Genomic DNA, 71113 nt, shown 5'->3' with positions numbered 1-71113 from the left:
GGTGGATCCTGGGGCGGGTGCCCCTCTGGGTGCATGACCCAGTGGACAGTGGCTAAGTAAATGAAATCAAGAAGGGTTCTGGTTATTGAAGGAGGTCTCTGCATCCTGGGGACTCTCTACTTTTCTGAATGTTCTTTTACACTTCCCAGCTTGGGCTGGGATTCCACAATGTAACGTGAACTCCAAAAGCTGAGATCTCTGAAAGCCCCAGGCTGAGGTGTGGGGATGGAGGAGCAGCCTATCTGGAAGAGGCTGCTCTGCTATCAACCTTCTTTGTGCTTTGATGGCTGAGTAAATACACAGTAGGCAGCTCACATTAGAGCAAGGCGGCTGTATTATTTGCAGAGAGGCTTGGAGAGTCTCTGAGGAGAGCCAGCCCAACTTGCATATTAAAAGAGAAATTGCAATTAACAATCAAAAAAGACATTTTTATAACCTTTTTATTGAAGCCTTTTATTGAAACAAAGAAGCAGAGAAATCTGCATATGCATTTGTGAGATATAAAAGTGACTAAATCAAGATGAAACAGTATGAAACCTGGACTTTCCTTCCTTTCCAGTTAGATAAATAAAATAATATGGCAGAAAGAGAGAAAAAGAAAGGAAAGGAGTGAAAGAAATGGAGTCATGAGGCTTCCCATCTACCGAGAGCTCTGCAGTCCCCATTGCTTGTTCCCTTTGAATTCAGGAAGGCATTTGTGTTTGAATCAAAGGAAGGCTTCCCTTGCTTTCCCCTGGGAGCTGTGCTGAGCGGGATTTAAAAAGAGACATTGGAAATGCACCAGGAAGCTGAGAAAGAAAGAAAAGCCAGAGTGTGGACTTTAACCCAGAAAGTGAATAGGAGCTAGACACAGTGTGTCCTGTAGGACAAAGGTTCAGTGTTCCCATATGTCCTTAGAAACTCAGAGCCTCCCAGTTATGAACCATGGAAAGATATTGAATGTACAGTCCGCAAAGGAGCTGATGAGATGGAGCAATGGATTAGGAAAAGGCAGATGGATTGACCACCAGCTATGTTGGTATATTAGATGTCAGTCCAAAGATATAATAGATGGTGCAAAACACAGATCAGTCAGAGAGGCCCGCCACATCCATCATAAAGATATGAAAGGCTGGTTGACGTAGCAGTGGTGCCTGTAAAGGCAGAGATGGTTACATCAGTGCTGCCTATTGGAGAAGCTAATGATTTTTATACATTTTAGTGCCACAGATGCACATGACACTTTACAGTTATAAAAAATATAGATAAAACAGCAAACAAGGTCCCTTCCCCAGCAGTCTAAATGCACAAACGGTGCAGTATAGTTAACACAAAGATGGCTGTACTGGTGGTGCTTGTATGGGAAGGAGTAGAGATGGCTCTAGGGACAGGCTGTGGCCTAATGGTGAAATATTTAATAATGGGCTTGTCAATCTAGCAGAGAAAGGTACTAGACAAATTCTGACTGGAAATAAGGCATACATTTTCAACAGTGAGAGCAGTGAACCAAGTGTCATGGTGAATTCTCCATCACTGACAATTTTTAAATCAAGATTGGATGTTTTTCTAAAAGATCTGCTGTGGGAATTGTTTTGGGGAAGTTCTGTGCCCTCTGCTATACAGGAGGTCTGACTGGATGATCACAGTGGTCCCTTCTGGCCTTGGAATCTATGAATAAATCGATGAAAAAGCCCAGGGTGGGGAATTAGAAGGCCATGCTGCTGATTGGTGGTGTGACCTTGAGCAAGTCTTTTGGCCAAAATGTTCAAACTTGGGCTACATAAATCTGTATTTAGGCACCTAAATAGTGAGTTTCCAAATGTTGGCCTCAATCAGTATGTGCCCTGAGTTTTCCCTGTCTGTGAAATGGGGATATTTGTCTATCACACAAGGGTGTGATGTTCATAGATTCCAAGGCCAGGAGGGACAGTTGTGATCATCTAGTCTAACGTCCTGTACAGCGCAGGCCTAGAGTAGATCTTTTAGAAAAACATCCAATTTTTACCGAGGCCGATTACTGCGATGTGATAAAACACATCAATGCACTATTCCGCATCTAGGCATGCATGCCTAGCCCTCCTCTCCCGAAAAAAAACCCGCTTACCGGGAACCTGCTCTTCTGTTTGTCCTCCACCAAGTACCGGCCGCTGCAACTGGCTACCTTCCTCCTGGCTCGAGAAGAGCTCCTGGCTGCATGGCTCCAGGGATTCCGGGGTGTCTCCATCCGGCCCACCACCCTCACTCCCGTTTTCCTCCTCCTCTCCCCCCCCCCTCACCGGCTCTGAAGTGTCCATGCTGGTGCTCGGAGTGGAGGTGGGGTTAACCCCAAGTATCGCATCCAGCTCTTTGTAGAATCGGCAGGTCGCGGAGGGAGCACCCGAGTGGCTGTTTGCGTCGCGGGCTTTGCGGTAGGCACTCCGCAGCTCCTTCACTTTAATCCTGCACTGCAGGGCGTCCCGGTCATGGCCCCTTTCCATCATGTCCTTTGATACCTTCCCGAAGGTATCGTAATTCCTATGGCTGGAGCTCAGCTGGGACTGGACAGCTTCCTCCCCCCAAACACTGATGAGGTCCAGCAACTCGCCATTGCTCCATGCTGGGGCTTGCTTGGCGCGTGGAGGCATGGTCACCTGGAAAGATTCACGGATAGCACTCCACGCCACGCCGGGCTGAGCAAACAGGAAGGGGATTTTTAAAATTCCCGGGGAATGTAAAGGGTGGGTCACATGTTTGGTTACCTGAGGCCAGAGCAGTAGAGTTTGAACTGATGACGAGAGTGGCTAGAACAGGCATTGTGGGATACTGCCGAATACTTCTGGAGGCCAGTCACAGCGCATTGGGCGCCGCACTGGCGCCGCAGCGCTGCAACAGCAGCGCAATACTCGCTATTCCTCTCGGGGAGGTGGAGTACATTCAGCGCTGCAACCACGGAGATACAGCGCTGCAAATGCCTTGCCAGTGTGTATGGGGAGTGAGTTACAGCGCTGGGGGCAGCTTTACAGCGCTGCAACTCGCAAGTGTAGCCAAGGCCTAGGTTATAACTGACTGGCCTAAGTGTCCTGACAGAGAGGGAGTTTGTTACTCACCATCAGCCATCCATTCTATTGTGAGATAATGATCAATGGGCTTGAGTCTCCTTGTGTCGTCTTTGTACCTGGGCAAAGGGAGCGTAAGAGACTGCCAAACCCGAATGGAATTGGATGTCCATGCCCTCGGAAGGCATGTGGTAGGAGACTACCAGGCTGAGGAACCTAGCAATTGATGAACATATTCAATTGTGAATTCACAGCAATACGAGAATATGGGGTGATCTCTGCAATCAATCATGCTAGCCGTGTTATAGCTTCTATACATTACTCCATTTGAAAGGACATTCCCCCCAGTCTCAAGCCAGCACTGACTGAGCACCAGCTGCTACTATTTACTTCAGCAAATAATCCCTTGTAACTTTGAACAAACAGTTATGGAAATAACGAGTGAGGCAGTGAAGTAGGTTCCCAGGAACTGTCCCTGCTGCAGCCATTGGAACAGGTGGCAGGAGCCTGTGCAAAGCTGAGCTGCAAGTTGTCCTCCTCATGCATCCTGTTTCCTTTGGGGGCTCGCTGTTATTTCTGCATGTGACACTGTGAGCCAGGCATTTTATTACAATGAATGTTTTGCCGAAATGAAACTACTGTGCAAATGCCTTCGTTCCCCAAAGCATGCTACTTGTATGCGCTGCCTCCATTCCCCTGCAGGTGCACAGCACCCCCGAGACAGGAAAACCAGAGCAAGCCCACTCTGCAGAGGAGACAGGACACTGTGGAGCCCAGCTTCATGATGGCTCCTTCCACCTGCACCAAAGGGAGATACAGGGGGCAAGGCAGAGGGAAGGTCAGGGCTGGTGCTTGTCCTCCTGTCTACAGGGCTGGGGAGAACAAGAGCTTGAGAAGCTGTTGCAGTCCTTAGAGTTCTGGGAGTAACCCCCAACCTCTGCTTTCCAGTGAGCTTGCTAGTTTTACCCAGGTTTAGGAATCAGTTTGCCTGAAACAGATGACTGATGACTCCCCCTAGATCAAAAAGCAAACCAGTTGCTTGGCCTTCTAGTCCGTTGCTCAGGCCACCACACCCCGTGTAGTCTATTTCCTTTGCAGTTGCTGAGACCAGAAATCAAGTGTTTCTCAGTATTGCACTCAAACTCCTCACAGTGCTGTAGGGGGTACTTGTTACAAGAGTTTTTTCTGAGTTCTTGCTCCTTCCTGATATCTCCATAACATACCTTTTAGAAGAGCTGCCTTCCTGAAAAATGTTCTGAATGAAGATTCCTAAAAATAGCAAACATTAAAACCTTTTCATCATAATCTGATAAAGATATCAATTATAGAGAACATGTTTTTATTATAGTCCCAAGACAAGTCTAGCTAGACAGTCGTGCATACTGTAATTTATAATTTAGCTGTCTTTAAACCTGGGAAAGGAGGGGACAGGCCTCTGCTTGCTTCTGTGAACCACGTGCACCCCATTGTAACCTTTGGATTGAACTCCACAAGTCACTAACCACAGGTTTTTTACTTAGGTGCCTACATTAATTTATTATATACATTTGAGTGAGTCATATACATAGAGATTTGAAGACGTTATTTAGATCCAAGATACAAACAAGCATAATTGCAATTAGAGAAAAATGAATAGAAATACAGATATAAGAATAAATGTAGCAAAGCAACCAACTGCAAAGTAACCCTCACTGAATCATGCATACTCTCAATTCTATGGAGACCGTTAGAAGTTAAGATAGAAAACCAGTAAGTGGAGGAGGCACCATAAGTGGGTTTGGCGACCTGGTTTCCAGCTGCCTGTCATCTCAATCTCCCCTGCTAAGGATTGGTCTTGACCATCTTTTATAACCTTATTGTCCTTACCCCCCCACTAGTATTCAGGACCATCTCTGAGTTGGTCTCAGCCTTTTGCCCAGGTTTGTTATTCTGGGAGACCCTCGTTAGGATTCTGTCTGTTATCGTAAGCTGTTTGCGTCAACACATCTCCCAGTGGTTTTGGTACCTGACTGCGGTTTTGCTCCATGATTACAATACCAAAGAGACAAAGGCCCCTAATCTCCGTAATTTCAAGCATAAATTGTTCTTTTGCAGTTTGCTGGTTGATCACAAGATACGTGTTGCTAAATCGTATAAGCCCAGCTCAAGCGCTTATGCTGACTATGTATGCTGTATGCTGGTTAGGCTCTGTTAGGCCCCAGACTTGCTGCAAAGCCTATTTCCACTATTGATACACTTTAGTCTTCCCTGCTTGCATTTCAGCTTTAATAACAGCATCTTAGCTTTCCCTGACATTGAGATTGTAGTTTAAACATCAGCATAAACCTTCCAAGATCAGGTCAGGGTCAAGGGTCAACACTAGGATGTCATGAATGAAATAGTTATGGCCCCTCCTTGCAGCCGTTAAGGCAGCACTAGCAGAATCAAGGCCACCTAGCCCAACTGGCACAGTCTGAATCGCCTCTGTGCCTTCTCATTGCAGGCTTCAGGGAAGGGCACACTCCTGTCTTCTGCCCCGGTGCAGCTATGGAGGCCCAAAGAGGAGCAGAATCAGGCTATTAATTATTCATTATTACTGGTAGATGGTAAGTATGTTAAAGTACACTAGAATCCTTTAGATGCCAAGTTATCTGGGCAGGGATCATGTCTTCCCATGTTTGGGCTGTGCCCGCCTCAAGGGGACCCTGGTCTGGATTGAGGCCCCTTCATGCTGTTGAAATACAGCTATTGACTAATCCTAACATGACAGTGATGGCACTGCAGCCACACAACCCTCACTGTCCCATTGTTTTCTGAGGGGCTGTGGGGTGGCAGGGAAGGAACCTCCTAGTTAAAAGGGATGGAGCCCTCCCTGCTGGCGTTAATTACCAGCCCTGCTGCAGCATGGAGACACTTCCCTCTGAAAAGAGCGACCTGCACCTTTTGATTTTGCTTTCAAAGGCTTTTGGGAAAGGGAACATTTTGCAGTAAACATGAAGTCTCTGACAGGAGCTGCAGAAGTGGCACTGAACTGGGCTGAACCTGGTCAGGGTTTCCAGTCTAGTCCATTTTCTAGCCTAGTCTCTCCCTCTGCCCTGCTCTTTGCCTCCCCTGTTCGTCCCTCTGCCTCCCCCACCCCTTTCTGCTCAGAGTGGGGAATTGTTGCTGGAAGGAGATTCAGGCTACATTCAAAACCCCCATGACTAGGGCAGTCTACATGGGTCACACCCTCCCCACCCCCATGCTCTGCCTATCGCTTACCCTGGTGTGTGCTGTTGATGGTATTAGCCTGGCTTCCTGCTTTTGCTGTATACCATTTAGCATAAAACTAACATTTCTTTTATTGCAAAGGGAAAAAATTCATGTCTCCCCACCCAACATAAACCCAAATACAAATACATTTCTCTCAAAGTGCAGTTGTTGGAAAAAACCAAGAGCCGTTCGTCAGGCCGACATCCGAGGAGCCGCATTCGCTCTGACAAACAGCAAAGGCTTATGTTTTATTCACCAGGCCTGAAAAATACCTTCCCGAAGAGGGGACCATAAATAAACCGGTGTGATGAATATTACACAGGATAAAACTGATAAAGCAAGGCCCCTAAACACAAGAGATGCACAATGAGGTTAGGAAAGCACATGGTTTTCATTACAGCTAATCCTGCATGGCAGGCTGGTGAGGACAGAGGAGAACTGGGAGAGGGGAAGTCATCCCCAGAGAGATTTCCGTCCCCCTAATGAAAGGCGCGGGAGTGGGAGTTTACTATGCATGTTGCATTCCACTGCACTGTGTCACTGCTGCAGTTTTGCCTATGTACATTGATGTGTTTCAGTACAATGCACTCCGTTTATAACCGCATATAGTGATCAAAGCCACTGGGACAAAATCATTTCTATACCTAACCTATGCTCTGCTTGTAAGAATCAACCGCTTAGAAGAATCAAATAATCCGGAATGGATGTGGTTCTTACAAAAGGAGTGCACTGTACATCCCAAATGTGGCTGGCCAGGTTCAGTGAGCAGATGGGGCCTTGCCAGTCAGTTTGTAGAGAGGGCCCCATTTAACAGAGTAGGTGGATTACTGATTCCTTTGGCCTCTTAGCTTCAGCCTGAGACATAATTTGCTATGTCAGGGCTCAGTCAGAGACATGCTCATGTGACAGGCTCGTCGGCTGCTTAGCATGCAAGCTGGGGAGCAAAGCTGGGTTCTTCCTGGGCCAGTATAATTTACACCCCCTGTCCTGTCACGTGTCAGTGACATGAACTTGGATTCAGGGAGCCTCTCTTACACTCTCAGCCACTTAGGTACATCCTGTTCTGCATCACCTCTGAAATAGCCAGCAGAGTCACTGACACACCAAGGACCTGGATGCGAAGGTTTGCATTGATGTAGCTTGTGCACTGAGGGCCCTGAGCCTAGTGAGGAGGCTCCCAGGATGGGAGAGGACAAAAGGACAGGATGGACAAGGTCCTGTGAGATTTTCATCCCCCATCGTACTTCCAGGGTAGGCTGGAGATCTTGCAGAATTTGGAGCCATGAGGTTTCACGAGATTTGCAACAAGATTTGGAGCCATGATAGAAGCCCTGTGCTCCGGGATACCCACTTTCTGTGTGCTGGTTTCCAGCACTTAACCCACTCTCCCCCAGCCTTGCTGCAGGCTATGCTAGTCACCGCTTTGGTGTTGGGAAGGAATTTTCCCCCATGCCGCCAGATTGGCCGAGGCTGGTTGGGTTTTTTGCCTTCTTCATAGCGAAATCTAGGGACTGGGTTTTGGGCAACAGGAGGGCTGGGGTTCTCCGCCTTCCAGAGGCACAGTTTGGACCTAGATGAAAGTCATTTAGTTGTGTCCACTTTTGGCAGGTGCCCAGTGTAGGAACTTGCTGATTTAGGCTCCAGATCAAAAACGGTAACACAGAGGGCATCCCAAGAGCATCTCCTTACGAGTTGGGGGCGTCGTGTCTTACCCCCTGGGGGCATATGCCAACCAGGGGCTGTGACACTACTCTGGGGGATCCACCCCATAAGTGCACTTAATGCTTTTGCTGAGCTGGCAGGGATTCAAGGTCCCCTCTCACCTCAACCCCCAAAAAGAGGAGGGATCCTAGCTAGCAAATGAGGCGCCCAGAGACAACCCTCCCCCCCCCCAGTGCAATGGTTGGCTTCACCTGCATGGGAGCCCCCAAGAACTGGCAAAATGGGCTGAGCGTGACTGCACTGGACTGTCCCCTGATGGGAAACAAGGATGTAATTTGACTAATAAGATTGCAGCCTGGTTAAAGCCCCCACCACGTGACCTGCCTCTTTCTGTGCAGTGAGCACACCAAAGGGGTGATCCTGGTAGGGTGGCCACTCATGCATTCCCAAAATACCGGAGATTCCAGTACTTCAGGAATGGCGAAGGCCTGCTTCTGCCAGCGTATCCTCAGACCCATGGGGCATGCCAAGTTGCACCACATAGGGAGGTGCCATTTATAAGAGCGTGCCGTCCTGCCCCCGCTGGTGTGACTTCGGATGTGCCGCATGGGGGCAGGGTGGCACGCTCTTAAAAATGGCGGCCCTCCATGTGGGGTGAACTTGCATGCAGTAGGGGGGCACCATTTTGAGGATCTTGCCACTTCGCCCCCACCCGCCTGACTTTGCGTGCAAGGTCACGCCAAGAGGGTGGAGCGGCATGCTCTTCAAAATGGCGTCCCCTGTCTGAACCAGACAAAACCGCGTATGGATGGGGGACAAATCCAGAGAGAGCAGGAGTGCCTGGTGGAATGCCTAATGAGTGTCCTGCTTACATCCAGGCCTTTGGCATGTAAACGTCTCCCCTAGCTATCCACACAGAGAGAAGCTAGAGAGGTGTAAATTCCACCTTCTAGGCTGTCTCTTCACTGCCCGGTTAACTGGAGTGGCTGCACTTGTTAACTCCTCTAAGTTTGCTTAGCTGCAGTTAGAGCGGCCACACTGCGAAAGAACATGAGCGACACACAGTAATGTGCTGGCCTCGAATTAAGCTTAGAGCCCCTGAGGGGCCTGCCAGCTCCACTTAAAAGCACCACCAGGCTTGAGTTCAGGCTATGATGTGTGGACGGGACTTGAGTTAAGGGCAACGCTCGAGTTATAATGCTGTTTAGCTATGTGATGAAGACAGGGCCTTAGACTAACCTACTGCTCTGGCCCTTAATCCCTCATGTGCCTACATGTCAGCCCAGCTGAGGGCCTGATTCTACCCCCAGCTGGATACAAGTTACTCCCATTGAAGCAAATGGGTGATACTTTACCTAGGTTTTCTCTGACTCATTTGCCCTTAGTCCAGGTGTTTCACTAACATGAATGAATTCATCCTTTGAGTGCCAATCAGGCAGGGAAATACTATCCCCGTTATACAGGTGGCAAATGGAGGCACAGAGAGCACTGATAGTGCAGGGAAATGAGCCCGGATCCCTTGAGTCCCAGGTCAGCACTGTCCTTGTCCATGTCCTAAGGGTGGAGGGGAAGGGGACCAAGACCTCTTTGAAAGAGCTTCTGGTGTCAGTTGAAGCAGGGGTTTAGCAGAAGTGTCGCAGTATCGGGGAAAAGCAGATGGAGGCGCTAAGGGAATGCAGATGCAGTTTGTGACTCTGATTCCATGGGGCAGAATGCTAGTGGCCCTTTGGGCACCATAACAACAGCACTCTAGTGTCTTTTATGATGGCATAAAAGCCCCAGCTTTCATAATTCCTGGAGTGCCATGTTACCTCAGCAGGTCTCCAGGCTGGGGTGCGTATGGTGTAAGGATGCGCTCCAAGCCCTGTTTGACTGCATTCTGTTCTCTGCATTTTTATCGCTTTGGCTGTAGGTCGGAGGTATATGTATGTGTCTGCACATGTGAGTGCATAGTGCATGCATTCTCTCAGTGATCTCTCAACTATCCATCTCATAGTTCCCCCTGAGGGACAGCTTTGTTGCTGGGAGCAGTGAAAGTTGTTTGTTTCCAAGGCTGTGATGCTGCTGTGCTGTGAATCAGCTTGGAACAAGTCCGAGGAGTGTGTATAAGGTCAAATTCTCCCTTCAGTTACAACTCTGCAAGCCTGTGTCAGTCAGTGGGAGTGTTAGGGTGCTTCAAGCATCTGAGGAGGGGAGCATGGGGGGGAGCTACTGGCAGCCTGGAAGAGGGGGTGCAGGCTGATACCTGAATAAAAGGATCTTTCTGCTTTTGCGTTTCAGACAAACCTCCTCAGATATTGTTTTGGAAACAGCTAACAGAAGCCAGAGGCTGGGAGTGTGATGAGAGGCTATGTCCAGGGCATGCTGCTCTCTGGGGCAGTATTCAGTTAATGAAATCTGCCCTTTGCAAGCCCATTCCTCACTGGCCTTTTGCAGGGGGCTGATATGCATGGTGGTTGTTTAATAGAGATGTTCTCATCTGACTTATTGTTCATTCAGGCATCCAGGCCATCATAAAATACCATAAGCCCTTGCTTGTCATGATTGTGTGTAGTAGGTCAGCTCTGGGCCAGGCAACATCTGGAGGAGTAGTAGTAGTATTTATTAACTGTATTACCATAACACCTAGGAGACCTAGTCATAGAATCATAGAACCCTAGGGTTAGAAGGGACCACAAGGGTCATCTAGTCTAACCCCCTGCCAAGATGCAGGGTTTGTTATGTCTAAACCACGCAAGACAGATGGGTATCCAGCCTCCTTTGGAAAACCTCCAGCGAAGGAGCTTCCACGACTTCCCTAGGCAGCCTGTTCCATTGTCCCACTGTTCTTACAGTTAGGGAGTTTTTCCTGAGATTTAATCTAAATCTGCTGTGCTGCAGTTTGAACCTTCTCCTGCCCTCAGTGGCAAGAGAGAACAACTTTTCTCCAGCTTTTTTTATGGTAACCTTTCAAGTACTTGAAGTCTGCAATCATGTCCCCCCTTAATCTCCTCTTTTCCCATACTAAACATACCCAGTTCCTTCAGCTTGCTCATAGGGCTGCATTCCATCCCTCTGATCATCTTTGTCACTCGCCTCTGGATCCTGTCCAGTTTCTCTACATCCTTTCTATACATTGGTGACCAAAACTGAACACAGTACTCTTGCTGAGGCCTACCCAGTGCTGAGTAGAGCAGTACTATCATCTCCTGTGACTTGCATGCTCTGCCTCCATTAATGCAGCCTAAAATTGCATTTGCCAGGGTTTTTTGGTTTGTTTTTTTTTTTTTGTTTGTTTGCAACAGCATCACATGGGTGACTCATGTTGAAGTTGTGATCCACCATAACTCCCAGATCCTTCTCAGCAGTATTGTTGCCAAGCCAATTATCCCCCGTATTTGTGCATTTGGTTTTTCTTCCCAAAGTGACATTTGTCTTTGTTGAATTTCACTTTGTTGTCTATAGCCCAGTTCTCCAATTTATCAAGATCCCTTTGAATTTTAGCTCTATCCTCCAAAGTGTTGACAACCGCTTCTCCCCCCAGCTTTGTGTCATCTGCTAATTGGATCAGTATGCTCCCTATTCCTACATCCAGGTCATTAATAAAGATGTTAAACAACACTGGACCCAAAACAGATCCCTGTGCAACCTCACTTGAGACCTCCCTCCAATCTGACATCATTATGTTAATAGTTACTCTTCGTTTGTGGTTGTTTAACCAATTATGTATCCACTTAATGGTAGTTCTGTTGAGCCTGCATTTCTCCAACTTACTTATCAGAATGTCATGTGGGACTGTGTCTAAAGCCTTGCTGAAATCCAGGTATATTATGTCCACTGCATTCTTTAGTCATGGACCAGGACCCCATTGTGCTACATGCTGAACGAATGTAGAACAAAGACAGTCCCTCCCCAAAGAGCTTCCAGTCTAGGTGTAAGACAAGACAACAGGTGAATACTGACAGATGAGGGAGTGCCAGGAGACAATGAGATAGTAATAGTCACAGCTGGGAGTTGGTTTGTTCCTTTTTGTAGTGCTGTTTTTGTTTGAGGCTCTAATGTAAAGTCTCACGAAGTGAGACAAGTGCAACAACTTAAAGGGGGTAGCAATTTGGCCAGAGACACAAGGTCATACACAGCAAGTCAAACTTCACCTTCGGCAGCAGAACCAAATCCATTTCACAGCTGGGTGTGGATTTTACCACCCTGTGAAGCTGTGTCCATCTGGGGCTTCTGCTTCCACTGAACTTGTGCTGCAGTCCATGGTAGCCTACTCTAGAGTGTTTCCTTTACCTGTTCTCACACCGTGTCCCACCTAACCAGCAGCAGAATAATTGCTTCCCACCACAATCCTTGTGGGGAAGGGAGGAACATTGCTCCTTTCCCCTCCTCCTCCTCCTGTCTCCCCCAGTGTGAGAATAAGAATGTAAATAGCCCTGCAGAATCCCGCACAACTGGTTAGTGGCCTCTCGTTATGTGCCTTGGGACTGGTGATGTTACTTTTGGTGACTAGTACATTTGGGGTGGGGAGGGATTCTGTTAAAGTCTGTAAAAACACAGTCTAAATAGAGAGTAAATGCTTAATAAATAAAACTCTCACCTGATAACAAGTGGCGTATGAGAGAGAGGCATTGTGATAGATCTTAATGCAGTTCTGGAAATGCCATTTCACAGAATCATTACTTCATCTCCGCACAATCTCTCTGAAATTCCACAAAATCCAGTAATAGAAGTGTCACAAACCTTTCCCTGCCTAATAAATATTCACCGGTTGGTGCAGCACCACGGTCAGTTACACACCCCACAATCACACTCATTGCTCCCATCATTACATGCAATAACTGGAAAGAGCAAAAACAAGTGCCAGGTCTCTTTATGAATTTGTGTGTGAAAAATCTCTGGCTCTGCGTAAACAGAATTAACTCCTAGGTAGACCTCCCCTCCTTCAAAGGCCCATGTGGAGTTAATGGCCAAAGACAGAATATTTGTCAGCATCACCTCTGAGAAGGGACACTGAGGTTTGCTTCCAGATACAGAGAACAGAAGCCAATAAGGCAGGAGTAGGAATTTTCCATGGACATGGTGAAGTGGTTGGAATGGAAGGGATTCAACCCAGGGGGAAGGGAGGTTAATGAGTCAGTCCTTGGAGACATGGTTTCTACTGCAAATGGGACTTGGAACAGACAGAACCCAACTACGTAGACCTTTCTGAAAGTGCTGGAGCAAGAGGAAAGCTGATCTGAGCAAAGCTGCATTTCCTCTCAGTTACAGGCTGTGAAATGAGGTGTCCACAGACTGTCTAGCCCTCAGCGGGTCGGTTTCAGCAGGAAGGATGCTCTTGTGGTTAAGGCACTGTGTGGGGCTCAGTAGTTCTGGGTTCCATTCCCTTCTGTGCTGCAGACTCTGCGTGAGACTGCGCAAGGCATTTAACCTCTCGGCACCTCGCTTGCACATCAGTAAAATGGAGGTAGTAACCCTTCCTCCGAAGCTTTGTCTGTCATGTCAATTTACATTGTAAACTTTGGGGTGCCAGGAATGTCTTCTCTGTGTCTGTGCACAGCTAGTTTCAGGCTCTGGTTCCTGGAAGTCAGTCCTGATGGTTGGTGCGATGGTTGAAGCCAGCCAGAGGGTCAAGACTGGGCTGAAGGCAGTGCTGAAACCGGAGTCGAGGGACAGGCTGTGGGTGAGAACTGTGGTCAGAATCCATAGACAAGCCAACTCAGTATTGTAGTCAGAATCCAGATGCAGGCCAACAATTGAAGCCGTTTTGGAGTCAGTTCAGAGGTCTGGGGTCAGGAGGTGGATGCAGGACTGGTGCATGGTTGGAATAGGGCACATACCAGGCAGGGATGGGCTGGAACAAGGCTAAGGCAAGGCTGGGGCAGGAGCAGGAACCAGATCAATGGTAGGCTGGAAGGCTAGGGAGTCTGTTACACTGAGCAGCAGTGGAAGGGTTCCTGGCCGAGTAGTGCTGTTGCACAGACTAACTTGCAGGTCGTGGGGGTGGAGTGTCAGTGAAATACTTGTGCCTAGAGGTCATCTGACCTGGGCCTTGCTCAGGGATAGACTGATGCAGCCGCATGCCTGAGTGAGGAGGCCCTGCCGGCCCTGTTGGAAGGGTAAGTCATGGCAGCCCAGTGAGCATCCCTGGTCTGGCTCCAGGTTTGCCTCCCAGCTAGGCTGTTACTAGAATACACCTCATAAACTAAGGCACAGTTAGCCCAACCACCGTGTTTGAGGAGGCCTAGGGCATGCATTACGACTGAGGTGCATTAGCAGAGCTATCCAGAGGGTAGTATCCAGCTCTGAAATAGTGCGGCTTGCATTGATGGCATTGGTAGAGCTGTGGAAGGGGACAAAGTGCACAGCCAGAGGTGGCAGGCCTGGTTCGGCGTATTTGGCTGCATGCCTGCTGTGTGTGTGAGGTTCACACAGCACTTGCACTGTGCCAGACTCCCGTCATTTTGATGTGTCTTTAACTTTCCTGAACATTCATCTTTCCTCTTCATCCAATTTAAGAGAAATAAAAAGGCTCCTTGGGAAAGAACTGCAGGGCACATCTTTGAAGGGTCCTCCATGTCTCTGAACAGCAGAGCACGAACAATGCAAGAAGCAGCCCATTCAAAGGCTGCAGCAGGTTTCCACTCTGTAATCCTGGGCTTGGCGAATTCTTTGTAAACTGTGTGCAAACTTCCCTGTGAAAAGATCTTTCTCTTTTCACCTGAAAACAAGGGTGGATCACACAGGGGGCCGGGATGGAATGTCCTCTGCAGTGCAGGAGGCAAGAGCCTTGCAATATGAGCACTTCTCTTTTTAGTACACCATGTAATTGCTGCCTGACAGTCTAATCAACCGTTAAAAACACCAAGCTCAGGAGAATTCACCATTGTTGTTCAATATGTATCTCCCCCCACCTGCTCACCACCCTAGGCTCTGTCACTCACCCAGAGGCAGTCCTGGGCCTGCTGCTGAGGCTGAGTGCAGCCTTTGGGAAGGCTGCTGGAACGGGACTGTTTGTCCACTGACTGTATTCACCAGTCTCTCCAGTAAAGAGCCCGTGGAGGTGGGAGCTGTGGAGGCAGTGTGGAGCAAGCCTGGAGCAGGCTGAATTCTCCATCCTTTCCCACTGATACCAGTCTCTTAATATGATAGCAAGGGAGATGCAATGTCTCACTTCTGAAAATGCATATATCCCTGGACTAGTCTGTCCCTCCAGCCCAGGAGCTGTGTGGGTATTCTGGGAGAATATTTCCATCTGCATTACTAGCCAGACTGCCTACGTGGCCTCCTCCTCTGGAGGAGTGTTGCCAAGACACAAGGCCTAGGGTCTGCCTCCAGAATGCCCAAAGACATGGGTGAGGAGCTTTGTACATGGAAATCTGGCTTCTGGCTTGGAGAGTTAAATTTGCTGCTCTTTTCCCATATTCACTGCTTTAGCTGGGACATGTTCCTCCCTCCCAGCCCGATAATGCAATCTCTTTCCTTCATTAATGACTCAGCACCTTCCTCGCTGGTCGTGTCACCTGCACAAAGTGCCTGCTCACCAACAAGTCAGCAAACAGAAATTCTGGGGTTGCTTCCTAATCTAGGTCTCTTGCAAGGTGGTGTTGTGCACAGCTTTCCTCCTCCTTAGAGAAGGCATCCTGACCGCTGTCAACCTTGGAGATGGAGACATCTCCATCCGTGCACATCTCAGTACCTAAGGCTTCTGCCTTTCCTCACTGTGACTTTGGAGCAGAAAGTGAAAGTAACGTGTGCTGGAGCTAGCTGGAGTCTCCCACCAGTTGGCCACCTGTAGCTACTGACAGAAAGGAGTTCTGGGAAGGGATACTGCCCAGGCCAACTCCAGCAATAGCTGTGATGGAGGATGAAGATCTTGCAAACCCTTTTTATGTGACCCTTAGAATCTTTGTGTCCATGCACATGGTGTCCTCAGATGCATGTTCTCATGCAAAGAGGCATATTTGCACATGCATGCATGTGCATCCACATCAGGATTTGATGCTTTGAGAAGAGATGGAAAGCACAGTCTGAGAGTTCCCTGAGTCTACCTGGCATTAGCCACCTGATGGACTGTCTGAAGATGCCCTCTGCCTGTCTGACTCTAGCTGAGAGTCGCAGACAAATCCCAGCCTTGAGGAGCCTTCCTCCTATCTGGCATCAGCGCAGACTACAGGAGTCCCCTCCTCAGACACCTGGTGCAGCGTTTGCAGGGCACTCCTGCCATGGACTGCAGGGCCCCAGGTAAATGCATTGTGCTTCCCGTTGCCCACCCCACATGCCCCAGCTGCTTTGCCAGGGAAGCCTGCATGCGGGAGATTCAGCCTGTTGAGGAGCACCGGGCTCGGCTGTGACTCTGAGCGATTCTCGCTCACACTTTCTTAAGTAATGATTTGTCTTTATTTTTTTTTTCTCTCTTGGGTAAAACTAATGGCCCTGGCTGCCATGACAGGGTGTATTGATTGGAGAGCGTAAATTAAGCAGCGCTCCGTCTCGGGAACAATGAGAACGAAGGTGGCGTGCTGGGTGAAAGCCACGGAGGCGAATGCCAGCCCCGCCGGGCACCGTGCGCCAGGTGACATCGTTCTCTGTAAAGAGCTTTTCAGCTCCTTCTCCGGCGCTGGTGATGGACAAGCCTAATTATGGCTGCAGCCATGATCTGCTGTCTCCCATTTACTGCCGTTGTGAAGCCTCTCTGGGGATTCAGCCTCCCTGATGTGGTTACACTTTATTTACTTCCTCTGGCCCTTCTGCCCCCCTGACTGATTGACCCCCTGTAACTAGCTTTTATCTCCTTTGTCCCTCTTGGCTTCCCCACCCCCCTCTAAGCGCATTGATTTATCACCAAACTCCTTGCAGGTAGCTGTCGATGGGCCAATCTCTGCATTGCTGAGCCACAAACAGAAAATAAAATCAAAGTGATAAGCGTGGCTTCTTTGCCCAACACGCCAGGTTACGCAGCCGGCCCACAGGCATGGAACACCAGGGCCCCCCTGCCTGTCCCTGCAGCCTGCATGTGCTTTGCAGCCATTGAGGCTTCTCTGTGCCCTTGTGATCAGTTTGTAGATGAATCCCTTGCAAAAGTCCAAGGGAGTGGGTGGGACTAGTGCCGTTGTTGTGAATCTTTTCCCTACCACAACTCCATGTTACAACAGCAAAAGTTATACCCCCCACCGTCAGTGTGTCCATAAAGAAAGGAAAAATAGTCGCATCCCCCAGGCATGTCTGTGAGGGGACAGCAGACCAGGATGGAGAAGCATGGGAAGTGCTGCGTTTGATGGGCCTTGGTAGAGCTGTATTGGGGAAGTTCACACAGCAGCTGTCTGCACTACAAGTAAAAGGCAGTGTTGTCTAGTGGTCAGAATACCGAAGGGGCAGTCAGGAGGCTGGGCTGCCACTGAGATCTTTTGGTGAGCAGCTTGAAGCATCATTGGTGATGATCACTATGGATTGTGTCTGGAATGTCTCTGCCCTCATCTCTCGCTTCCCAACAGCTAAAATGCACTCACTACATGGGGTGCATACTGTGATTTCCCCAGCCATGTTCTGTATGTGCCCAGAGGAGCCCGGGTCGCTCCAGCACTCAGCTCCTTGTGGAATTAGGGCGGGTAGGTAGTGCTATGGAGGAGTGTGCAGTGTGCTTTGCCACAGAGCCACCCTTAACTGTGGTGGTACTAGGCTTCCTGGAAGCCAGCCATATTTCCTCTTCAACCAAAGTCTGAGTAGGATGTGAGCGCCGGCCAAAGAGTGTGTGTGTGTGTGGGGGGGGGGGGGCGAAGGAGAAAGGCGCTGAGGAGAATGTCCCCAGCTTTACTGAGACCTGGCCATTGCAGTGAGGGTCACAGCTTGCTCCCACTGCTGTCAAGACAAAACTGCCATTTATGGCAAACAAAGCAAGAGGTGGAAGGAAACTAGGCCCTGTCCCCTGAGACAGGAGGGTGGTGAGTTGGGCGCCTCAGCCACCATGTGCAGCACAAGAGACATGCACAGCTCACAGGCATCACTTAGGGGTATGCTCCTGAAAGGACGGACCCTCCTGCCAAGGGACAGCTGGCTTGGTAACCTCAGGCACTGGGATGGCCTGACAGCACAAGGCCCAGTCAGCCACATGTAGGGGAGAGAAAGGGTCTAAAAAAACCCCTTTGGCCAGGTTGTCGATGTGTAAGGAGTGCACACAAAGAGCCATGTCTCAAAAGCAAGTGGGGAGGAATGGGCTAAGCCTGCCCAACCCCTCCAGCCAGTGGCACACGTGTGCTGCAACCTCCCCATCCCCACTGCCCCTAGAAACAGCTAGCAGCTCAATCCTTCTTTGAATCTACATTGCTGAATTTCCATAGACTAGCTTTCCTGGGATTCCAGGAGTGTGAGTGCATCAGAACGGCCACTCTGGGTCAGACCAGTGGTCCATGTAGCCCAGTGTCCTGTCTCTGACAGTGGCTAGTGCCAGATGCTTCTGGGGGAGTGAAAAGAACAGGGCAGAAGTGATCCACCCCATCTTCCTCTCCTGGCTTCTGGCAGTCAGGGTTTAGAGACATCCCAGGCATGGGATTACATCCCCAACCATCTTGGCTAATAGCCATCAATGGACCTGTCAGCCATGAACTTATCTAGTTCTTTTTGGAACCCAATTATACTGTTAGCCTTAACAACATCCCCTGGCAAAGAGGACCACAGACTGACTGTGTGTTGTGTGAAGAAGTACTTCCTTATGGTTTTTTTTTAAACCTGCTGCCTATTAATTTCATCTGGTGACCCCTGGTTTTTGTATTGTGGGAAAGAGTAAATAACACTTCTCGATTCACTTTGTTCATGCTGTTCATGATTTTATAGACCTCTGTCATATCCCCTCCTTTGTTGTCTCTTTTCTAAGATGAATAGCCCTAATCTTTAGTCTCTCCCTCTATGGAAGCCGTTCCATACCCTTGCTCATCTTTTCTGCCTGTCTCTGAACCTTTTCCAGCTCCACTATATCCTTTTTGAGATGGGGCGACCAGAACAGGACACACTATGGTATGGGCACACCATGGATTTATATAGTGGCAATATGGTAGTTTCTGTCTTATTTTCTATCCTTTTCCTAATAATTCCTAACATATTGTTAGTCTTTTTGACCACTTCTGTGCATTGAGGTGAAGTTGTCAGAGAACTATCCATAGTGACTCCAAGATCTCTTTCTTGAGTGGTAACAGCTAATTTAGAATCCATCGTTATATATGTGTATTTGGGATTATTTTTTCCAATGTGCATTACTTTGTACTTATCAATGTTGAATTTCATCTGCCATTTTGTTGCCCAGTCACCGAATTTAGTGAGATTCCTTTGTAACTCTCTGCAGTCTGCTTTGGACTTAACTATCTTAAGTAATTTTGTATCATCTGCAAACTTTGCCACCTCAGTACCCCTTTTTCCAGATCATGTATGACTATAATATGTTGAACAGGACTGGTCCCAGTATGGATCCTTGGGGGATCCCATTCTTTACCGCTCTCTACTGTGAAAACTGGCCATTTATTCTTCCCTTGTGTTCTTATCTTTTAACCAGTTACTGATCCACAAAAGGACCTTCCCTCATATCCCATGACTGCTTAGTTTCCATAAGAGCCTTTGGTGAGGGACCTTGTCAAAGGCTTTCTAAAAATCCAAGTACACTCTATCCACTGGATCCCCCTTGTCCACATGCTTGTAAGGTGGCATGAAGGGTGGGTGCCTCCTCACAGCACAGCAGGGCATTCCATGTAGTCCCGCAAGGCGCTGGCCACTGCACAAACTGTCCCGTTAGAAGGAATCTGTGCACTCTTCTCTCTCCTGTTTGCGCTCTTTGCAGCAGTGATTTGGTTTTCGAAGAACCTAGCTCAGGGAAGGGGGATTCCAGTAATTGCTGGATTATAGAGTGGAGGGTTTAATGAAGGAAGACCTCCACAGAGGAGATGTGAGTTTATGGGATGTCCGTGTAATATCATTGGCCATAAATTTTAGTGTGGGAGAAGGGGCTGGAAGATCCAGACATTGATTCTGCTCCTTCCATCCTTTGGCTGGACCACACTGCAGCCAGGGGAGGGGGAGATTATGGTGCCCCCCAGGTGCTCATAATGAATCCTAGATGCTGTCATGTGAATAAAGATGATGCTAATAAAGCAGGGAGGGAAAAGTGCTTGGAATCTGAGAGAACAAGGCAGGGCTGGGCTGGAAATAAAAGGCACGTATAACTTCTCCATCTTCTGGTGATGGTTCAGAGGAGGGTGGGAAAGTCAGAGCTGGGGTTAGCACTGGGAGAGATTTCTCTGCAATGGGGTCTGTTAGAAATACTGCAGTACTGTGTATGTGACAACGCACCTCCATCCTGACTCCTGGCCCCCTTGCTAGTCTAGTCCTGGGCTCCCAACATAGCTGACAGTGCACTGATCTGCATCCCCCACTTACGATTTCTGTCCTCTCCCCAGCACCAGCTCTGCTTATGTTCCTCAAGCAGGTGAGAAGAGTGCCCCTCAATTCTGACCTGCAACCCCCTGTTATCCCACCTCAATGCTTACAGCCCCCACTACTCTTCCTGTCCTGCATCCCTACACAACAGCTTTGCCAGTGGCACCTCATTCCTGACCTGTGCACTTGCTGCAATTCAATCCTTTCCTTCCAAACCCCTGCCAGCACTCCTTGGTTGTGACCTGCAGCACCTCCTGCAGTGCCTAGCTGTCCCACCTTCCACGCACAGCTGTGCCAGCACACCCCAGTCCTCACCTACACTTCCACTGCTATGCCCATCCACTTTCTGACCTGAGAACCATGCCAGACTCTGTGCTGAGTCTTTGCATGTTTCCCACGTCCATTATGCATTAGTCTGAGGCTGCCCAACTCATTTTCTGTTTGACCAGATCAGCAGGTGGTGCTTCCTCCAGAAGTGAAGGGTTAGTTCACTAACCCACAATGCCAGGGAGCTCCCCTCCCCTACTTGCCCTGTGCAAGGAAGATCTACAGCTGTATTTTGGGGAGGCTAATAAGAGTGCCTTAGTACAGGGGTTCTCAAACGTCATTGCACTCCGACCCCCTTCTGACAACAAATATTACTTCACGACCCCCGGAGGGGGGACCAAAGCCTGAGCCCGCCTGAGCCCCACTGCTCTGGGCAGGGGGACCAAAGCTGAAGCTCAAGGGCTGAAGCAGGGGGCCTACAACCGGAGTCCCGCCATGCAGGGCTGAAGCCCTCAGGCTTTGGCTTCCGCCCTGGGCAGTGGGGCTCGGGCTTCAGCAAGTCTAAGCCAGCCCTGGTGACCTCATTCAAAGGGGGTCGTGACCCACAGTTTGAGAACCACTACCTTAGTATTATGTTGTGGTAGTGTCCAAAGGCCCTGATCAGGATTGGGACTTGTACTGGGCACTGCACACGCCGAAGAGAGACCGTCCCAGAGAGCATGCTTTGCACGTGTGTCCATCCCAAGCTTTGGGTACCCCTTACCACAAACAGGAGTCCTTAAATCACATGAAAGCACAGAGTGGGGAAGCAACTTGCCTCAAGGTCTCATAACCAGACAGTGGCAGAACCACTAATAGGACCCAGGTCTCCTGACTCCTACATCCACACTCTGACTGCTCGATCATTCTGCTTCCCTGCTTCGGACCTGCTCAGAGCTAGAGCTTGATGGCCTTTTGGGTCAAGCTGAGGAAAGGTTGGAGGGGGGCAGGAGGTTCCGAAAGCTTCTCGCCCCATGCCATGCTCCACTAAGGCTGTGATGTCCAGCAGTGCTTAGCTACAGGGAGGAGAGGTGCCTCTGGGCAGCATGTGTTGTGGGTCAAGTTCTGTCCCACCTCCTCCCAACCCCACTGCCAATAGTGTCTTAAAAAAACAATTGATTTTCCTTGCTGCTAGTGCTTAAGCTGGACTTTGCAGCAGCAGCAGCAGGAGAAGAGGCCTGATTAGAATCTCTCTGAAGAGGGCAGTGAGTTATAATAATGGACACTCTTCTAGCTGTCTGTGCCGCTCATAAATCTATCCCCTTCCGAAAGTGCAGATGGTCCATAATCGTCCATCATTCCAGAGTTCAGCACCGTACAGCTCCTGGGTGGGTTTCTCCTCTGAGGCTTCTTTTTCTGCAAGCTAAACGGAACTGCGACTCCATGCAAGCTCTTTCTGTAATGGAGTGTGAGCAGCCCAACCGTCAGCAGTGATTTAGGAGAGAACGGACAATAAATATCCTGAGGGTGGGGCTGGAAGCAGCCAGCATGAGAGGGAGGGAGCCAGGCCTGTAACTGTACTTACACAGACCAGAGTGGGTGGCTACTTAGCCAGGGCTTGGGCAGATCACTGGGCGTGTGGGGGCAGGGGCTGGAATAGGGGAGACTGAGGGATCTTTCCCTGAGCACCTGGGGTTGCAGCATTAGCCTGGGTTGAAATGCTGAGCTGTGTGGAGGCTCAGTCCTCCCATCCCCTCACAGCCTGCACTGGGTCCCCAGACTTGTGATAGTTCAAAGCAGTAGCATGGTGGTCCTGTAAGAGTGGGCCCTCAGGATACTCCTGTGGCAGGTCCCAGGTGGCTCCAGCATGGCATCGCTGTAGGAATCAATGCAGTGCCATTCCAAGGTTGGTGCAGTGATTTCAGCCAGTGCCAGCAGCAGCAGTAAGAAGGGACATGTCGAGGAGGTGAGTCGTCAGGTCAGGAAGGGCCCTGGACATGTCTTGAGGAGTGGACAGTGTTTCAGTGTCTCATCTCCCCATCCCCTCTCCCACATGCCCCAATGATGGATTACGCTCTGCATCCTTGAGCTGGGGGGCTGGTCTCTTTCCTTGCCCTTGCTAACCCGCATCTTGCCTGGGCTGAGTTTGAAGGGGAAGCTGGGAACTTAGCTGGAGAGGCAGAGACAGGAGGCAGGTGTCCGGTACCTTGCACTGCTGTCAGCTGCAGCCGAAGAGGCTGCTCCTAACCAGGCTGAGAGCAAAGCAGTGTGTTTAATTACCGTTTCCAGCCAGGGAGCCAGCCTGCCTCTCACTAACCCATAAAACCAGAGTTTGCGTCACAGGATTCAGGCTGCCCCTCTTATCGGTGCCGCTGGTGCAAAATGTGCGTTTTGAAGGCTAAAACTGCACCCCTCAACTCATTTGCCAGATGTCAGCTAGCATCAGGGCTGCCACTGGCCCATGGCTGATTGGTTGGCGCATGGAAAGGCTCTGCTGTATGGCATGCACCCTTCTGGCAGAGAGAACGTTACAATGCACAGTCCAGGTCACTCGGTGCCACTTACTGGCTGTTTATTTCCTGCGCTGTTAGCTTCTTTTCCTCCCGGCCCTGCTTTGTGCTGGGCTGCTCTTGGGGTAGCTTGTGCTCTCAGCACTTGGCGTGCAAGGCAGCCAATCTTAGCTGCTGGAAGGTGCTGTATTCTCATGCCTCATGCTGTGTTCTCCTGGCCTTGGAGGCTGGCATACTCTGTGCCTCAGCTCTCCTTAGCAAGTCCTTTCCCATCCCTGCACCTGTGGTGGGGAGGGTTGGGCAAGCTGCTGCTGCTTCTCCATGGGAACTTGAAGGATTGCAAACAGATTTAACAGTGTGAGTGCGGAGTTCTCCCCTCCCCAGCTCTGCAGCGGAGCAGCCCGCTATGACATCTCTCTGGTCACCGATTAAAAAGTTCTTTCATTTGCATTTTAATGAGATGTTGGTACTGCCCCACATTTGAGCTGCCCCACACCTCTCTCAAGCTGCAGGCAGAGTGAGCAGCTTGCACAGTCATGGCACAGGGTGCAAAACTCAACAGCTCCTCTGCAAAGCCAGCACAAAGGAGACCAGAAGACTTCTAATTCCCTCTGGTGAGGAAAACAGAGCCAGGAGTTGGGGAGAGCTTGTGAATTGTAACCTCTCACACTCCTAAAGTGCTTCACAGCCTAATTAAAGCAATGGCAGCAACTCCCACCCCCACTGAAATGCTCCCATGGGATGCAGCACAGCTGTCTAAGACAGGAACTGAAGAAAAGTTCCAAATCCACTTGAAGCTGCAGGGAAATGTAGGGAGACAGAAGCTAAGGGCGGGAACACTCCCCTTCGGCAGCTCCAACTAGGGTGACCGGACAGCAAGTGTGAAAAATCGGGACGGGGGTGGAGGGTATTAGGAGCCTATATAAGAAAAAGACCCAAAAATCAGGACTGTCCCTGTAAAATCGGGACATCTGGTCAGCCTAGCTCCAACAGAGCCTGTCACGGATCCCTCTGGGGTCAGAACAGGTTTGGAATGAGAAGCTAGAAGAGGATTCATGTTCTCCCTCTCTCTTCCATCCCCGCCCATTCTCTTCCTTCCTGTATCTTCCTGCTTGCTCCCCAGGAGATCTCACAGCACCTTTCCCAACATGCAAAGCGAGGGGCCTTGTGTGCAGCAAGTTATCCAGCAGCCCATTGTCCCTAACAAAACAAACTCCCTTGTGCTCATCTGCCTTCACAATAACCCGGATCCAACAACTTTCTCTGCCTTTCCCCTAGAATCTGGGTGCAGAATTGTTCTCTGGCACCTCATCAAGCAAATAGTCAACAGAATTTCAAGTCATTGATCTGCTGCAGCCTCAGGACACAGAGAACCCAGGGAGGCAGAGTTTGAAAACAAAGTAAGTGCGGCAAGTCTCCATTACAGCAGTCTTTCCTCTCGGCAGCTTCAGCCCCTGCTTGTTACTGGTTTAAGGTGTTAAAGGTGTCCTGGCTTTGGGGCTGGTTACAGGCACCTCTCCACAGTCTCTTCAGCCCTTGCTTTTCCCTCTTCGCATGTGTGTTGGTGTCTCTCGGGGTTTTCGATGGTTCCCCGCTCCCTTTGGCTCCTGCCTTGTTCCCCCTGGCTGGTCCCCACTAGGGAGAAGCCTGCAGACGCGTGCTGCAGTATTGATGCTGACGGTGGTGGTGCGGGCAGAATGTGAAACCCAGCTGTGTTGTTAAGTATCTTTATCGACTCCCACGCAGGAGTCAATAGCAGCTTTATTATAGTTATTGTACTTGGTAGTTAATATCTGACACGTGTCTGAGTCTGTAGAGACCAGGCGATGAGGGCAGGGGCTGAAGAGCAGCTCGTCAGGTTCAGACCCTCCTTGGCCTAGAGTCAGGGCACAGATTCCTCTCCGTGGGGCTTGAGCCGTGGGCCTGAGGTTTTCATTCTTCAGCCTGGCCAGCACCCTTTAAGGAGCATCTAATTCCAGCCTTCCCTGGGGAGGGAGTTTTGCCCCTGTCACCTCCCTTCCCTGGAGTTCTGGCTTTCCAGCACGTTCCTGGGCTCCGGAGGTGAACGACCCAAGTGCTAAGCTGCAGCTTATGGTATGGTTTTGTCTGAGGCAATCCCATTCCAGTTTATTTGGGTTAATTGTCCCCTCTGCTCCCCCATGAAGAAATGGTAGATGGCACATTCAGGCTGCCAGCCTGGTCTGCACAGAAATCTTTGCAATAGCCCCAAGCGGGAAATGGGGCCCATTGTTTGCCCTGGCAGGCAGCAAGGGGCGCTAATAGAAAATATCAGAGCTTTCCTCCAAGGAGCTCTCCACTAAACCTCTGACTGCCAGAAGCGGGGACTGGATGACAGGGGATGGATCACTGAATAAATTGCCTAGTTCTGTTCACTCCCTCTGAAGCACCTGGCCACTGGCCTTTGTCGGAAGACAGGCTGCTGGGCTAAACAGATCATTGGTCTGACCCAGTGTGGCCATTCTTCTGTTCCTGGTGCCAAGCAAGCTGTATTCAATTCAATCTCCTTTTTATTGGCGCTGCCTCCAGGGTGAGCTCCAGAGGATGCACCCACCTCTGCCGCGTGGCATAATTTACAAGAGTCCCACGGCGTGGCATTTAAGTGCCTCTATTAACACTGTGCATTTTGCTCATTGCAGGCCTGGGCCCACAGAGACCCTCGTGTGGCAGGCAGCCTGCAGAAACGCTAGGTTGCTTTAATTGGTTTGAAGCTCTTGCTGCCGGCCGTGGAGGGGTCTCTTTCCTTGAGTAATGACCTGGAATTTGATCAAGCGGCTTTTATTAGCTTGTAATACTAGAAGTGTAAGTGTATGGAATCAAAGCAAGGCAGGCTCTGGCATGTGCTGAGAACCACAGGGCTGGGGGGGAGAGTGGCTCTCACTGCCAGCCGCCCTGGCAAATTAAAACAACCCAGCATCCTGTTAGAGGAATTGAGCTCCTAATGATAGTGCTGCTCTCACATGAGCAGACACATGCTGCGAGAGCAGCCCAGCTGCCTCCACACCGTGGAAGAAATTCAGCCTCTGCTGCACAGGTGACCCTTCCCATCCTGAGGGATCCTCCCCGTTCCATGGGGCAGAGCCCACTTTGCCATGGATCTGTGCCCCTCCCAGTGCCCATATGGTTGGCAGGTCCGTGGTGCTCTTTGCAGACCCCGTGCCTGCTGGCATTCTGATAATTGTTTCCTAAAGAGCATCGAGGCTGAACCATGTTCCAGTGCTCAGTCTATTAGAGCACGTTCTAGTCTCCTGGGGAAGCAGGGGAAGCTCCTTCACTGGAGCCATTTAAAGATAAATACGCCCTAGGGAGCAATCCTGCAGGGGGCTCTGGGGGAAGATTCCATTCCCATCTCAGGCAGCTTTGCTTCCACCTGCGAATCCTGTGAGACCTAGAGCTCTGTGCGCTGTCACCTGCACTCAGACTTCCTCCCCTGGCACTGCCTGGCCTTCCTGTGGCACTGGGGTGCCTCGGCTTGTCCTTTCACTGAGAATGACTCTCTCCTTGCTGAATCCAGCTGTCAGCCTGGCTGTGCGTGTGCTGGGCACCTTGACAAGGGAGTTAGCTGGCCTGATGGCTCCTGCTGGAACAGCTGCACAGAGGAGAGCTGCTTTCCCTAGTCAGTGAGAGGCTCTGGCTGTAGCAGTGAGTTCTTAGAGGTCCTGGGTATGTCTGCACTGCAATCGGGTGATGTGATTGCAGCACATGTAGGCATGCCCCAGCTACCTTCCATCTAGCTAGATCAAAGCTCGCTTGAGTACCAATAGCAGGGTGGCAGGGGTGGTGCCATGGGCTCACGGCTTGATCTCGTGTGTACCCAGGGTTCTGGGCAGGATCGTCCTTGGGATGCTCGCCTGTGCTGCCATGGCCACACTGCTGCTGTTACTCGTGCTACCTTTGATCTAACTCGGGTGTGTCTAAACAAGTTGCAGTCACGCTGATTGCAGGACAGACATATCCATTGCCTGGAAACAGGCCCCGGGGACTGACAATAGCCGCAGGGGGCTGAGCCAGTGAGGGGTGGTGTCGCTGTCAGGTGTATGTGTGTGGGAGGTAGTGGTAGAGAGATCTAGGTGGTGACATGGCTGCAGCGGTAGAGAACACAGGTGGCATTGGAGGTGTGGAGGACAGCACTTGGTAGGCGCCAGAGTCAGGTTTATTGTGGCTGGGACACAGCACAGAAGTCAGGAATGACAGGAGAAGCCCAGGTGGCAGAGGGGGAGTATGTTTGTGTGGGGCGGTGGAGGTGCAGGGCTCAGGATTATCAGGACTGGGGCACAAGCGTGGAGGTCAGGAATGCCTGGGTTGGGGAGAGAGGCAGGAGAGGAGTACCCATGTGGGTGTGGGGAGGCTGGGACACGTCTGTCCAGGAAGGAGGCAGGATTTCAAGAAAGGAAATTCCTGTGGTGCGTGCCAGTTTGGTGAATCTCTTTCATCAGTATTTGTCATTTGGCTGTGCCAAGAGCAGCACCCAGTGCGGGACTGTCGGTATGGCTGGGTTCTCATTCAGAGCCCGTTGGCAGGGCATCTGTACACGCCTCTGCAGAGATCTGCACAGAGGCCATGTCCATTTCTAGTGTTACTGTGGGAAACCTGGGGTTTGCACTACGTGCCAGTGCTGTCTAGTTGGCTGGGGTGGGCCTGTTTGGCGGTGGATCCTGCTCTTCGGTTTTGGTGTGTAACAGGCACTGAGGAATGTGGGTTTGAATAGGACTCTCAGTAGCTCCAGAGCCGTGGGGCCTAGCGTGTTGGTATTGCCAGATGTTGCTGCACTGCCCACCCCGCACAGGAGAGCAGCAGAATTGCTTGGCATTGGCGTGCATGGCTGCTGAGGACAGCAGCGGCACTAGGAACCCGCCATGGCAGAGGAGCAGGGCTGGGGCAGCAAACCCAAGGGTGATTATTGGGCAGGTTGGTGGGAGCTGGCACCTCGCTTTGCCTGCAGTGGATACAGGCAGCTGGATTCCCTTCTCCTGACCAGCTGTTTGACAAACTTCTGCCAGAACAAGTCCCAGCCTTTAGGTCCTGTGCCAGCCCCAAAGCCCCTGCACTGACTCTCCCTGTCCTGGGGGTACCAGTCCTTGTGCTGGCTAGTGGCTCTGAGGGCAGCTCCAGCCCTGGCATTCTCCCTGTCCCAGCCACTTTCCCAAATGGGGAGGGCTTGCGGCCAGCGAGGAGGTTCTGGCAGCAGCTGCCGGGTTTATTAAGCTAATAAAACAATGTTAAGTATCCACTCACTGGAGCCCCCTGACGTCTCTTTATGTGCCGAGAGGAGCCAGAGGATCCTGACGCCTCTGAACTGATGATTGTTTTGTAATGCTAATAAATAGAAAGGAACAGGTAGCACTGCGACAGGCTGCAGGAGAGCCGCTGCCTCCCTCCCCCGGGCCCCTAACACAGCGCCTTGCCAAGCAAACGTGTGGGGGGCAGCAGCATCCCGCACCTTGGCACAGCAGGAGCTGCTCCTCAGGCCTCTTCCTCTCTCCTCCCCTCTTCAATGAGTCGCTATTAAGTCGCTATTATATATGTTTCACTCTATATGCATCCGAAGAAGTGGGTTGTAGCCCACGAAAGCTTATGCTCTAATAAATTTGTTAGTCTCTAAGGTGCCACAAGTACTCCTGTTCTTTTTGCGGATACAGACTAACACGGCTGCTACTCTGAAACCTGCTATTAAGTCAATTACCCCAGCCCTGGAACCTTCTCTGGCTATTAATCTCCATTGCTCTGGTCCATAAGTCTCTTGGGAGTAGGTGGTATTCCTGGGTCTTGTCACAGCAGCCCCCTGCTCCATGTCCTCTGCTTCGCTGGGTGAGTTCAGCTGACCCCCTGTTGTTCTCCTGGCACTGCCCTCTGAGAGTCGATGGGAGTGTGATTAGTCACAGCACCGCAGCCTTGTGAAGCCAGGCACCCAGCAGGCGGCTTCCTGCTATCTGCTCAGCGTGGGGAGGAGGGGTGGCAGCACTGGCTCCCCCAGGCTGGGCCTTTTCTGACTGCCCTAGAGAGTGGGTGGGAACACGGGCAGTAATGGCACATGCTGTCAAATGTTGGGGAGCTCTCCCCAAGCACAGACAGGAGCCCCACTGAGGTTGCTTGGCCCACAGGGAACCCTGGTGTGTTATCCAGATGCAGGGGATAGTGAGACTGTCTGCTGCCCGGATTCCAGCCTAGGGAATGGCAGCTGGCTGGGCCTAGCTCCCCTGCAGTCTGGCATGAAGAGGGGGTTCTGAACTGCTAGCATAAGCTGTTGCCTTCTGCCCCAGTGAGACTACTTCTCCAGCCTGGTAAGAAAAGTGATGCCTATGTGTAGTTTGCATCATCAGTTTGTAAAACACTTTGGGATGTACCTGCTGCAAGATGCTGTATGAGAGGGAGGCCGTTCCTGTCTGGGGTGGGATGTAGATGTAGCAGAGGGTTGGACACCCACACACACCCATGTTATGCTGTGAGATTCTCTCAGCAGCAGAGTGAGTCGGTAAGTGACACAATGGAGCCAGAACTCCAGGCTGTTCCAGGCCAGTTTGCAAAAAGTTGGAGGATCGGGAAAGCAGAGGTCTTTAGAAATCCATTGCTCCTGTAATTACACATGTGATGTTGCTCATAGCTACCTACCTACACACCATGCTCCTCACTGACCAGGAGGATGTGGTGTGCCCCTTTTCACCTAGCCCACACAACGGTGCAGGTTTCTGTGCTGCCCTATTGTCCATCCTGGTGTATCCCATACCTGCTGAGGGCTCAGCGCCTTTGTCCTTAACAGACAGCACTAGGAAAGGGGTTCTGGGTATTGCATGGCCACCTTTGCCATTTAGACCCTCTTCCATCTATAGCAGAAGGTTCTCAAGGCTGCTCTGACAGTGGGGATTATAATGGGACTTAAGGGGGAGGGGAGCTGAGCTTCAGCAGCTGCCCTTGGCCTGAGAGCGAGCCTCCCACTGTAACGGGGGTGCCTGATATTGTGGGGAGAGAGGCCTGTACTGAGAGGGGGGTCTGAGCTGGAGCCTTAGCATCAGGGACTCCACGTCCCCTCCCACACACACCCCGCCACACCGTAGCTTGCAAATAGCTCTCTTTGTATTGCACGCAGTGCTCAGGCTGAACTGCGGGGAGGCTCCACAAACCCTTCACCAGGGCCAGTGCTGGCCCACCTTGCATCTCGGGCTGGGAACGTGCTGCGTCAACTCCCGAGTGCATTCCCAGCTAACACGTGCCCCTCCCTGCACGGGGGTGGAGGAGCATAACCATTTCTCCCAGTGTGAACCAACAGTGCACCCTGTGCTGCTAGAGGAACTGGGGAGACTCCGGGGTATGTGTACACTCCACACTAAGCCCATGCCTCTGGGACCTGGGTTCGTGGATTCGCTGTTTCCCAGCTCGAGTGTCCACACTTCATTGTATGCCTGGGTTTACAAGTGCTAGACCCAAGTCTCACAGCCGAGCTAACGTCCATACTGCCCCACTCAGACCTATGTGGCTTGAGCTGCATCCACAGTGCAAAATGACAGGGCTTGGACCTGAGTCACAGCAGGACTCAGGCTCTGACCCATCCCCCAAGGAGGGTCCTAGGAGCTGCTTCTGAGCACTTGCTGGATTTATGAATGGATGGAAGCGGGGCTTGGGCTCAAATCTGAGTCAGAGCCCAGGCTTAGTGTGCAGTGTAGACATATTCCAGCTTCTCTCAGGGCTTGGCCGGAATTGTCCTGAGCCTTCCCTTTGCTGCAGCATATCAGTACTGAAGACTGTTGTGACGAACTGGGACTGTTCTTAATGTGGTCTTTGAATGCTGAGTGGGGAGTGTTAGCTGGGAAGGCAGGGGAGTGTGGCTAGGATGGTCTGCATGGGGGGATGGGAGACTGGCCGAGGGAGAATACCTGAGCATGTAACATGAGAACCCAGGAAGGGGTTAGAGGCCAGGTGCCCTGAAACGGAACAAAGGGGAGGGAGTTTCAGAGCTGGCTGGTGGAATGGCTGGGAGGCAGACAGGACCCTGACCTCCCAAGGGGGCTATGGTGCCCTGGGACCCCAAGATGTACCTAATTGGGGGGGGTCCTGTTGTCTGTGCCTGCAAGACCTATCTTGGTCTGTGTTGCTGTCGTCTAAATAAACCTTCTGCTTTACTGGCTGACTGACAGTCATGGTGAATTGCAGGAAGCCGGGGGTGCAGGGCCTGGTGTCCCCCCACACTCCGTGACAACTGGTGGCAGCTCTGGGATCTACTGCACCCTGTGGACGGCGCTTCCTGCAGTAAGTGACTGGGGAGCAGTAAAACGAAGGGGGATCGACGGGGACCAGGTGGGCTGAAGAGTCAGAGAGAGACGGTTCAGGGGGCGATTAACCCCTGGGAGTGTGTGACCAGCGAAAAGGACTCTTGCAGTAACAGCGTCCCCCGGGGGATCGCAGCGAGCGGTCCCGGAGCGGAGGAGTCTTTAGCTCGACCCTGGCAGAGAGGCGGTGACCTGAAGAAGGGCTGGCACACTAGGGGTCCCCCTGGAACGGTGGAAAGCGGAGAGCACAGGCCGGCGAGTGGCCAGCAGGAGGATGTATGCTAAACGCCTTAAGAGCGACCTGGTGGAGCTGTGCAGGCAGAGGGGGCTGCGCATTGGGAGGTCCACCAAAGAACAGCTAATTGCCCAGCTGGAGGAGAAGGATCGCTTGGATGAACCGAGCCCTGTCCCTGAGGGAAGCCGCTCGGCGGATGCAGCATGGGCCCTGGGGCCTGACATGGCTGGGAGGGGTCAGACTGCTGCCGAGGACATCCCGAGACCCAGCCTACCTATACCTAGGGGAGGGGTTGGGGAAAGCCCAGCGAATACCGAGGGCAACCCGACCCTGGCGGCCAGCAGGGGATTGTCTTGGCAGAGCTCCCCGTCCCTGGAACGGATGCGGCTGGAATGTGAATGGGAGATGAGACGGGAAGAGCTTGAGTTAAGGAAGCAAGAACTGAAGCAGGAACGGGAAGAGAAGGAGAAACAACGTCCGCATGAGCGGGACCAACGTCAGCATGAGCTGGAACTGGCCAGGCTGAGGAGCAGTGGGGCCCCGGCTGCGGTGAGCGAGGGGGGACCCAAGACTGCAAAGAGCTTTGATAAGTGCTTCCTGGCCCAGCGTAAGGAGGGGGAGGACATGGATACCTTCCTGATGGCCTTTAAGAATACCTGCGAGCTGCTCCAGGTTGACCCTGCAGACAGGCTCCAGTTTCTCATCCCCTCGCTGGACCCCACAGCCAGGGAGGTGTACAGCCGACTGAAAGGGGCGGAGACAGGGGACTACGAACTGTTCAAAAAGGCCCTGCTCCGCGAGTTTGGGCTGACCCCTGAGATGTACCGGAAAAGGTTCCGGAGTCAGCGTAAAACCCGTGAGGTCACATACCTACAACTAGCCAACCGGACGCAGGGGTATGCCCGCAAGTGGACAGCTGGGGCCCAAGCTAAAGAGGACCTGCTTGACCTATTCGTACTGGAGCATGTGTATGAGCAGTGCCCATCCGACCTGAGGTGATGGTTGATGGACCAAAAGCCAGAGAACCCACAGCCCGTAGGCCAGCTGGCCGACGAGTTTGTGAACAGTCGGGCAGGGGATAACCGGAAGGAGTCCCAAAGAAACAGGCCCACCACAACGCAGAGAGAGAGTGACCCTGGGACCTCCCTGCTGGGAAATATGGAGAACCCCCACCAAAGGGAAACATCCAGCGTCAGGTCCATCCGGCCGGCTCGAAGGGACCCACGGGACATGGGCTGCTATCACTGTGGCCAAAGAGGCCACATACGGGCCCAGTGCCTCAGGCTCAGGGGCAGACTGAGCGGACCCAACCCACAGAGGGTTGACTGGGTAAAAATCCAGCCAGACGAGGGGCAGCGTTCCCAGGCAAGGGGGGGCTGGCAGCATACCACCTGCTAAGGAGGGAGGAGAGCTCCAGGCCAGCTCCTCTGGGGAGCCGGATGCTCCAGACTCAGGGTTTTGGGTTTACAGGGTGGACGCGGGGCAGTCCCTGCGGAGCGAGTACCTTGTTCCCCTGGAGGTGGATGGGAGGAAGGGCAATGGATACTGGGATACGGGCGCAGAGGTGACGCTGGCCCGGCCCGAGGTGGTGGCCCCAGATCGGATGGTGCCTAACACCTACCTGACCCTGATGGGGGTGGGTGGGACCCCAGTCAAAGTGCCCATGGTGAGGGTACACCTGAAGTGGGGGGCCAAGGAGGGCCCCAAGGACGTGGGGGTACACCCGTATTTGCCCACTGAGGTGTTGATGGGGGAGGATCTGGAGGACTGGCCAAGCAACCCCCAGGGCGCCCTGGTTGTGACCCAGAGCCGGCGAGGGGTACTGCACCCTGGCCTTGGGGAGGGTGCCTTGCCTGAGGCGCAGGACCCTAACCTGGTGGGGAGGGAATGCCCAGGGACACGGCTCAGGGAGGCTGCGGCTTCAGACCCAGCCGGCGGGAGGGAGCAGGTGGCCATCCCTGTCCCAGCTGCTGAGTTCCAGGCTGAGTTGCAGAAAGATCCCTCCTTGCGGAAGATAAGGGACCTGGCTGACCTCAGTGCGGTACAGACCATGGGGAGAGGTGGCCGGAAAAGGTTCCTGTGGGAGAAGGGGTTCCTGTACCGAGAATGGGCTCCCCCCCGGGAAAATGGAGTCGGGGAATCATGAAGCAGCTGGTGGTACCCCAGAAGTATCGCCGCCAGCTGCTGTACCGGGCCCATGACACCCCCCTCTCAGGGCACCAGGGATCCTGGCGTACCCAGCAGAGGCTGCTACAAAACTTTTACTGGCTTGGGATCTTTATTACGGTCCGACAGTACTGCCGATCCTCTGACCCCTGTCCAGAGGGTGAGGAAGGCCTGGGACAAGGGGAAAACAGCTTTAGGACCCTTGCCCAGCATAGAGGAGCCTTTCCAGAGGGTGGCCAGGGTAAAAAGGGGGTTTCTGAACCAAGAGAGCCCGAATCACAGCCCTCCAGACTGGAACGCTGGGAGACGACCCCAGCCCAGTTGGAACCCCAGGGGTATTGGGATGGAAAAAGGGCACAGGCCCCATAAACCTTCCCACAGGTGAACTACGAGTGCCATCGAGCACCCCCGACCTAAGGGGGGGTGTGAAACTGGAAGGGCCTGGTGTAATTCTCACCAAGGAATGGGAGGGATGCGGGGGCATCCACGGGAACGGGGGTAGGTTCGAACTTCCCCGGGTCACTGGCTGAAGTGACCCCGCGCAGTTCGGTCTCGAAGGGAGGAGAGATGTGACGAACTGGGACTGTTCTTAATGTGGTCTTTGAATGCTGAGTGGGGAGTGTTGGCTGGGAAGGCAGGGGAGTGTGGCTAGTATGGTCTGCATGGGGGGATGGGAGACTGGCCGAGGGAGAATACCTGAGCATGTAACATGAGAACCCAGGAAGAGGTTAGAGGCCAGGTGACACCTTTGCCCTGAAACGGAACAAAGGGGAGGGAGTTTCAGAGCTGGCTGGTGGAATGGCTGGGAGGCAGACAGGACTCTGACCTCCCAAGGGGGCTGTGGTGCCCTGGGACCCCAAGATGTACCTAATTGGGGGGGGATCCTGTTGTTTGTACCTGCAAGACCTATCTTGGTCTGTGTTCCTGTCGTCTAAATAAACCTTCTGCTTTACTGGCTGACTGAGAGACATGGTGAATTGCAGGAAGCCGGGGTTGCAGGGCCTTGTGTCCCCCCACACTCCGTGACAACTGTTATTAGCCAATCCTCTGGGAGCATGCAAAGTGGGCTGTGTATAATAGATAATAATTAATAGACTGCTTAGACGGCTAGCTAGGTAAGTAGATAAATAATTTTAATTATCCTTGGGGAGGCTGTAAATTCGCACACAGCCCTTTATTAAACTCTCTGTTTACAACAGTCATTTATATTGTGTGTCATTTTGCATAAAACCCCCTTGGGGTCAAATAACACTGTGTAATAACTGCTCCGTTATTACCGTCTCCTCTGCTTGAGAGCAGGTAGCGAAGAGCTGTCAGAGCAGCGCAGGGCACAGCATGCAGGCGCCCTAGGGTTCCACTCAGTTCCCTTAGGCCTTGTACTTCAGGCAGGATTTTCATTCCACTCCCCAGTGACGGCCTGAGCCTATTAATGCCCTTGGCTGAGGTTTCCCTTTATTGCACCGGATGTCACACTGAATTTGGGCTGCTATAAAGGAAAATCTCACTGGAACGGCCTGGGGACTGACTGCGAGTGATTGATTCCCAGGTGGACAGATTGGGGATCTCCTTTATCTCCTCCAAAAATAACCAACTGCCTGTCCACGGGGCCAGGCACAGGATGGATTGGTTTGCTTTGGTCTGTTGCCTCCTCCTTGGCTTGTCTGGCAGGGGAGACGGATGGAGGGTGACGAGGTACTAGAGGACATTAAACCATTTGTGCCAAGCAGCCATCAGCAACTTGCAGCCTGATCCCACCCTGCTCTGAAGGAGCAATCTGGCTTGCAGCCTTTCCAAGCCCAGCACCCAGATAGGCCAGATTGCCTTTGGTTTGATGTCAGACGGGCATCAGCAGAGCTGGGGTGGAGGGAGGGCAAAAAAATTACCTTCGCTTTCATGAGCACCAAGGTCACACCATGAAATCCAGACCCAGCTTCCTTCCAAGCCAGCCGTCCAGGGCCTTGTCTACACTAGGACTTGAGGTGTTACGTTAGCACATGTTCTAATCGTCTAGTGTAGACAAGGCCCCTGGCCATTAGCATGGGCTAGGCTGGTGGAGTTCAAGCCCAAGAGATCGACCTGTTCAGTGCCTGTGAAAGTCTGCACTGCCCTGTGTACACTGGCATGTTCTGCAGGGAACTTGGCCATTCAGAGCTGTTGAGTTACCACCTCTCAGCCAGAGGATGCTGGGAACATCCTGTCAGCAGAACACGCAGGGTAAAATCAGTGAGGACACTGCAACAAGTGGGCTGAGTTTGTCAGGTGACGGAGGGACAGAAGCTGGACTGGGGATGCAAAGCTCTTTCTGGGTTTTACTGAGAGCAGAATGTACTGCAGTAATTCCCTGCGGGTTAGCTCTGCCGCTGCCCCAGCCCCTGCCGTTGAAGCAGATGCTGCAGGGGCTTCAGCGCTGCCTGTTTTAATGAGCTCTCTTCTGGGCCAACAGGGGGAAGAAGAGAGTGAGACTAAAAGTTAGTTTCTGCCTCCCTTCCCCATTAGCCTCTGCCTTTTCTAGGGCTCTTTGCAATTGCAGAGATGAATTTTGGTGCCTGCAAATGAGGGGATGTCTGGCCAGAGCTAAACAAATGCAGCCAAATGCTGATGAAACTCCTCTCCCAGGCATGTTTACATGTTGCTCCTCACTCCTGACCACTAGCCTCCCTGCCCTTCCAGTCTTCAGTCCCCCAAGCTCTCTGATGCTTCTTAGTCCAGGGAGAGACTGTGAGAGAAGCACTTTGCTCGCAGTTCGAACCCCAGTTTCCCCGTGATTGTGGCTAGAAGCCAGAGGTAAGGTGAGGCTTTTCCAGGCGCTCAATCCTGTATTTGTAGTACAATAGTCTCCCCCAGACCATTTCCAGTATCTGACCCCTGAGCTCTCTGCCAACCAATAGGGACAAGGCCTGGGAGAGGGGAAAAGAGGGCTCAGATAGGGGGGTTTGACACCTGGGCAAGGGGAAAGAGATGCCAAGCATGCGGCTTCTGGCCCTGGCAGGGAGGAAATCTGGATCAGCTGTCCTTTGTAAACACCTGTGGAATGGAGCTTGCATGTGCTGAATGCCAGCTGCCATCCCTACGAGCATCTTTCCCCTCTGCTGCTCAGGCTGCAGCACCTTTACGCCTTCCTGGGGTCCTCCTGCAGTTGTGTCCCATGAAGAGAAAGCACATGGAGCAAAAGCTGCCAGCATCTTCCACTGATTGAGTCATCTTATCGGAAGCAGCGGGGGATAGTCTGCCTTGGCAGGGCCCTGCAGCTCTGTACGTTTCCGGGAGCTCTGAGTACTGCACAGGACAGAGAGCAAACACCCAGAGGAAACTTCAGATCCATCAAAGTGCTGGCACTCTCCAGCTGACGGACTTCATTTGCACATTGCTGGGGGTCTGCAGATTGGACCCAATGTCTGGCACTGAAGGAGAGCTTGGGCAGACTGACGCTGCCTGTGAGCTGAGTGGCGTTAGCCACTTGAAGTTGGAACTCACTAGCAAAATCTTAACCACCTAATCAGAGCCATTGCCGTGTTACACAGAGATGTCTCTTCTGATGGATGCCGTGTCGGTCCCAGGGTATTAGAGAGACAAGGTGCGGGAGGTAATAGCTTTGATTGGTGAGAGAGACAAGCATTCTGCTGGAGGCATGCACCCATCAGCCCGTTTGTGCATGTGTGTGTCACTCAGACTCGCACCCTGCAGGCAGCAGGTATCTGTCACTCCTGCCTGCAGCTTGTGCTGGGCGTGAATGTGGCACCCTGCTCAGCGTGAACAAAACTGATTGGCTACGCTTCTGGCGTTCTGGAGTATGTCTACACTGCTGCTGGGAGTCTGCTTCCCAGCTAGCATGTTACAAATAGCAGTGAGGACGTTGTGGCAAGGGTCGCAGCTCTGGCTGACCACCCAAGCTCAGACCTGGAGGGCTGGGCAGGCTTGGACTCTGGCAGCTAGCGTGAGCTGCCACCAGTGCCCACACTGCTAGTTTTGGCATGCTGCCTCGAGCAGACCTAGCACGAGTCTGTCTACCTGGGCTGGGAGGCGTGCTCTCCCCCTAGTGTGTCCCCGCAAAGCCACAGCCTGACCGATGGGCTAAATGAGTAGGTGGGGCTTGGCTGCCACTGGCTCAGAACCCAAGAGCTTAAACCAGCTTTGATCTCCCAAGTCCAGCATGCTCAGGGTTAGCCCAGACAGCCGCGCACGCATCCAGTGCCATGTAGGGCACGTGGTGTTTGCCCCATTAGCCATGCTGGTGTATTAGGGGAGTGTGGATTCTGTGCCTGTGATGGTGAGCCCCACAAGGGATTAATGTGTCCAACCCTCCTCCAGCTGTGAATCTGCTGCCAGTGAGAACTGGTGTCCTTCCAAATTCCCCCCAGGCCACATTCCCAGTTAATATCCTGCAAAGTCTCTGGCCAGCCCCAACTCTGTCTCATTTGTACTCCTGCAAAGCAAGTTCCTGGCTCTTGGTGGGGCTCCAGGGGGAGTGGATTGGGGGAGATCTGTAGCAGTAGGTATTTTACAGCCATGTAGGAAACCATGGTGCAGAGTGTGAACTGCCAGGCTCTCCCATCCAGGGCTCAGTAACAGTCTCGCCATTAGCACCTGCTGTAAACATCCAGGAAGCTACCCTCCTAGCCCAGGAGGTAGAGAAATCAAGGCACAGCGAGTAGGAGCGGCTTGTCTGAGGTTAGCTAGTGGCACAGAAAGAGGGACTGGCCTACCAGTTCTGGACCATAACCTCTGGGCCATCTTCTCACACTGTTATCCTGTCATTGCTTGGCCTATTTCTACCCTTTCAGTAGAAAGCCAGAAGCAGGGCAAGCCTCTAGGTCGAGACACACGGCTGTTGGGCAGGAGCCCTGCAGCATTTCTATCAGCCCATTGCTCACCCCCTGGGAGTGGGGGCCATGTTAAGGACAGATGGTATTCGGAGCTGGTGTGAACAGGTGCAGCTCTGTCAGTTTCAGCAGAGATGCTCCCACTGAAACCATGGCCAGATCAAGCCCCTGAGTGTGGCCAGGCTGCTCCAAGGAGGTTCTGAATAACATGCTGCCACCATCCAATGCTTTGGGATGAGGCTACTCAGGGCAGGGGAAGCACATGAGCTCCCTGAAGTGTAGCCTGAGGCAGAAGTGCGTACCCGCTAAAAGCAGAGGCTGAGGGGAGGGATGTGAACCCCAGGGTGACTCTCCATGTGATACAGGGAGGACTAGCATAGGCACAGTGAACAAATCACATGAGTGAGTGCTCCCCTCTCCTGGGGGCCTGGGCTGTCTGATGAACTAATGGCAAGAAGGGGCTGGGAATGCAATGGGCACTCCACCTGCCTATGGGACTGACCACAACCTGTCCATGCAGATTGGCACCTCTGTGCCTGCTGGGAAGGGATGCTTGGTCTGCTCCCTCTGAAGGGAATGGCCGCTGAATCAGTGCCCCAGCTCTGCCCATCTCCACAGTAGGGCACTGCTCCTGCTGGGCTCTCCCTAGGGGCTGCCTCTCCTTTCCAGGATTGTTGATATTTTTGTGCTGATGGCAGAACATTTTTCTCCTTTTTTTGCTCATGCGCTCTTGAGAGAACCATAAATTCTGAGCCGTGAAATCCTGCTGTGTCAGCAGTCTGCAAAATGAATTGATATTAAACGCGACAAAAGTTTCTCTAATTCACCCTGCCTAGTTCTGCCTCCATCCCTGAAGATGTAATTGAAGAGTGGAAGAATGGAGATTGCCATCATCCCTGCCCGGCCTAACGCCAAACCAGCTATTATTGAGAATCTCATTAATTAAGGATTATTTACAAATAACTGCAATCTCCCACTTGCCCTGCTTCCTCCTCCCAGCCACAAGTGCTCCTAGTCACATGGGCAGGTTCTCTCTCTCCTACACACACGGAGACATCAGATCAATTCCTACATGGGCCTTTGAGAAATGCTCTTGACTTGTGAAACACACACCCAGTGGGGGCTCTCCTTGGGGAAGAAGAGTGATCTCAGTGCTGAATGCAGTGACCCCAGTCTGCTAACTCATTTCAATGGCAGTTTCAGAATCGCAGGGTCAAGTTCCATTTAGTGTATTATGTGTAAAGGAGCAATGTGTGTTTGGGGCTCACTGAGGATGTTTATAAGGGTCTTTTCAGCAAGGGAGAGGCTGAGTCTCTGGGGGAAGTCGTGAGGGCAACTCTGCATAGTGGGCTGAACTGGAGAGAGAGCAATTATTTCCTGTTCCCCTTGCCTTAGAGTATGTGGGACCATGGAGGGGGCCCCTTTTCAGACCCCCAGGTGATCTTCAAGTTGCTGGTGCTCCATTAACCATCTAGCTGTTGGGCGAGTTCAGGGCGGCACTTAGGCATTGTCAGCATTTCTGGTTTGCAGGGGCTGGGGACCCATTTGTCTTTGATCTGAAACAGCTGCACAGTGACCCCAGCCAGGCATGCACTTGGCATTCACTCCCCTTTACCAGCCAAAGGCTTCTAGTTACAAAATGACAGAGGTAAAGCAATAAGTTAGTTCTGTTTGCTGCAGACGTGCCCATGCTGTCATGCTGCTCGGGGAAGAACTGTTCCCTTACAGGGAGAGTGGACTCTGTGCCCAGAGCTGTATCTTCAGAATGTGCCCTGGAGCAGGCAGAGAAACAGAGTCATTCCCCCCTCCTGAGGGGGCTTTCACCTTCCTCTACCTCCAGTTGCTTGAGGCAAATGGAGAGAAGCCAGGAGAACGGCTGCCCTGCCACAGGGTGCCTGTCCCTCCCGGTGCTGCTTGCATTCTAATGCCATGGAGTTGAGAAACTCCTGAGACTAGCCCCAAGAGGGGGAAAGGCTCCTAAAGAAACTGTTTCCTTGGTGTAAGGAGAGGAGCTGCCTCCCAAGAGCTCTGGCAATCGGGGTGCGATGGGCTGGTGGCTGAATGTGCCACACAGGTCTGCGTTCAGTCACAAGTGCACAGGAAGATTGGGCAGGTTCGCGTCGCAGAGCAGAGCTCTTGCTCTCTTTGCTCTGCCTCTGAGGACACGTGAAAGAAACTAACTTTGTAGGAGTAGTCCGATAGCCTTCTAGCTTAATACCCCAGCCAGCAGGGCTGACATTTAGGTCGTTAACTTTAAAACACTTTATTTCTTCTCTATTCAGTTACTTATTTTCAACAGACTAAATCACTTTCCCTCTAACTGCAGGTTGGCACTTTCTCGTTGGGTTTTTCCCCTCTTTAATTTTTGTTCTCTTTCTGTGAATGTTGGAGAGATGACAGGGCAGAGGAGGTGGGGGTGAGAGGGCTGGAAAGCTGATTGCAGTGAGTGTGGGGGAAACTGACCAGAGTGACCGGCCTGCAGCATCCAGCTGTCAGTCCAGGAGTGGTCGGAGCAGGATGGTGCCTGCCACACAGTAACCACCCTGTTTTCTTTGCAGTAGGTCCAGAAAAGGTGTGGGAGAGGTTAGGGACACTGTCCTCCCTTGTGCTCTCCCCATGCACAGAGGTCTGTACTTCTACACTGAAGGCTTCCATGTCTGTGCCATGTCCGCCGTGGAGAGCCAACCATTCTGTGCCCCACTGGCATCAGCTGCCATCTCTCTTTTGAGTGCGTGTCGGATTCCCTTCACTCTCTGGGCTAAGTTCATCCCTACTGTGGGCTGAGTGAAGTCCCCATGGGATGGGAGTGGGGGGGGGGCTGTACACTGTGCCAGACCCTAGTCCCTGCTGTCAGCCCCTCGTTTGGAAGGGAAATGTCTGCTTAGCGGTTTCCACTGTAGGAGCAGCCTCTCAAGAACGCCTTGGCTGGAGTTTGGTGCTAAGACTGAGTTCTTCAGGGCAGGAGCCATGCCCAGTGCAGTGGGGCCCTGATCTGGGCTAGGGTCTTCAAGTGCTTCTCCATAGGGTTCAAAACTGACCTCTGTAAGTGACTGAAAACTAAGGGTTATGATGGAAAGTGCTGGCGGCCTATGCCTGCCTTTAGTAATGATCACGGATAGGCCTCGCTTCGTGAGACTTCCCACGGGCTGGGATACTTGGCATCAGGAGTATTTGCTGATGTCAGTCAGGCTGAGCTGCAGTCAGAAGTACTGTGTTGCAAGGGAGTTGTCTGTCTGGTTAATTCCTGACGTATCACAGGGATGGACGGCTCTCACTGCATCCCTTGGGAAGAAAGCAGAGGTGTGTCCTTCTTTTTTAGAAAACGTGATGTAATTAGAGAAGGAGAATCAGAGAAATCCGAGCTGGAAAAGCCGTGCCAGTGCCCATCTAGTCCATTCCCAGGGCAGGGTTGTGTCTTACATTTTGTCTTCCAGGCCCTTCACCTTTACATGTCTTGAATGATGGGTTTTCAAAACTGCCCTTGGGAGACCATTCTACAGCCCAGCAGACTCATGTGCCTTGTACCAGTGTACAAACACTCGTAAACATTAATGCTCATGCTGGCCATCTTCTTTTGGAGCATCATCGCTGTCTTTATCAGTCAGAGAAAGAGGAAGGATGGTGGGTGGTTAAGGTATTGCAGTGGGGCCAGGAGACCTGGATAGAAAGACCTCTAAACCAAACAACTGGAAACACGTGTCAGATTTTCTGAGCGAAGGGGAAAGTCTGTTCTCTCTCTTGCACAGTGGCTTTACTCAAGAAGGTCAGTACCCCAGTGCCTCATGAATCCAGAACTTTCACAACATCCCCTTTCGGTAACCCTTCGTGCCAAAAGCATCTCCAAGATCACCGTTGCTGCTGTTGATTTTTGTGCCTTTTCCAGGGATCTAAATTCTTCCTTTCCTTTTCGTCACATTCTCCTAACTTCCTTCATCCATCCCATCCAGGATTTCAACAGGGCATGGCCACCTGGCTGCCCTTGGGAAACTAGCTGAAGTCTTTTCACGCCTGCGCTTTGTGCTCCTGTGCCCATCCTAGTCTTCATGCACAAACCAGATTGCAGCACACTGCCTGCCTTGGTTCCTGTAATAGCCACCCTTGCACTAGCTGAGGCTTCTCACTTGCGCGGCCCTGTTACTCCTGGCACTCTGCACTCGCTCAGCTCACCTGTTTGCAGTAGCTGCGTATATCAGTGTGGAGCTGGTTTTTATTATCTACTCGGAGCAGTCCTCCGCCATGCCAGTCCTGGGTTATTAGTTAGTTTTAGCAATCGATGCTATTGATGCTGTGCTAGCCGGAGGAAGCCACTGGAGGGCTATTCTTCCAACTCATTACATTTAGAGCTGAACTATCCCCTTTTATATAAATCCTGACACATCAAGATAAAATATGCCACTTTCTGTGGTGCTCTAGCCCAGTCTCCGAGAGGGGCTGGCTCTGCCCCATGCCAAGTTGTACGTGCGTGAATAAATATTTGGGGTGGGGGGACTGTGTCCAGTATAAATGTGACACGGCTCTGCATGGCATGGATGAGGGAGGGCCCGGAGTAAACACTGATACATGCTAGAGACAGATTGAAAAAACAGTTTGAATAGGCTGCTCTTGGGTGGTTTTAACCCAACGATGGTGAAGCCACCTCTTTTCTGCTGCCTCCCTCTCCTTGGCTGGGAAACCTCCTGGGGATATTATTGCCATTGGTGACTCATGAAACTTCCCTCTCCCTGAACAAATTCAGCAGGGGAAGTCTCCCCGCGTGAACCTGGTGAGAATCACTCCTGCACCAGCATCCAGGGCCTCAGAGCCTGAAAGGAACCAAGGCAGATCAGGGATAGAAGCCGGTGAGGTGAATGGGGGTTGATGTGGCAGAAGCAGGCTGGGATTAGCTCAGCTGGCATTCTCAGCAGTGCCCTCCTTGCTATCAGGTGCCCCAGCCCCAGGAGAGCCCAGCCTGCAGTACCTCACCTTTCACAGGTGATATTCAGAACCATCTCTGTGATGCTGCAGTGACAGCACAGCCAAACAGTGGATCCTGACAGTCACTTGTATTTGCTTCTTCCATGGCCACTGCTTGGAAGCTGTCCCCTTCGAGCTGCCCTTGGAGCTCAGTAGGAGTTCAGTGGTTAGCAGTGTGCCGGGCTCTGCCAATGCATTGCTGGGTGCTGGTTATTATCTGTAAAGCCTTAAATCTCAGGGGTTGCCCCTCACTACCTTCTCTATCGCTGGGGGAGCTTTGGGTTTTGGTCTCCAGGGCTGACCCCACAGGGCATGGACTGGTGTTTTCATTAGCTAGTCCCCAACTGTGAGATTTGCTCATGCCAATGAGCCATCAGAGCCCACATGTCACTGCTTTAGGTTGGCACTGCCCCCATGCTCTCCTTGCTGGTGGGTCTCCTGCTTGAGCTCTCCCAGCTCTTTGTCCCCTCCCTGTCTGTCATTTGGTATTGTCACTCATGCCCTGGTGCCATGGTGACAGTCCCCCTCCTCCTCAGGACAGCGTTGTCTCAGCTGCTTTTTCTTTAACTCTGGTTTTGGCCAATCTCTTTGATTAACGCTTTGAGTTGAGCAGGAGAAGCTGGTGCTGAAATGAAATGCAAACTCCATACTTCCTTCCAGCACAGCTCCCCCTGCCCTAGCCCCCTCACTCGATAGAAACCTAATCTCAGGGAGGAGGGATCGATGCTAATCCAGTTCCTCCCCTCACTGCACAGTTCCAGAGGCATGTTGGAAATATTGCTATTCAGGGAGATCCTCCCTGGAGAAATGGCACTTGTCCATACACTGCCCCCCCCCCACCCCAATGCAACTAGCCTCCTGCAAATGCATTCTGTGCCATGGAGCCCAGGCCACATCTGACCGTGTCACACAGTGGCCACTGCATGACCAGTCATGAGAGGGAGCAAGAAATAGCTGCTGTCTATTGGCCTATGTGGAATGTAAGTTGGGAAACTGTGCACCCAGGATGTGGTCCTGCGTCCTGCACTCAAATAAGGAGTGACTCTGGGGAATGGGTGGGAGCTCACAGCTACTTCATTCCCAGCCTATGCAAGTCGGGGTTACCCTAGGAAACTAAATTGGAGCGCTGGATGTTGTTATATAGAGCTCAATTTGGGTATCAAGCATCTCTGTTTCCACCCCAGGTTTGGGAAGGGTTCAGGGAATGGAGAAGCCACTCATATGCACATCCCCTCAGACCTGCTGTAGTGTGTCTCTCCATAGATGAACACACAGAGACTTCCCCATGCAACCGACAAGGTAACGGTTCTTCAGAGGCAAGGAGAGGAGAGGTGTTGCATTTTCAGCTAAGCAAACCAGACGCCAGTTGCGAGGCAGTGCCTCAGACTGGCTGAAGAGTGCTGTTCAATTCACGTTCGTAGTTTTTCATTCCAAGATGAAATTAAGCTACAGAAAAGGAAAAAAATAACCTTTTTTTAATATAATGCATCAGCAAATCCCTTGTGGGGGAAACATTTCTACATGGAAGTTTTCTTGCACTTCAGTCATCCTCCGTGTTTCAGGTCCCCTGCACTTTCAAAATTCTCGCCCCTGGCCAGTTCCCTGTGCACTCTATTTTTTACTATTGTTTCTCATCAGACTTAGGGTATGTCTACACTACAGGATTAATCCGAATTTAGATAATTCGAATTTGGGAAACAGGTTGTATAAATTCGATTGTGCGCGGCCACACTAAGCACCTTAATTCGGTTTTAAACCACATTAATTCGGTGGTGTGCGGCCACACTACCCCATTAACTTAAACACAGTAATTCGGTGGTGTGCGTCCACACTAACCCTAATTCGAATTAACAAAATCGATTTAGGCTCTACTCCGTTCGTCGAGGTGGAGTACAGAAATCGATTTAAAGGGCCCTTTAATTCGAATTAACTGGCTCTGTAGTGTGGACGGGTGAAGGGTTAATTCGGATTAAGGCAGCTAAATCCGAATTAAAGTCCTAGTGTAGACCAGGCCTCTGAGTAACTTGTATTTATGATAAAAGCCCTCCCCTTTCCCTGCTCCCCCCATCACCTTCTGTGCCAGTTAGAGGCTGAAAGTCCCCTTTTAATACCAGCTCAGGGAACAAATGAGAAGAGGAAGAAAACACTTTGGCCTTGCTCTCTCTCTCACTGCTCCAGTGAGGGGTGGAAATCTCAGGGCGGGGCTGGGGAGTGAGCAGAGGATAGTAGTTCTGTTGCGGCTGCCTTCCTGCGAGTCCCAGACGGGGAAAGCTCTGAGCGAGTACTGAGTACTGGGGGAGGGAGGGTGCGTCGGAAAGTGCTGACCACCGTTTCTTCACTTACAAAATAAATAATCAAATGCAAATAGCTCGCTCTATGTCTCTTTCACACAGACACTGGAAGCAGAGTGACTAGAGCTCAGGTCTGGATGCTGTCTTATAAGCATAAACAGGCATGTCACCTTCCACTCAAAAACTCCATCTAAAATCAAGCTGCAGGTCTGCCTGCTGGGTGTGGCTACAGCCTTCCCTTCCCCACCCACTCTGGATGGGACATAGACTCGAACATCTCACACATCATGTCAGTTATCCAGCCCCCTGCTTATCACCCATCTGGAGAAGTGTCCTACATTGGTCAGCTATGCTATCCTTTATTTTCTCATGTCCACCTCATGACTCCAGGCTGTAAAGCCCCAACACCACCCCCACCCATGCAGTGCTTCCCTGAAAACTCCCTGTACCCGACAGGGGGAAGTTTGGGTACAGGGTGCACCTTCATACCATGAATGGTAAAAACATTGGCATCCCGAACTACAGCAGAAAGGCTGGGCAGAGGCAGGTGAAGGGCAGAGTTCAGAGTGGCTCAAACCTGAACTGTTAATCTCCTCACTTGGAACCTTCGCTTTGTGATCACTTGAATGTTCTTGTGTGTCATGATTTATGCTCTGCACTCTGCCTTTCCGAGGGGTTAAGCATGTGCATGCAGTGTCTGTCGCTAGGGTTCGGACACGTATACATTCCTTCTTTGTAAGAGCCCCGCCGTACTTGGCTTTGTCCAGACTAGGACTTAACAGTGAGATTTTAGAACATTAGCTAAGCATAGGGTGACCAGATGTCCCGTTTTTAAAGGGACAGTCCCGTTTTTTGGGACTTTTTCTTATGTAGGCGCCTATTACCCCCCACCCCCTGTCCCGTTTTTTCACAGTTGCTATCTGGTCACCCTAGCTAAGCAGCATGTGCTAACGGTCTACTGGAGACAGGGCTGTGTCCGCCCCCACCCAGGCTCACTGGCTGGGTTAAAGCCAGGAGGAGGGGATAGCGTTGCTTTAACATTTGCTTGCTGGTCAAGGTGATCACTAGGGGACACCTCAACCAACAGACATTTGCCCGGTCTGCCCCAGGAGTATAACACGTGTTAATGACCACAGGCTAAAACCACACCTTTTCCTGATGAAGACATGGCCAAAGGGATGGTGAGGTGTAACGGCTCTATCAGCATGTGTTGGGGGTGGGCCCCTTACTTACAGGTGGGTGACACAAGTCACCTCCAATAAGTGCCACAGAACAATTATACCATGTCATGCTGCCCTCCCCTTTGTTCAGGGCACACGTTATACAGACAGGTGCTTGTGGAAATATTTGAGGCAGTTTTTTAAAAGCTTTTGACAGTATTTTTCACCTCTCTCTCCCTGCAAAGCCAGTCATCCTGAGCATCACGAATCCAACTGCCCAGGGCTTGGAGAAAAACTAGCACTAATACAATGTTAGAGACCATTAAAAATAAGCAAAGCGAGATGTTCTGTACACAATAACGTCATGGCTTTAAAATCCAGTTCCTGGGGCTTTCCTGGGAGAATGTGCTCTGTGACCTGCTAGGATTTCCCATTTCTAGCTCTGCATGGCATGAGCTCTCAGCCCTTCAAGCCGTCACTGGGGCAGGGCTAAATATTGCTATCCTCTGCCTTTGTCCATGTTATCTTGTGGGGAACTCCCATGTTTTGGGAGGAAAGAAAGAACTGAGTCTGTAGCTGATTACTTTGTAGGTTTGTTTGCAATGGGTTTGTTTTAGTGGTGGCTGTTTGAATCTGCTCCGGGGCTGAAATATTGGGGTAAGTCCCAGGGTAGGGAGAAGTATGTGTATGAGGATTGATGGGCAGAGTGAAGGGAAGACTGTCAAAGGGTGTGAAAAATGCAGTTGCTCACAGGATTCTGCCCTCTGTCCCATAGGGATGTGTGGCGTGTACCTAGCACACGTTCTGCCTAGGGTTAGGTGGAGTACAGTACACCTAGATCCCATGCTGTGGGAACAGTCCCGCTCTGGAAAGGAGGGAGCTCCATGACTTACTGTAGAAGTGCTTTTCAGGACTGACTGCTCAGAGTCTGTGAGCAGGCCCATTCTGCAGGGGCCACTTTCTACTTCTTGTAAAGGCTGCTGTAGAAGCTGTGAGTGGAGATCTAGGACAGCTATCACGGAGGAGCCGCTGCCCAGTGTCTCTTTCATTGCAGCAGTATATTCCATACTTACTAGTGGGGCCTGGTGCTACTGTGTGCTCTGAAGCAAAAGAAACACACAGTGTGACTTGTGCGCTTGCTGTGGGTCACTGTACGTGAGAGCAGAGTTTGTAGGATTCCATCCCATCAGGGTGATCTGAGGGGGTCCATGTATGTCCGGCACATGGCACTCACGCTTTAGAAGTTCTTGTCTGTTTGCTGTCATGGCAGAGAGCAGGAATGGGCACCTTGGCCAGTGCTAATAAGGGTGGGCCCTAGAACCCCATGGGAACACTGGAGCCCTTTGGGCTTTATGTTGTCACAGATGGTTGGAGAGAGAGAGGCGCGGAAAGGTGCTTCTGCAGGCTAAGAAAAAGAATAGCTCCCTCACCCCACAACAGCCTCCTCTTCTCTCCCTCCCCTCCGAGACTACTGGGGGTTTCAGAGGCACTGGAAGCTCGCTTTGAATGAGGGGCAGAGGTGCACAGTGACCCCTGAACATACCAAACACCGTATTAAGCATGGGGAGTGGGCGAGTCGGAGAATGGGAGGAAGTCAGGATATCGGGAGAAGGGGGAGTTGTGGTGTCTTCGATAGGAGGGTGGGTGCTCTGCATGGGGAGTGAGGGGAGCCACTCAGCTACTGAGACTCTGCCTGATCACCTCGATTCCTCCCTGCTCCTTGGCCTGATCCTGGGTGCCACAGCAACTGCTCCAGCACTTCCCGCCCAGTCTTGCCTCCACCCCCAGCCGCTGTGGAGCCTTGCCCAGCCTGAGTGTGCAGATCAACTCGCTGAAGAATGACGCTCAGGGATGGAAACATAGATCAGCTTCCAAGTATTCCACTGCGGGACACTAGCCCCCACTGCCCCTTCCCCACCTGGTTTGCTGCCCCTGGTGGGTTTACACCACTAGTCAGTGGCGGTCACAGAATGCCACCTGATTCAGTGACCTTTCATCCCTTTTCAATCAAAGGCAGGTGAGAGCAGCCGTTCTCCTTTCTGGGGGCCTGTTCTGCACCTCTCTAGCGCAGACCCCTGAATGCTGCACGGAGAGAGCAGGACAGAGATTCACAGATCTGTGGGCGCAGAGCATGTAGAGCGAGGTTCTTGTGCTGAGTTTACATGAGATTCCAGGTGTGCAAGCTGTGCCCATGGATGGTCGCTGAGCAAAGTTTGCTCCCCCTTACCCATGCGGGCTTGACAGAGTGAGTGGCAGGCTCTCTGGAGTAGCACCCAATTTCTGGCCTGTCCTCACCGCTGCGTTGCTCTGGGCTCCTCCCACATCCCCGGCCCCTTTTGTAAAGTAGGTTTTGTCTCATCCTAACTCACTTGCTGTCATGTTCCTTCCTCCCCCTCCTTGGTAAGCGAACGAGTCAGTGGGTTGGTGTTGGCAGACCCCTTGGAATGGAATCATCCCTTTGGTCATGTCCCATCAGGTTCTTATTGAACAGGTTAATTTATGGTGTACAAGGGAGATGAGGCTGGGAATAATGTCTGCCCTTTAAATAAGTCATGAAGCAGGATCCCCACAGCACAATTAGAACCCTCGGTTAATGATTATTTATGGCGCCGGGAATGGTTATTTAACCTGACTATATTAAATATTAAACCAAATTGTAATATTTATAACTGTATTTACAACAAAATGGAACAGCCAAGTTGTAGAGGCAGGGGCCCAATTGCACAACATCTGGGAATGGCAGCCCAAGCCCAGGTGAGACAGGTTGGCATATGCCGGCAAAGGAGAGGGCGAGAGCACATGGAAACGGCTGGTGAGCTGGAAAGAGAAGTGGGAAGCACATCTTACATGACTAGAAGAAAGGGACATTTGTTGTGTCTTCCACCCTAGGGTGACCAGACAGCAAGTGTGAAAGATCGGAACGGGAGTGGGGGGTAATAGGCGCCTATATAAGAAAAAGACCCAAAAATCAGGACTGTCCCTATAAAATCGGGACATCTGGTCACCCTATTCCACCCATGCACCCTTGTCATCCTTTTATGATCTGTTTTGTCCAAAGAATTGTCTGCCATGATCACGAATGGGAGCGGTTCCCCCGCCCACCCCAGTGAGAGGAGTAAAGAATCTGCAGTAGAGGCAAGTGCCAGGAGAGAGAATAGGGAGCCAGACCCCTGGGACACAGTGCAGCTCTTTGCCTGGAGTTTGATCAGACCCCACTTGTTTCTAGCAGTTCAGGAGGAATTTCTAGCCCCAGCCAGCTGTCTGTCTGTGCTACCAAGGCTGCGAACTGAGAGTGGGCTTAGTGATAGAGCAGGCAAGCCTGTCTAAGCACTTCCCTCTGACTCCCAGCACTTTGTGCTTTTCCTAGCAGAACTGCACACCGTGGATAGCACTGGGGTAACCAGGCACTGTGGGTGTCATGGGAGCAGAGCTCATGTAGCTCCATTGCCCAGAGTGCTGACCACACAGACCCAGGAGTGGTTGGAGCGTCCCTTGACTCGTAGCAAGCACAACCGAATGCATTTCTCATTTCCAGTCTGCACTCTCAGTGGATTAGCAATTTACCCCTGCTGTCATTTGTGATGGATCTGAGTTTTTAAACAGTCCCTTGGAGGAGCCCCTTCAGTGTTCCAGACCCCCAAGAGGTCTCACTCTTCCTTGAGGGCAGGCCACGCAACCACAACCCCTCTGAGACTGAGTCTCTGGGCTCCCGCTCTCCTGTTTCACACTGTGAGCTCTGCCCAGTGGATCCAGCTGAGCTAGACTTCTGTTCAGAGTCTTCTTGCCCTCTTCAGAGATCCATGCACATCACCAAGAATTTGCAGTGGCATCAGGCAGCCGCTTTCCAAACAGAATGGGGTTTATCAGTCAACTGGAACAGAGCATTGGGAAGTCCTTAAGTTAGCACAGAAAAGCAAAGGTTAAGTCATGGTCCATGCTGGCCAAGCCGTGGCTCCCTGAGCCATGCTGCTGATGGAACCATGTTGCTGATGGAGCCATGTTGGTTTCCTCTCTCTGTCTCTGTTCCTTTTTCTTTCAGGGCCAGATGAGCCCTCTTGTCTCTCCAAAGGCGAGCTCTTATCCTACCTCCTGTCACCTTCGTCTGTTGTCCTCCTGCAGACCCATGCTCAGTTCACATGTTTCTCCTGTTGGACTTTCCCTGGGTAGGTGTCAGTTCAATCCTTGGATCTTCCATTGATATGGCCTGACCTTTAATGACTCAATGCTGTATGCAGTGTTGTTGTAGCCAAGCTGGTCCCAGGATATTAGACAGACAAGCAGGGCCGGTGCAAGGATGTTTCGCACCCTAGGCGAAACTTCCACCTTGCGCCCTCCCCGAGCCCTGCAGCAGCTCCCCATCCCCCCTCCGCCCTGAGGCGCGCCCCCACCACCACCGCGGCAGCTCCCCACCCCCGGCCCGGGGAGCCATGCAGCAGCTCCCCACCCCAGCTCACCTCTGCTCCGCCCCCTCCCTGAGCACACCGTCGCTGCTCCACTTCTCCCGCCTCCCAGGCTTGCGGCCCCAATCAGCTGATTGGCGCCGCAAGCCTGGGAGGGAGAGAAGGAGAGCGGGGCAGCGTGCTCAGGGGAGGAGGCAGAGCAGAGGTGAGTTGGGGTGGGGAGCAGGTCCCCTTTGTGCTGCCCCCCTTACTTACTTGCTGCAGGAGGCCCTCCTCGCACCGCCCTGCCCTAGCTCACCTCCACTCCACCGCCGCCCCGGAGCGCGCTTTTGTCCGCTCCCAACCACTTGGCGCCCTAAGCAGCCGCCTAGTTTGCCTAGTGGTTGCACCGGCCCTGCAGACAAGGTTGGGGAGGTCATATATTTTATGTGACCAACTCCTGTTGGTGAAAGAGAGAAACATTCGAGCCACACAGAGCTCTTCTCCAGGTCTGGGAAAGGTCCTCGGGGCGTCACTGCTAAATACAAGATTTGTACAGATTGTTTAGCATAAGTAGGTAACACATATTTCAAGGGACCATTCAAGGTGAAGTGAATGGCTCCTTGAAATTCTGTATGTGTTAACTTCTTATTATTATCCCCCCCCCCTTGTCTCTGTAATGACACATTGCTTCCACCCAGACAGTTGTGACACACACACCTCATGTCTCCAGCTCTGCTCAAAGAGCAACTTTTAACCCTTTTGCACCCACTGGGGAACATCCCTAGTCAAGTATGTCACTGCCATGCATCTCATTCATAAAAATACCACAGAAAACGCCCACTGTCCCATTCCTGTTCTCCCAGGGCTGCCAGTGCCTCTGCCTGCCTGTGTTTGTGCTTGTGTCCCAGCGAGTGGGGAGGGCTTTGCAGAGCAGGGAGGAGGAAGTCTCGCTCCTTGGATGCTTTACAAGAGAATAGATAAAACCCTGGATTCCTGCAAAAGGGCTGACTGACTGCAATCTACGCTCTGGCTCCCATCTCAGCGGCTCAGGGGAGACGGGCAGCGGAATCGGCTGTGCTAGCAGGAGTCCCAATTGAGTAAAATACCCAATTGAATTGATTTCACTTACAGTTGGAAAGTCTATTGGCAAAGCAAACTGTGTTATCAGCCTGAAATAAGTTGAAAGACGGGCTCCTCTAGAGAACACATCAGCGGGCGGCACTCCTGCCAGTAGGTTCAGGGAGGTACTAGGCTGTGTTAACCAGTCACGCTTCCCGCAGCACACACTCATAAGAAGATAAGAACGGCCACACTGGGTCAGACCAAAGGTCCATCTAGCCCAGTGTCCTGTCTGCCGACAGTGGCCAATACCAGGTGCCCCAGAGGGAATGAACAGAACAGGGAATCATGAAGTGATCCATCGCCTGTCACCCATTCCCAGCTTCTGGCAAACAGAGGCTAGGGACACCCTCCCTGTGCTGGGCCTTGTGTCATCAGAATAAAAAAGGGAAATGTGCTGCTTGTGCATCCTGCTCTTATCCGGACATTGCTCCAGGGGCTGTGGATCCCAGCCACCCTTCCATGGTCTCCAGCCCCCTGTAGGGCGAGGGGAGCAGGAATTTTGTGCTAAGGGCCCCTGTTTGTCTTCCTTCTCTGGCCTTGCCCTCCAGAGCCCCACATCTCCCTCTTGGACCTGTAGCCCCCACTGGTACTTCAAGCACTGTCCATGCAGGGGTGTTCCAGAGAGACTCCCAGAGCCCTGGGGCTTAATGTGGTCGCTGTACACCGCCAGAAAGAGGTTAAACAAGGCCTAGGAATAAAAGCGCTCTGCTTTGCGCAGCAGGGTCCTGCTCTGTGCTCCGTTCCTGCAGGGAAGACTTGTCCCAGGCAGGGGGAGCACAGCCCTTACCTGCATTCCAAAATGGCCTAGCACAGCCCAGACTGGGCCAGTACTGAGGCCCCCATCGCCATTCCAAACCCATGCCACTCCTCTGCAGCCTGTGTTCATCTGCCTGGCCTCAACCAGCCCTGGGCACATTCCTTTCACTCAGCCCTGATGTGTCCCACACTGCACTGTGCCCCAGGCAGCCTGAACTTACTCGGACCCACAGGGCAAAGGCTGGCTGCCAGAACCTGCGTGGTGATGGGAGTGTAATCACAACAGAAAGAGAGGGACCACGGAGAGGGCAATCAAGTGAGTGGAAATCTGCCCCTTGGAACTGTTTGCTGATGGGCAGAGGAGAATGTGCTGAGGCCAGTGATGTGGGAGAGCTCCTGAGGAGTTCGGGGCAGCTCAATGGGTGCCTGACAAGCCTCAAGACCATCTCTGTAATTAGAGGATGAATAATTAAAACTGCATTGGAAACATCCACCTCGAGTTGGCACTGTGCCATGTACGCAGGGGAGCCAGGCAAGAGACCTGGGGCAGGGACTTCTCAGGGTGGGGGGGGGTTGCTCTCCTGACTCTTCAGTGTTTCCCTGTTCTCTGCACATGCCCAGGGTTTGGAAGTGGCATGGTGGCATGAGGGGCACCCCAGAGAACATAGAGATGGCTGTGAAATAATCCATAGTGGAAGATAACATGCGTGAGCCAGTAGCTGCAAAGCGGGCTTTGAGAGGCACCCATAGGCTCCCTGACATGTCCGCTACCAAGAGTGCGCAGAACCAAGTTCAAGGGGGTGACAGTGGGTATGTCTGCACAGCAAATGGGGGGTGCACTTCCCGGCGTGGGGAGACAGACTCATGCTAGCTGTGCTTGAGCCAGCCTGCTAAAAATAGCAGTCTGGACATTGAGCCCCCTGGACTGGACCCAGGAGCTCAGGCAGTCTGGGACGTGGGCCGTTGCCACAGCATCCACACTGCTAGTTTTAGTGCACTAGCTGCAGTGCAGACATCCCCTCAGTGGTAAGAGTGCTGGTCTAGACAGACCAACAGCACTGTCCCCACTATGGCGTCTGGCCTACTCCCCCATAGCTAGTGCCGAGCAGCTGCACTGAGGGGAGTTTCACACCCATCTCAGTGGGAAATGGAGACCCTGACATGGCAATGGACTCACCTCTGAATTTGGCTGTGTGGTATCAGGCAGTGGCTTCCCCTGTGTCTCCAGGGGGGAATCAGTGCTAGCTCTTGTCACCCCCTCTCCACTTTATGTCCCAGCTGCTCATTATCTGGCAGAGGAAAGAATCAATTAGCTCTTGAGCTTGAGTTCCATGATATGTCAGCAAGAAATAAAGTGACAATCCCTTTGTGCTGCAGGTACTTTAATTCCAGTGTTACTGAGATAACCTGCCTGAGGGCAGCCCACAGGAGCCCTGGAGCCAAACCTTCCAGACAGACCCAGCCCATGTGCTTCCAAAGAGGAATCCTGCACTCTCTCCCCTGTCCCAGGGACACCAGAGATACAGGCCAGCTGGGCAGCAGAGCACTGATGGCGGCCTCAGGGCTAGTTGCCTCTATTTGGTTACAGGGAGATTGTTGTGTCTGATAGACCCCAGCTCAGGTGAGCCGAATGCATGAAAAGAAAACAGGGAATTGCCAAACCTGCTGGTGCAAAAACAACTTGGGGTGACTTGAGCTCCCCCTGTATTCACTGGCTGGATGATACATTGGGGCCCAATTTATTAATGAGACCAATAGCTGCTTTTTACAGCCATTTGTTGTGGGGCCTGCAGGGGAAGAGGAACAACCTGATTTCTGTACAGGCCTGAGTTAGTCCCAGACGTGAGTGCAAGGAGCAGCCTTTCTGCACCATGAAGTTTGATATGGCAACAGAGGCTGATTCTCCGGGGGTTAACATGTGGACAATGCACTTAAAGGACCAGATCTAGCAGGGAATGTTCAAAGCACCTCTGTGCTTTCAGAGCACAAGCCCCAGTGAGAGTCAAGGGTTAGGTTTCCAATGGGGTTTGTGCTCGTAAGGCACTTAGGTGCTTTGAAAACCTACCCCTTGTTCTCAGCGAAGTCAGGGCTCGCTCCCTGCCATGGAGCTGGCCCCGGATAGGGCCCTGTTTAAAATGATGAGGAAAACAGTGTGTCAGGGTAGAAGCCTTCTTCCAATGCACTAACACAGCCCAGAGGCTACGCAAGGGGCAAATGGTTCAGCCAGTGGGGTGCAGCTGGTAAGTGGAAAGTAATGGCCAGTGGCAAAGCTCTGAGGAAACGTTGCCTGGAGGCTTCGTGGGTAGACCTGCCTGGAGGCGTCTGCCTGCCCAACATGCACCAGCCATGCAGGAGGCAAAAGATAGACAAGACTAGGGAAACTCCCCTGGGAGATCACATTGCACTATGGTGCATCCCAATCTGCAGCAGCGTGCCCAGGGCTGATACCTCTCTTGAGAAATCCAGCAGAGAAGGGCAAGGAGGGTGGTCAGGACTCCAGGCAGTATTTAAACACAAAGCTAGGGGAAATAGGCCAAATTCCTTCCTGGTGTAACTGCACTGAGGGCTCCCAGCCCCTGATCCACAGGGGAGTGCAGCACATGCTCCAACTCCAGGCCAGGGAAATTGGGATGATATAGAACATCTCCCCAGTGCAATAGAAGAGAGGAAAGACTCAGACCATGAAGTCTGACCAGCCCTTGTGTCCCATATAACACCAGGGAAAAGGGCCCTTGTGAAATTAAAGGACAGCACATGTCCAATCAATAAAAGAACATGGAGCTTTATGTAGCCTGTGGGATTCCCTGCTGCCAAGGGCAGGGGAGACCAATACTGTGGCTGCATTTCTCAAAGAGTTCAATACCATTGTGACCACTAACGATATTTGGAGGTATGCAATTTAAATGAAGATGGGGCTAATGAAATCTCAGGCTTTGGGCCACAGGGCTGTCAGGAAGGAACGTTCTGTCCCTGGGGCAACATCACATCATTGGCCAGGTGCATTATTGAGGGGTTTCTCCTCCTTCCTCTGAATCAGGGGAGGCTTCCAGACTAGGTGGCCATGGGTCTGAGTTGGGCCTCACAGTTGCATGCCGCTGTGTGGTTTCTCTCTGGTAGAATTTAGTTTCTTTAGAGCAGAAAGAGCTTCTGTGCTGCTGGCTCTAGCAATTGCAAGGGATAATGAGTAAAAAAAATCCCTCCGCACTCCCAGAAACAGCGTGAGTGGAGGTTCCACAGCCTACTGCCGATGAAATGATGATTAAGGGGTCTTACCCTATAAGCAGACAGCCATGTTGACCTTATTTAGGATCCTAATCAATTTGCCCCCTGCATGATTAATTGAGATGCTTTGCATTGATTTTCTGTGAGACAGGAGCAGCTAAGGTGGGATTCACAGAGACGCCTGCAGAGCAGGGCCGGCTCCAGGCACCAGCAAAGGAAGCAGGTGCTTGGGGCGGCCAATGGAAAGGGGCGGCACGTCCAGGTCTTCGGCGGCAATTCAGCGGCGGGTCCCTCACTCCCTCTTGGAGGGAAGGATCCACTGCCGAATTGCTGCCGAAGAATGAAGCAGCGCGGTAGAGCTGCCGCCGAAGTGCCGCCGATCGCTGGAGCCGGCCCTGCTGCAGAGAGATCCCCAGGTTTGTCTGTGGAGCTGGGAGAGGCTGAGGAATAGCCCCTCTCTGCTGCCTGCTTAGCCAGTTGCTTGAGGTTACTATGATGGCTTTGCATCCACGCTTCATCTCACCCCTGTGTTTGCAGAATGTATAAGTAGGAGCATTGCCAGCAGATCGAGGGAGGTGATCATTCCCCTCCATTCGGCATTGGTGAGGCCTCATCTGGAGTACTGTGTCCCAGTTTTGGGCCCCACACTACAAGAAGGATGTGGAAAAATTGGAAAGAGTCCAGCGGAGGGCAACAAAAATGATTAGGGGACTGGAGCACATGACTTATGAGGAGAGGCTGAGGGAACTGGGATTGTTTAGTCTGCAGAAGAGAAGAATGAGGGGGGATTTGATAGCTGTTTTCAACTACCTGAAGGGGGGTTCCAAAGAGGATGGATCTAGACTGTTCTCAGTGGTACCAGATGACAGAACAAGGAGTAATGGTCTCAAGTTGCAGTGGGGGAGGTTTAGGTTGGATATTAGGAAAAACTTTTTCACTAGGAGGGTGGTGAAGCACTGGAATGGGTTCCCTAGGGAGGTGGTGGAATCTCCTTCCTTAGAAGTTTTTAAGGTCAGGCTTGACAAAGCCCTGGCTGGGATGATTTAGTTGGGAATTGGTCCTGCTTTGAGCAGGGGGTTGGACTAGATGACCTCCTGAGGTTCCTTCCAACCCTGATATTCTGTGATTCTAACGCTGGGTGCTAGGTAAAAACCCAGTGGGCTGGAGAGCACAGCTAGTCACCAAGGCATGTGCAGCGAGGGCTAACACACTATGAACAGCAGTGCAAGCACCCAAAGCACCGTAGGGCCAGAAGAAACTGGCACATGGTCTCTTGTGGTGCCTTAACCTCCCCACCTCCCGCAATGGTGCCATGTACTCCTAGCCAAAGGGTATGTCTACACTACAGGATTAATCCGAATTTAGATAATTCGAATTTGGGAAACAGGTTGTATAAATTCGATTGTGCGCGGCCACACTAAGCACCTTAATTCGGTTTTAAACCACATTAATTCGGTGGTGTGCGGCCACACTACCCCATTAACTTAAACACAGTAATTCGGTGGTGTGCGTCCACACTAACCCTAATTTGAATTAACAAAATCGATTTAGGCTCTACTCCGTTCGTCGAGGTGGAGTACAGAAATCGATTTAAAGGGCCCTTTAATTCGAATTAACTGGCTCTGTAGTGTGGACGGTGAAGGGTTAATTCGGATTAAGGCAGCTAAATCCGAATTAAAGTCCTAGTGTAGACCAGGCCAAAGAGAACAGCGGTGGCAAGTGCTAGAGCAGTGACACTCAGGCTGAGGCTTGTGGGCCGCCGGTGGCTCTTTAATGTGTCTCTTGTGGCTCTTTGCAGCACATGATATTAAATCACTGTGTGATTTCATTATTAACCGATCTAAGTTATTAACCAATCAGGATGCTTTTACTATGTTGTTAACCAATTGTAGTTGATAAAATAATAATGCTTGGTCAGTCATTTTGCTGTGAGAATAATATATATAATATAAAAACTAACTAGTTCCCTGGCATGCTGTTGAAATATGACTACCCAGCACTATGGATTCACACTCCTGTGGCTCTTTTGGGTAACGTTGATCGCTAATTTGGCTCCTGAACCACTGAGGTCTGAGTATCACTGAGCTAGGGGAAGACATGGAGCTAACTCGTGGCCATTGGCAGGGCTCTGTGTTGGGAGCAGTGGGGAGCCAGACTGTCCTAGCAGGTGTTCTGGGGGCTGTTGGTCTCAGGGATAAAAGTGCCTCCCAGAACCGATAGAGGGTACAGCATACGCTCCCCTATGGCCTTCCCTTCCCACCCATTCTAGGAAGGCTGGCAGTAGTAGTCCACAACAGTCTACATGCACCTGCATGCGGGTCAGTCATAGGACACTCTACAGAGCACCACAGCCTGCATTGGGCAGCCTCTGTACCTTGGGGGTCAGAACATAGACATGGCAGCATGCAGCACCCGTGGGTGCAAGGGTGCTTGATGGCAGAGTGCAAGTGCTCATGATGTGTGCTGCCGTCTGCCTAGCCCCTTCACCTGCAGGAGGCATCCTCCACAGACTGTGGTGGATTTTGACTGCATTCGGTGGGTCTGCACGAACACGCCCATCAGATTCAGCTCCCTGCATGCTGGAGAACTTGCGGGCAGGCCAGCTCACTCCATCTTTCCTGGTCCTCTGTCCATGCTGCTCCCCAGAAGAGGGCTTCCTGGGACTGTCCCCCTCTCCCCCCCAAGTCCTAGGAGGCATGTGTCCCTGTCAGAGCTTTCTAGGGATATTCATGTGACCCTCACAGGAGAGAGCCCCACAGAGCTCTCAGGGTTTGTTATTTGTTATCCCTCCTTCTCTGCTGATAGCTATAGAGGACAAGTTGTGTGCTGGGAGAGCCAGCACTCTGCTCAGTAAAACAGCCCTTCAGTGCCCTTTTCCCCGGCAGAGCTAAAGAAAAGACGTTTGTGTTGGAAGGGTCTAATGACGTGGCCTTCTCCCCTCCGTCCCTGGTAGTTGGCCAGCGGCACTGCTGGAGCCAGGTACCTCTCCCATCCTGAGGAAAATGGGACTCCAGGAGGGTCTTTGGCTGAGTCCCTGAGAGAGCCAGCTCACACAGAGGGCTCGCTCCGAAAGCAGCCACGCTTTCCAAGGGGCTGAAGAAGTGTGTCTATCCAAAGAACGATGTTTCCCCTCCCGCACCCTCACCCCTCAGTGCGGAGGAGATTCGCCTGCTCTCCCGCTACTGGGATCCGTCTCTCTCTCCTAGCTGGCCATCACAGCTGCTTTTCTGGTACCTGTGCCCTCAGAGCAGGATGGTCAGGCTGGAAACTCTTGCTCTTGCTGTTTTTTCCCCTTTCTGTCTTTCTTTCCTGGCATGAACCATCCCCTGCTTTGGAGTCCAGATACCTCTACCTCTCAAGCAATCACACTCCTTGGCAGCAGTGAGGTCTCTGGCACTCGGGAGGTCACACACGCAGGTGACCCGGCTAGTCACCTTTGCAGGAGTCTTTATGTTCTCTCCCAAGTCGCACCCAGCAGGGTGTCTCCGAGGTCGTTTCTGGCCTGGACAGGGAACAACTGAGGATCCACAGTAGATCCTTTAAAAAGGGAAATGGGCAGGATTTAAAAACATCTATTAGTAATGAGTTTTGCTGAAAATTTGGGACTAGGCAGACATTAAATGAATTGGGCAAATGTTAGGGAAATAAAGAGCAATTGGAATAGCTTATAAAAAGGGCTGAGTCAGACCCCTCCAACCACGTAGTGTCTGCACCCCCCGATTGCTGTCCCCAAGCCTGCCTGCCACGTCCCTCCTGTTCAGTGTGCCTGCCCACCTGTTGAGTCCTGGCTTTATTGGATTGAGAGTTCCTTGGGCCAGGGCCTCTGTTGTTCTGTTTGTGCAGTGCCCAGTCAGTATCAGTAGACAAGGGCACTATCAGCTCACTTCAGGGCACCTGTGTTCAGATCACAGCTCTAGCCTCCTGCATGTATGTCCTGGAACGGTCACAGAGGCATAATTGACAGCTCAAGAGGCCCAGGGTGCATCCCCAGAGATAGAAGGGATGGGAAGGGAGGTGTGGCCCAACACAGAAATATAAGAGGGGTCGTTGTGGCTCAAGATTGAGGGGCATCACCAAAGCTGTCTGGGCCCCAGGACTGGACTAGCAGGCAGGCTGCAGGTCAGGATTGAAATGCCTCCCAGGGAGGAGGGTCGGGACTGGAATTGTGAATGTGGGTCAAGAACCAGGGTCATCGTGCTGCTGCCAGAGCAGGCATGTCACTTGGTACTTAGGACCAGTGATCGCTGGAGTCATGGATCAGTCTCGTCAGGAGGGGCAGGTGGCTGGCTGAGCAGAGCTGATTTCTTCGTTTCTCTCCACGAGCCTGGAGCTGTGAAAAGCCAGCCTGGCTGTGCCATAGCAAAATGCCCTCAGCTCCTCCCTCTCATGTCGATCTGTGCTGCATCTGCGCTCCAGGCAGAGTCCATGTCACCCTCTCTCTCCACCCTGGAGCAAAGGCTGGCAGAGCTGTTCTGGCTCTGCTCAGGCCACTAGCACGGCTGCCAAGTGTCCAGCACGCTCCTCAGTTGATAGTCACAGAATCTCAAGCTGCTTGTTCAGCTGCTTCAGAGCAGTGGGCATGGAAGGCTGTCACTTGGAATCTGAATGGGAGACTTCATGGCCAATGGGATTTTGGGCCGTGCTAGTGAAAGATAAGGCCCAGGGGAAGGGCTGTCCAAGGGGCATTATACACCATTCCCAGAACGTCTTCCCTGTGCCAGAGTGGAGCACTGGAAAGGGTTTGGAAGCCAAATTGCTGAGCAGGTGGAGTCACCCTGGACTGGTCCTGGTGAACTTCGGAACATTTTCTCTTTTTATGGCCTGCCATTTGGTCCAGCAAGTGAAAAGGAAGAGGGCTTGGTGGCCACACTCTCACTCAGAAAGCCGGTCAGCGTCACTGCTGAGAGTTGCAAGCTTCTTTTTGGAAACATCCCCAGGGTCTGGGATGAAGCGCCTCCCTGCCCCGTGCTCCTCTGCCTGTGAAAGTTGTTAGTTAACTAGCGTCCCTGCCCACCAGCTCCCCAACTCCCCCGTGACATGTGGAAGCAGACAGGCTTGGGGCTGAGCACCCCTCAGATCTCAGCAGGACTTGGGTGGAGACCTCTGGCTGCTGCAGGCTGTGGTGCTGGTGAGTTGATACTGGGTCCATCTCCCTTTGACTTGGGACTGAACTCGTTTGTCAGTCTAGTGCTAGGGCGGGGGGGGGTGGCAAACTTTTTGGCCCGAGGGCCACATCTGGGAATATAAATTGTGTGATGGGCCATGAATGCTCCATCTGGGGGTGCGGGCTCTGGGGTGGGGCTGGGGATGAGGAGTTTGGGGTGTAGGAGGGTGCTCTGGGCTGGGACCAAGGGGTTCAGAGGGCAGGAGAGAGATCAGGGCTGGGGCAGGGGGTTGGGGTGCGGGAAGGGGTGCAGGAGGGTGCTCTGGGCTGGGATCGAGGAGTTCGGAGGGCGGGAGGGGGATCAGGGCTGGGGCAGGGGGTTGGGGTGCGGGAAGGGGTGCAGGCTGTGGCTGGGGGTGGGGCTGAGGATGAGGGGTTTGGGGTGCAGGAGGGTGCTCTAGGCTGAGATCGAGGGGTTCGGAGGGCGGGAGGGGGATCAGGGCTGGGGCAGGGAGTTGGGGCGCAGGGAGAGCCTCCGGGCGGTGCTTACCTCAAGTGGCTCCCGGAAGCAGCAGCGTCCCTTCTCCGGCTCCTATGCGGAGGCAGAGCCAGGCGGCTCTGCACGCTGTCCTGTCTACAGGCACCGCCCCTGCAGCTCCCATTGACTGTGGTTCCCGGCCAATGAGAGCTGCAGGGGCAGCACTTGGAGCGGGGGCAGCGTGCAGAGCCGAGACCTCTGGCTGCCCTTACCCGTAGGAGCCAGAGGGGGGGCCATGCCGCTGCTTCCAGGAGGCGCATGGCGTGGCCCCCAATTCTGCTCCCCAGCTGGAGCGACGAAGCAGGGGAAGCCCCAGAGCCCGCTCCCCAACGGGAGCTCGAGGGCCAAATTAAAACGGCTGGGGGGCCGAATTCGGCCCGGGGGCTGTAGTTTGCCCACCCCTGTGCCAGGGGATGCTCTGCTGCTGGTGGTGTCATTCTTTGAATGAGGTCAAAACTAAAGTAGTGACCATCTGCAGTCATTAAAGATCCCGCGGCGCTTTTCACAGGAGGCCGGGATTTTAAACCCCTGGTCCTGGCCAGAGTACAATCTGGCTGCATACGTTATTTCTACAAATCCAGCTGCAGTGCCAGCTGAGCGTGGGATTCTTCACTTCTGGCTCTGCGAGCTCCTCGCTTCGTGCAATGAGCTATTAGGCCTGTCAGCCAGCTGCCGCATCCCAGGCACCAGAGGTAGCTGCAGTCGGTTGTCAGCGCAGTGATCCCTGCAGGTATTCTCTTGTTCTGAGGGGACAGACTGTTTTGCCTTCCATTAAATGATGTAAAATGCAGCCAGTGCCACATCAGTGAGAACTGGTGATAAGACAAAAGGCACAGCATGGTGTGATAGAACTGTGAGCTCTTTTTATTATTCTGTCCAATGCCACAGCAAAGGGCTACGGAAGTCCCATGCTGTAGCTCAGGTTATCACGGCAAGTTTGGTTTCTCTTTCACTGGATTCCTGTCTGGTGGCCCTATACACAGAGCTAGTCCTGGCCTCGGTCCCAGTTACTTACAGCAGTCCGTTCCCATGGCACCTGACTGGACCTCTTGCCAGTCTTTTCTGGGGGAGAGTTTATCTTCTGGCCCTCAGTCATTTGCACAGGATATACTTTGGGCATCTGCAAATTCCTGCTGTAGATCCCTTTATTGCCGTGCATTCCCTGCTTTAGTTTCTGTCTCTGTTATGAATCTCCATCTGCTTGTGCATTGTACGGAGTATTCTGAAGCAGATTCATACAGCAAATCCAATGGCTCTGCCTTCCCTCATGTAATGTACTGTGTAGTTCTCAGGCACTCCCAGGTGCCTAGCTGTGTTGTGTAGCACTTGCGATCCTCCTCCGTTCCCACATGGTGGTTTGATGGGTATTTCTTGGTGGGGTGTTTCTACCAGGTTGGCATGTCCTTTGGTGCTCACCGTTTCTCAGAGATGTGATGATGCATTCCTGGGTGGGGTGGGGCATGTGCAAAGTGTTGTACAAGCATGTGGCACAACACATTCCTTGATTGACTGAGCTGGTTCCTTAGGCTTCCTTTGTTCTTGTTTATGGCTGATATTTCTCTTTCTTAGAAGGGAGAAAGATGACACACTATCTTCCACCTAAACCCTTTCCCCTTTCTCCAGCAGCACTTCTGCCATTTACATTAAGGGCTATAACGGGTTGGAGTAAATGGAGCAGGTTTGCAATTAGTTTTCAAAGTACTTATCTCATTAAAGTAAATGAATTATTGATTTAGTGACACTCATGCTTTTAGTGAGCGGCACAGTGCCATCACCACTCTGTTCCCTGGCTCGCGGAAGCAATGGCCGGCTCAAGCAAACTTGCTTTGTATGTGGTTTTTACATTTTTTAAATATTTCCTGCTTGGTTTTGGGGTTTGTAATGAAAGTGGCTCCAGGTTAGAAATGAGAGCCCCGTTGGGGGAATGCAGGCCCGGGGTGCTGGAGGCCAACAGCACAGAGCTACAACACGAAGCTGTAGGTCTGCGCAGCACAGATGGCTGAGGGGTGACCGGGCTCTGCACTGCCTTATGGGAGATGCTGGGTTGAGAAGCAAGGTCAGGAGCACTCCTATCACAGTCCGCTGGCATGTCGGGGAGCAGACTCCCCTAGGGATGATAGGGATTGGATGACTGCAGTGCTGGGCGGTACCTTCTGCCGGCTGATTCCTGGAGTGCCAGCAGTGATGGCAGAGCCGCTGCCCTCTGAAAGATGAGTTTCCAAAGAGGAAACCGACTACGTGCTGGCATGAGTCACTGATGTTGCCTTGATGCCTGGCAGGATGGGAGAGGAGATGGCTAGGACTCTATAGTCCTCTAAACTGGACAGTCAGGGTCTAGGGTCAAGTCCCTGGTCTCATTGGCTGGATCTTTCAATGTATGGTGTTTGGCCAGTTACCCCCCTACCCCGCTCCCCTATCTCACATGTGTGGGGGCAGGGAAGATGGGGTCACCAACCTGATGTCAACTCTGAGGGAAAAGCATGGCGGCGGGCGGGCGCGTGAGGCACTAAACCAGCCTCGCTAAGCCAAGTGCTTATGGCTGAATCGCACTCCCCCTCCCCCACCCCGCAACTGACTCCTCTCTTTCCCACTTCTGTGTACAGAGATTTAACCTCTGCCAGGAGATAAAACACCCCATGAATGGGAACCATCTTTCTCCCCTCTTCCTTTCTGTTCCAAACAGAACTGAGGGGGTCACCTCTGGGAAGAGGCAAAGAGGGCAGCACTGCCTTTGCTACTCTCTGGGCAGGGCCCATTATGGTGCCCTGACCAGGGTGGGGTCTTAGAGTTGCTGTAATAAATAATTTGAAGACACAGTCCAAGCCCAGCTCCAAGGGCAGAAGAGCATTGCTTTGGCGTGAGGTTGGAATGTCAGGTCTATGAACCAGGGCTGCCCAGAGGATTCAGGGGGCCTGGGGCAAAGCAATTTTGGGGGCCCCTTCCATAAAAAAAAGTTGCAATACTATAGAATACTATATTCTCGTGGGGCCCCTTGTGGGGCCCGGGGCCTGGGGCAAATTGCCCCACTTGCTCCCCCCTTCCCCCCCCCGGGCGGCCCTGCTATGAATGAGGGGTGGATAGCGACATGTGCACTCAATGTCAGTTTCACACCATTACTGACCCTGCGGTCCAAGCGGATCCCACACCACTTTCCTAACCTATTTTACAGACTGTACATTTGGCAATCTCTTCTTCCACTGCTGAAGTGCAGCCACTTCCAAGGGGAAAGGCGGCAGCTGCTTAAAAGCCCATAGCCGCACTACACATCATCTTAGGACAAAAAGTGAAGGATACAGTAACCAATTGAAATGCCAGGGAGAATGTAGGTAGCAGGACGCATAGCAATTACCCGAGTTGGAATTTAGTTGGGACATTGGATTTAACATCCACAACTCTTGCAAAAAAATGCCATGGGAGCTTGAATGCTGTCGGCGTTATAGCTGATCAGATAGATGGCACCTTAAGCACCTCAGCATGCCCTGGCACCAGGCTGGGACCTGGGCTCAGTAAAGACTATTAAGGAAGAGCATTACCTGTTGAATCCACATTTCCTGCCCCACCCTCATCCCATCCAAATAGGGACCTGGCCCTTCTTACTTTGTGAGCTCTGATATGGTCCTGGCTGGAGAGGCTACGGCTGAAGGCCCCTCTGCGGTGATGGCCAGAGCAGTGGCCATTTCCCAAGCAGACTGTGTAGGGATACGCCTGGGGGCATTCTGCATGAAAAAATTACAAATTCTGCAAGTTTTATTTGTCAAAATAATATTCTGTAACCAGATAGCAAGTCTGAAAAATTGGGACAGGGGATGGGGGGGTAATAGGAGCCCATATAAAAAAAAGCCTGTAGCGGGGTGGTCACCCGCTCCTGCCCTGAGGGGTTTAAAACAGTCCTGGGAGAGGGCTGTTGCAGGAGAAAGCAGCTACAAGGCTGATTGGGGAAGCAGCCGGGCCACGCCCCAATCAGGCCTCAGCTGGCCCTATATAAGAGGCTGGGAGCCAGGAGCTCAGCAGACTCCCTCTAGCTTCTGAGAGGGAGGGACCTGAGCAAAGTACCTGAGTAGAGCAGAGCAGAGCAGAGCAGAGCAGAGCAGAGCAGAGCAGGGCTGGGGAAAGGCAGAGGAGCTGGGGAGCTCCAGCCTGGAAAGCCCCAGGCTGCGGCCTAGCAGAAGGCCAACGGGTACTGGGGGGTTGCAGAGGGCAGCCCAGGGGTAGGCCAAGGCAGCAGGTCCAAACCCAACCTTGCCAGTGATGAGTAGGCTGATACTGCAGTCTGCCCCAGGGTGCGGGGGCTAGACGATGACTGGCAGTAGCCTTATACTGAGGTGAGGTGGGGATAGTGGGTGAGGGTTCCCTGGGGAGTGTACGGCCAGGGGGCAGCACCCCAGATAACAGGGCACCGGGTCCGGGAAGGACACGGGGGCCAAGTGGCAGCGGGACACCGGCTTGCAGAGGGTGCTCCGGAGGTGGGATGAGCTAATTCCTGGAAGAGATCAGCAGGAGGCGCCTCAGGGGTGAATCCCACACCTCTACAAAGCCCCAAATATCGGGACTGTCCCTATAAAATTGGGACATCTGGTCACTCTAAAATAATACTACATAATCATGCCAGTTTCAATTATTTTGGTAATTTGTTTCAAAATACCTGTTAGCTAGTATGTCTGTAACAATACAGACACACACACATTCCCCCAGGAGTAGAGAGTTGAAGAAATCCCTGTGACAACCCAGTTCCTGTTTCTCTTCCCCCACCCCCAAGCCCAGCCAGGGGGGCCAGACACCCACAACACATTTCCCCCCCACAGAGCTCAGCTGTGCACCCCCCCCCAGCCCAGACACCTGCCCCCCTCCCCAAGAGCCCAGCTGTGACCCCGCAACCCAGACACCCACCCCACAGAGCCCAGGGATCCAGTGGGAGCAACAGCCTGATGCTCGATACCAGGCTTGCATGGAGTTTCCTGCACGCCGCCCTCCCCTTCCCTCAGAGTGTGCTGGGAACTGCAGTTGCCAGGATCCCTCTAGCTCCCCTCTCTCCCCCCAGCAGTGTCTTCTACGTGTGAGCTGGGCTCTGCCGGGTTCAATGGCCCCTAGTGGTGGCTAGCCACACTGCAGCCTATTTCTGTGGGGGAAAGGAAATTCTGTGTGCATGTTAATTTCTGCAAAATTCTGCATCGTGCAGTGGCACAGAATTCGCCCAGGAGGAGTAAGGAGCTCTGAGCAGTGGGAGGGATGAACAAGCATTCATTCATGCAGTGCTGCTGCAAACTTGGGGCTTCTTGAGGCACTTGTGGAGTTTGTCCCAAGCTCGGCTGGGATTTGTGGGAGGCACACGCAGGACCTTGTCATTAAGCAGTGCAGGTCAGGGACTGCTGGTGGGTTCTGAATAGAGACCTCCACCATGATCCTAGGGGGACAAGCTTAGAGTAAGGCATTTTGCACTTCTGCCTTTCTAGGACTGACACTAAGAAGGAGAAATCCTGGTGCAGGGCACTCAGTAAACTCTGACTCATCTCGCCAGGCCCTCTGGCAAGGATGAGTCTCCCTGTTCGGAAGCAGGGGAGGTGGGAATCTCAGTGCCTGTGGGTGGAGGACAGGGGTGAGCTCTCTCCCCCTGACAGCCTTCTGCTTTCTCACGCTCCCTGGGCAGTGCCAGTCTGACAGCTCAGCTGAAGCAAAGGCATGCCCTCTCCTCTGCCAGCACCCTGTACTTGCTGAGCCTCTACCACCTTGATTAGCTGCTGGGAATGTGGCTTTTTTTATCTTTCTTTGTTTAAAAAAAAAACCCTTCTCATTTAATTAAAAGTGTTGACATTGTGCCTGGCCATCCCGCCCGCCAGAGAACGCAGTTATAAATTAAACATTAAAACTTTAATGGCCCATAAAGAAATATTCGCCACTGCTTATGTATATAGGGGATATAAATAGAGAGGTTTGCTGCGGGGAGGGTCAAGTTATTATTTTTCCTTAGCCAGATAATCTTTGCTAATGAATTTAATTAAAAGCAAAATTAATTTAGGATTGGGGGGGGAGTGGCTTTAAAACATCACTTAGCACGCTGCTGGTACATTTCCCAGCAAGGCTGAGTGGGAGCCTTCCCCCAGTGTCGCCCCGTACTACCGCGGGGAAGGTTCCACCTCTGTCAGGCTGCACACAGTTGCCAGCCTCAGTAGATGAACACAGGGTGGCTAAGTTATACCCTAACCCTGACCCTTTGCTGGCCAAACCCCCATCTGATTGGAGGGGAAGCTCATTCGAATGGGTGTGGGTCAGCTTGTGGGGCTAGAAGAGGGGGCTGGCTTGGCAGCTGTTTGCTGCTGAGGGAGGTTGAACAGGGCAGGCGGTGCAGTGAGGAGGAGGGGCGGCAGGGGAATGAGATTGGCAGGACCACTCTATGTGGCTCAAGTGCAGACTTTGGCCCAAACCCTGTGCTGTGCTGCATGCAACTGTGGCCATGTGCCTGTGCAGAGCCCATTGCAGGGTCTGGGCCTACATTAGCCAGCCCTCTTCATGTTGGGCAGTCCTAGGGAGATGCCCAGAGAGCTCCCATCTGCCTCCCCCCTGCATGGAGCTCGGAGGGTAGTTTCCATGGCTCTGCCAGGGGGAGCTGTTTTAACCAGTGTCACCAGGACTGACTCTTCTGAGTTCATAATGAGCTGCTCGCTATTTCTGAGCCTCCCAAAGCAAGCTCCTTTCACCCCATAGCACCTGGACAGGCAGCCCTAACCCTAACCCTAATGCAGCTGCTCAAAACTAGCTGTCTCCCTCCTCAACTGCATAAACCTCCATGGTTCTTTTTGTCCCCCTGGGACTCTCAGGATCCATGGAGGCTTGCAAAAGCCCATTCACCCCTGCCCTGAGCACATCCCCTGGAGACACTGCTTCCCAGAGCATGCCTGGGGTGAGATCTCCTGGGCACCTCTGCAAGGAAGTGAGGCTGGAGCATGCCCTGAGATAGGCAGCCCAAAACCTCTCTGCTGCAGCCTGGCATCTTCCATCACTGGCTGCTATTTCAGAGGAGCGAGAGGAGAGACTCCCCTTCTCCCGGAGAGAGTGGAGAGCCCGACTGGGTGGGAAGTGGGGATGTGCCACACTGCTGGGCTGCTGGAAGTCTGGCTGTGCCTGTCACCTTTAACTGCCTCACTGCAGCAGATTGAGGGGGCCCATTTACATTGGTACTAAGCACATAGAGCAGCTCTTGGGCAGCAGCTTTTGAACTGCAAAGCAGCACTCACGTCTCCTGCAGGCCACTGTTTGCCCAGAGCTAATGCTGTGCCTTGGCCTTCCTGCTCCTGCCCCAGCAGATGCTGCAGTGGTGGCAGGTCACAGTCCCGCAGCCCGTGGCCAGGCTATGTCGGTGCCCATCATATTGTGTATCTGGACTGCCCTCAGGCTGACCCCAGTCCCCGTCCACTGTTTCCTGAGCGCTGTGGCCTCAGGTCTGGTTGTGGGGGGTTCTGAGCAGGCGCAGACTCAGCTGGTTTCTTCCTTGGGAGGCTTGTCTGGGAAATGAGATTTTACCCATCACTGCACTTCCCACAGGAGAACGAGCAGCTTTCAATTATTCATCTTCAAACACTCTGAGAGCCCAGTGAATCCAAGCCCCAGCTCTCAGGATGATGGCCACAGACTGGAGATTTTTCTTCACCCCTGTTCCAGTGGTCTCCGGTGACCAGCTTACTGGTGAAACTGGGCACAACCCGGGGGAGGTGTCTGTGAGCTCAGAGAAGCAGGAAGGAGTTTGGAGGAGCAGAGTGAGAATGGGCTGGATCAGGAGGTCAGTGGGAGCTTTGAGATTTCAGTGACACAGCAGCTCGAGGGGCTCAACAGCCAGGTCCCTTGTGTAAGGCCCTGCGGAGTAGGGGATTATCTTGTCCCCACTGGGAATTACAGTTTCTGGCAACACACTTTGCCCACGTGGCTTCCCTGCGCTGAGTTTGTCATGTTACTGGCGGGCCGGGCTGGGGAAGAGGAGGCCGTCTCAGGATGGCGAATGTGTCTAGCTGGGTTAGAGCTATCCGGAGGGTTTTTATCCTAAGAGTGCTAATGGAAGTCAGCCCCAGCCTAATGAGCTGTGTTCCTCCATGAATCTGATTCATTGAGGCAGGAATTACCATAATTGATTATCCTGCTGCGCGGCTGAAAGCCCTGTTTGCTAACAGAAGTGCCTGGGAATCACTTCCATTCCTCCAGCGCAACAGGGGAGCCCTCCGCATGCTCCATACAGGGCGTATGCACAATCGCATCATCCGTGGGGCCAAAGTTCTTGAGTGGATCTAAGTAGTCATCCCTGGGGCAGCACGTAGTCCTGGAGCGATCCCAGTGTGAGCAAGCTCAGTGTTTCAGCCCTTGGCTCTGCATGTGTCACTCACTGGCCAGTGTCCTGTGGCACCCTCTGTATCCAACTCCTAGAGAATGGGAGTCTCCTATAGTCGCTGGCTAGTGAACCTGGATCCTTTCTCAAGCCATGCTTTCTGCTCTGCAGGTCACCCGTTCAGTCCTCGATGTTGAGCAAGATGGCAGCTGTCAGGCACGCACCCACCTGAATCCATTTCCTTTCTCCTCTGGCCTCCTCTCCCTGCTCACAGCCCTTCCCCTCTCTGTAGCTTGAAGTGCCGTGTGGCTGATCTTGTGATTGTATTGCAAGTCTCACAATGTAGGTGTTCTTCTCAGAGCTCCTGCTTCTGGATTCAGGTGTTTATGTGAGAACTGCAGCTTTAGTTTTCTAGCAAGCTGCAAAATGTGACCCCCTAAGGACTCAAAAGCCAGAAGGCACAGAAAGGGCCCACCTTTTTTATTTTTAAAATCTCATGATTTGGGGGGGATGGGACTGAGGGGCATTGGCAGAGCTGTGTTGGGACCCAGCCAGTGGAGAGGCAGGGGGTGCTGTGGGTCTGGGCTGAGGGGCATTGGTAGCGCTGTGTTGGGACTCAATACAGACCAGTAGAGTGCCGGGTGTGCTGTGGGTCTGGGCTGAGGGGCATTGGCAGAGCTGTGTTGGGACCCAATACAGACCAGTAGAGTACCGG

Source organism: Terrapene carolina, unplaced genomic scaffold (assembly GCF_002925995.2).
Source record: "Terrapene carolina triunguis isolate 2854851 unplaced genomic scaffold, T_m_triunguis-2.0 Scaffold192, whole genome shotgun sequence".
Lineage (NCBI taxonomy): Eukaryota > Metazoa > Chordata > Testudines > Emydidae > Terrapene > Terrapene triunguis.
This window is presented reverse-complemented; position numbering follows the sequence as displayed.